The sequence below is a fragment of the Pagrus pagrus genome (assembly GCF_965226575.1).
Source record: "Pagrus pagrus genome assembly, chromosome: 10".
Lineage (NCBI taxonomy): Eukaryota > Metazoa > Chordata > Actinopteri > Spariformes > Sparidae > Pagrus > Pagrus pagrus.
Genome location: NC_140194.1, coordinates 29,899,656 through 29,958,596, shown reverse-complemented (window position 1 = coordinate 29,958,596; position 58,941 = coordinate 29,899,656). Strand labels below are relative to the sequence as shown.

Sequence of the window (58,941 nt, the reverse complement as noted above, 5' to 3'; positions counted from 1 at the left end):
GACAGCACTTTAACAAAGTCTACTTTGTCCCAACATTGTTGAGTTATTAATTTTACATTACCGCAAATAGATAGCCTACATTACCTCAATGCCATAAATGCACCATGCAAACAGCTGTGTTCATAAAAGAATAGTATTAAAAAAAATGGTTGCAACTTTCATTGCTTTTAAAACAGTGCACATGCTAGCCAGATAAATATCTTTATGAAGGCCCTGCTCATACCGCTTTTGTCCACAGTAGCTGCTAGAGTCAACTATAAACCAATATTTCAGAGGATGTATTATAACCTGTAACACATAATGTCATTTTATAGTCCTGGACTATCATCAGTGTTAGTTGGTCAAACAGTCTAAATTCCACTAGTTTATCCCATGATTTTATTTTAGCTAATATCTTTAGCTAGTTATTTTGTGATTGTTGAATTAAGTTTGTGTGGAAAATGTCTGGTATTGTTTTCTTTGTCCGCTCATAAAGCAGCAATAGATGCTTTGCAGCGAATAATCGTATGTGTGTGAGTCACAGGCCAAACAAGACAGTAAGCTTTTGTTTTTGGGGTTGCATCTTCAGTTTTTGGACCCAGCAGTGCTCTGAAACTTCAACTTTCCGCTGGGTTTGTGTAATATGGGTAATTTAATTTAATCTACAGTGAGTTGGATACAGTTACTAGAAACCACCAGCTGATTAAGTGTTTCACCTTTTCTTTTATTCTTGTTTGAATTATGTGTTTTTATTGCTGTGTATGTTTCTATATGTTTTTAAATGTTTTGTAACTGTACAGCACTTTGATGGAAAGTGCTCTATAAAAATTATTACTATTATCAATATTATTAAATGCTGAAAAGGTGATCAAGAGCCCAAAATGGAAGCTAGCTAGAGTCATCGTATACTGTATACAGTTAGTTTAACAAACTATTCACATTTATGACCCATTTCTGTATAAATGTCTGCACAAACCATGCATAAAAAATATAAATAGAAGACTGGTCTATTATTAGTTTTATATAGCGCAAAAAGCTTATGCCAACTTGAGTAGAGCCAGGCCGGCAACTGTAATGGGAAAAAAATGGCATTAGGCGTTGCTCTCAGGGTAGCCAGGTCCATTGATTACCACAAATGGTCCAGTGTGTTCAATGTAGCCAGCCTGTTAGCCAACAGCTTCCTGTACAGACCTCCAGCTGACATGGAGCAACTTTAACATTCACTCAGAGTTGAATCTCTGTCCACCTGATGACTGCCAGTCTGATATTAACTCTTCTTTCAGTTTGCTTTGGTCTCTAACAACTCTTGAGAAAAGTTGCTGTTTTTTTTAAGCTGCTAACCGCAGTGCTTTACTATGTTGTCTAGTCACTAACTTTGTCGGTCACATTGTGTTTTTATAGGTCGTTGTTGATAAAAAAAAAACCCCAACAACATTTACCTGCTCTGGCTGAAAACGACAAAGCGATGAAAGGGGTTCAGTTCCTGAGATGAAAGAATCTATAGGCTACAGATTTACTGATGATTCCCTGTACGGTTGTCATGACAAGTGACCCCTTTCATATTACACAGTCATTTGATCAATTATTTATATATAAATATTGATCAGTGAGGAATAAGGTGGCAGTAGGTCTTGCTGAAGGACCCCCTTGCAGTTACTTTGCAGCAGAAACAGACAACTGATACAACAAAAGATTCACAGTCAAGTTATTTTTATGTTGCTTGAAGCTTTTTGTTGATACACCTCAAGGACCTCACCTCATACTTCTCAAACAGAAAAAGACAGAGCGACTGAGGCAGGGAGGCCTTTATTAGCTCTTTCAGCAGGCCTTTAATGAGACATTTATCTGCCACTCTCGCCCTTCATTACCTCCGTCAGTAAAGGTCAGCATCGTGCATGCGGGTCCTCTCAGGTGTTTGGGCCCCTAACCCAGATTTAAACATCCGCTCCCCAGGAGCACATGGGGATATTGCTTCATTACTCATGTATTTACTCAGTGAGAGGAATCAGATCTGACTTTTCTCATTAGACAAAGGAGAAGGCGGGGATCAGTGAGGGATTTCGTGACATTTGCAGGAAGAGGCACACACAAGTCTCTGCTGGCTTTTCCTCAGAAGACTTCTCTGTGAGGTGGCAAGACTGCTGTTAGGATAGCAGGGTGATGGTGGTGGTGGTGGAGGAGGGGGGGGAGTTGATGGAGGCAGCGCTTCCTCTCTGTCTCTCTGCATCCCAGTGCATTGAGAAAACATAATTGAGCGCAGTGAAAGCCGCGCATTCATTCATTCAGGGATCTTGACTGGCGCTGCTGAAGCCTGGAGGCTCAGTTGAGCAGGACCGCAGAGCTGTGGACAGGAGATAGAGGAGGAGTAAAGAAAGAAGAGAGAGAGAGAGAGAGAGAGAGAGAGAGAGAGAGAGAGAGAGAGAGAGAGAGAGAGAGAGAGGAAAGAACTGAAGGAGAGGAAAGAACAAGAGGAGGAGGAAAACGAGAGCTGCGCGCTGGATTGGAGGCGTCATTTCACTGCTGAACAACAGAACCATGCAAAGCAGGATCTTTTAAACCGATGAAAACTTCTCCTAAAACCTCCAGCTTTTACTCAAGAATCCACCTCAACTCCAGTAAACCCGGATTTCAGCGAATTTCGCGGATGCGTCGAGCGCACCGGACCTATCCAGGGGTGTAGCCGTGCGTCTTTGCGCTGGTAGAGGCTGTGAGTGTGCGTGCGTGTGACAGGAGCTGGTGGAGGATCAGCCGGAGTGGCCGACCAGTCAGAAGGATGCTGGTGGGCAATGCCTGCAGAAAGAGAGGATGAGATTTGTCGAAAGGCGCTGGAACTGCTCTCCGACCTGTGCTCCAAGGGAGAGGTGCAGGACGACAACTGCCTGGATTTCATCTACTACTTCAGGGACTTGGCCAGACCGCGTTACACGGACTCAGGTCAGCCTCCACAGCCTTCTCTCTGAGAGTTTATAGCAGAGTGTTATTATAGGGCTGATGAATCTGCAGCTGTCTTTAAATCAATATGAATAAAAGGGTTTTATGGTAAAAATGCATAGTTTTATTTCTTCAAGGGGGCTGATCAGGGTGGGTTTCTATTTAGGAAGAGCATTCAGCCAGACTTTAATCTCCTTTAATTCTCTGCGCAACTTCTCTAAAACTTCCAAACTTCCTACATAAACAGAAATATAAAAAAAGTGGAACTTGACAGCCCAAATTTAAGCACTAAATGTCACTTTTACCATTCACTCCTGCTTCAGGGATCCCTGTGTGCATTAAAAGAAGGTTTTCTTTAGTCCTTAGTGGTCAGTCTGAAGAGAGGAGAGGAAAGCGTCACAAAGACACCACACACTATTTGCTTCTCAGTTGACTAAATGCGAGAAAGAGTGTGATCTGTGAACTTGTTGCTTGCATCCATTAGCACCAGCACAATCTACGAGGCATTTCAGACCTTTACAGTGTGTGTGTGTGTGTGTGTGTGTGTATGTGTTTGTTTGCAAGTCCACCACAGCATCCATCCTCCTCCTCCTCCTCCTCCAACAGACTTGAACTGAGCAGTGCGAGTGTTGGTTGGGTTTCTCTTTTCTCCGGCGGCCAGGGAGAGAGTGAAGATGCCCCACCCGATATTCCCCATAGCTCCCAGCACTTTGCAGATGAGGGTTGAGAAAAACAAAGAAGAGCAGTGATCTTATCCAGTTATTTTAGACTCCCAGCCTGCAGTGTTTGGCTTGGATTTCTTGAATATTGGCATTAGAAACAGGATTCTGGTCAGTCAGGAGCTGTTTGGTGAAAAGAAACCAGTCTGAAACACATTCTGGTACACTCTGAAACTTTAGAAAGGCCTTCTCTGTAAGACTGTAAAAATGATATTACATTTTTACTACAAAAATCCCAAGGAGGACTATAAGCACGTAGGGATGGTCCCTTTATCAGAAAGTGGGTGATGATATTGCAGTTGTGTTCTTCAGGGAGTGCTCCACCAAACCAATCATCTTTACCATGATAACATGTTCAGTGCAGTGTGTGTGTGTGTGTGTGTGTGTGAGTGCATGATAGAGTATGACGTGCACATACATATCAGAGCATGCAGTTTATCAGAATTCCCATGCATATGTGATGTACATTATACATCCCATGATGCATTTTCGTGAACTCAGATCTCTTCGCCTCTGTATGTATATTTGCGTATCTGTGTGTGTGTTTGTCTGTGTGTGTGTGTGTGTGTGTGTGTGTGTGTGTGTGTGTGTGTGTGTGTGTGTGTGTGAGAGAGTGTTTACATGTATGTTGGTTGCTGTTTGCAGCCGGGCCGCTGCCTTTAAACATGTTACAATCCATCATTAAACATGTATGATGAAGAGGAAGTTCAAGCTACCATTGTGGTTCCCCTGAGGAGCTGTGACCCACTTCCTCTTGTATTAGACTGCTCTAAATGCACACACATGCACACGTGTGTGTGCACACACACATATGCACACACACAACAAAACTTAATTGAATTAAGTATTTGTTTATACCAGTGAAAATGGCCACATTTTGCTGTGTGTGTCTGTTAGTATGTGTGTGTCTGTTAGTGTATGTGTGTGTGTGTGTGCGTAATATAATGCATTAAACAATAATGAAGGGATGATATCTCTTCTGATTTAAAATCAGGAGCTGAATGCGTGACTGTTTTTTCCTTCTTACTCAGTAACATCACAGCTATAGCCTAAAAAGAAGTTACTTAACATTTCAAAGATTGCAGAGATCGACTGTTGTCAGACTTCAAATACAGAACAAAACAATTTAGGTTCCTCCCATAGGCTTTTAAGTTTCTTCATTTGAGCTTTCCTTCTTCCCACTTTGAGTTCCATGTTTGATGTTTCCCTTGTCTTATGTCCTTTTTTAATTTCAATATCATCTTTACAAGTTATGCTTTCAGTTTCAGGGTGTTAACATTTGTGCTTTTGCATTTTAAATTTCACTGTTTTATTGTCCTCACTTCACATTTTTACATTATTATTTTATATTTTAAATTTGAACCCTTTTCTTTTCCTTTTAAGTTAAATTACAGCCTGAATATTCCTATTAGTGTAGTAAAATAATAATCATTTTAATTTGATCTCTAATTTTCTATGTGGCCTCTTCATTTTAATTATGACCAGAAACATCCTTTATACAGAGGATGATGTAAGTGCTCTGAAACTGGATGAATGCACCTGTATAGCTTAACAATCAGCGTGCTAATGGTCACTTTTAATCATTATCAAATGTTAGCATTGTTTATGTTGGCTCTAGTCTGCTGTCATACATAACATACCTGAGGTGAATGGGGAAATGAGAGATAAGCTATGAACTGTGCATTCTGAGTCTGTGCATTTCTCCACCTGCATGTATGTGATGCACTCTCACCAGATGTCTGGAAAGATTACTAGTGCTTCTGCTGTAGATGCAAAAGACTTGTTGCACTTGTGGCAACCAGACTCAACCAGACTTTTGTGCTCATCGTCATCCGAGCAGGGTCGTGCAGTCTGCGAGTGGCAGCCCCGCCCCTCACACATCACACAGATACAAAAAAGAAAAAAAAGAAAAAGGAAAGATCTCTCTTCTGGATTGTGAAAAGCTAATACACGAAGATCCTTAATTAATCAAGATCAATTATCAATCAAGCTGAAAGGAGCGTACTACATCCTAAGTCTAATGTAACTCTCTAATTTCGTTGCTTATTGCACTTAACTCACCTCAATGCCGACTGAAAGCACTGACTTCCTGGGTAAAAGCCGATCCAATCACCTACAGTATGTTCTCCAGGGGGCACTTCATGTGTGTTATCCTCCTGTAGCTTTATTTTTGAAAGGGCAGCCTGCTCCTCAGTTGACCTCCTTGATGGCACCAGCTGTGGTGGCCTCATTTTGAGTCACACCCAGACTTAAACTTCCTGCCTGTGAGACCAACAGACTGAGGAGATATTTTCACTCTTTATAATAATGCTTACATTTGTCAGATATGTGTTTTCACACATACATACACCAGTTAGGTCAGCAGTCAGTGAAAGTTATGCCTTTCTGTGTTTCTGCTACTGGAATGTAAAACTGGGGTAATGTCATGCAAGAGCTTCTGTATGAACCCCAGTGTTTCTCCAGGTGTTTTCCAGCTGTGCTCCTTCAATACTTTCAAACAAGTCAGGTTAACTATATGGACCATATATTGAAGTATTTGTGATCATAGGGTACAGTGCTGTTGTACTGACTCATAAAGCATTTAGTCAACGATCTCTGAGGAAGTTCATTTACTGGTTTGTCTAAATCAAAGACACCTGACTATCTCATGGCTCCCATTTACAGTGTAAGTCAATATGATACGCAAAAGAAGAAAATCACCTGATGACTCAGACAAACTGTTCACAGCACACAGGTGACAATGGACAGTTGGAGAACTTGTGAAGGGCCAACATTAAGCTGGCAGTTTTGAGCTTCATTGGTCAGATATTAGCTAGTTATTTATTGTGATCTGGTTGCACCAGCTATTTCTAAGTTTGTTACTGAATTTGCATGCAAAGTTTAAAGTAATTACTTACTAGTTATTTACTTCATCAGGCTGAACTGTTAATCTTTTGGGAATGTCCTCGCTTGAAAAGACTTGCGGTAATGTATAAATCGCTCATGACATCAGATGCTTCATCCAATCAAAAGCACTTAACTAAGTAAACAGGAAGCACATGTAGCGTCATGTGGTGTAACATAACTTCAAAATAACAATGTAAGGCTCAAAGAACCAGTGATTCTACAAAAGTTGGGAAACTGTATAAACCATAAATAAAACAGTGTGGTCAGTTCTCAATAAATATTACATTTTGTTTTGATATAATATTTTAGTGAGATATAAGGTAAGGTAGTAAGGAACAGTTACACAACAAAAAAAGTACAAGTAAATCTACAGTCCAGCTCAAAACACAGAAACATTAAAAACAATATATTTAGTGTTTTACCTAATCAGCTTCGTTCATTTTTGTAAATACAGTATATGCTTATCGTGAATATGATGCTAGCAACATGTTTCATTTTATAGTTAGTAGTATTCATTCAATTTGAGTCAAGTGAGTGAAATATTATTTAAAATCTACCCAGCTTACATCTTTATTAAACAACATTTTGTGTTTGGTCATGTATGTCGACCATGTTGCATCCCCTCAAGCTAACATTAGTTTTGAATGCTAGCTAACGGTCGTAGTTAGCAGATCCAGCTGGCAGTTAACCGACTGGTTGTGTGTATGCTGTAACAACTAATACATAAGAACTAGTTTGTGTGGTGTAACACATTTTTATTAAAAGATGCATACATTTTCAGAGATACAATAATACAGTTTGAACTCATGAACATCTTGTGCAGTCAGAACCTGCTCACAAAACTTTATTACAGAAAAAAATACAATTTTCCGACCCTGCCTCACCTTCTCGTGCTCAAACCCTCAGCTGACACCATTCGGGGACTCATTACGACATCGCCCGCCTCTGAATGGAACATGATGGTTTCATATTCCTACACTCGAAAGTGATACAAGTCATTGTCGTGGGAACAATGATCCATTGGAAAGTTAAAACGCAGAATGCACATTCATTTCTTGGTCTCTAAGACGACGGATTGATTAAATGTTAGGGGAAATAGGTTAGGTTTCATTACACCCTTGATTGCATTTTGAAGGCTTCGTTGCCAGGCAACATAACATTGGATATTTGGTTTAGATATCGTTGAGCCTCTGGTGATATTCTTAAATGAGCTCAATAAAGTTAATGGCTCTCATCTTTTCTTCACTTCTCTTAATTTGAAATCCACCTATCCACAACATTCTGTCTAATCCACTACAAATAAGTGAATTACTCCAGGTTCATCCGTGCACAGCTTGTCCATTTTTTTCCCACACACCACTGTAAAAGTCGTTTCCAGGACATTATCCCCATGCATCCCCTAAGACCCACACTCGCATGCCCTTTCACCTAAGCTATTGTCTCTTATTGACCCACTGCTGACTTGGCTGTTGCAGCTTATTGAACTGTACTCAGTGCTTGGCTCCCTAGAGGAAGGGCTGTAGTACATCAAGGAGTTTAATGAGATGTCTGTGGCCCGAGGCCCGCTCTCTGTCAAGAGCAGGCATTTGACTCTGCAGAAAACAATAAATTGGTCATAATCATAGGCTCTCTGCACTTAATCTGCTCTTCATACCTGTATTAACCTGGTTGCATCATCTTGTGAATATTAAAAGTTTTTCCAGGAATGTTGTGTCCATATATTTGCTTTTTACTGCGATATTGATGCGCACATTTTTTGAGTTATGCTGCTAGGGGGCTTTCTAACAAAACAAAATGTCACAAAATGATATTTGCCGAGTGTTGTGGTTGGAGGGCCGGATGGAGTGGTGGGGCACAGCTGCAGCTAATCTTCCCAGGACTTGCCAGCTCTGTGTGGAGGAGAGATTTGGGTGCAGATCCTGATTATCAACCTGACTGCAGCAGGGATCCACGAAGGTGACCTCCGTTGTCGGGTGTTTATGTTCTGTAATGTTGACTGCTGACTGGAGCTTTGGGGGAAATGTTCTTTACTTTATGAACTTAATGTTTCAGAGAGGGGAGGGGGAAAAAGAGGTGGAGAACTGGAATTTTTGGTGAGTGCTAAATTTATTGAGAGGTTAACCTAAATTTAAACTCACAAACACTAGCTTACTGCTAATGTACAGTAAAGTTATCTGGCTGTTTGGGGTGAATTAACGGGAGTAAACACAAATGATTGTGCAGTCAAACTCACATGATTAACGCCTAGCTAGTATATAGTTTTATTCAACTGAAGTTTAGTCTTGTTCCTGGAAGTAGCGGCAGGTGACCAAATGAATCGTTACCTTCAGTAAACTTGGGGGTTTCTCTGGGTTTGAATATTGTTGGAAAAATTTAGGATCATGTAAGAACACAAAATTACATACGCAAAAAAAAAATATTTAACAAAGGTCTGCCCGTTTTCAGACATTTTAATGCAGAATTAATACATATTATATTGTTAAATGACGCAGGTGGCCATGTTTTAAGTTTGACCACCACTGACTACTCTACAGCGTGTATGATGGGGTTTCAAAGGGAAAGTAAAAATACAACAAGAGTTAGACCCTTGCCACTCTGGCTCCTCCAGTGCTTTGAGCAAAATGCTAACATCAGCATGCTAACATGCTCACAATGATAAAAGTAATATCATGTTCACATTTGGTGTGTAAGAATTCTAAAATTAGTAAATTAGCACCAGACCTATAGCCTTAGCTGTCTAAAGCTGTCTAAAAATAGAGCTAAGGCTAATTGGAATGTCAGCTTGGTCATGAACCTGGGTATTAGCCAAATGAAAGAAGAGGTAATGCTAGATGAACAATTAAGGGATCAGCAAAGTTATTAGAAGGGGGGCGTGAATGTGTGAATTTAATGGCAATCCATTCACAGGTTGTAGATGTTTCAGTTTGGACCACAGTGGTAGATTGACCGACCGACGACCTATAATTGCCATCCCTAGAGCCGAGCAGTTATTGTGGCTAAAAAATGTTACATTTGGAGTTCACACTCTTGGCCTATTTCTCTGTGATTGAGTTTATCATCTGTAATCATAAATGGATATTCAAAGCTGATGTGTGGGATGGAAAAATAATAAAAGAGTTGCTGCCTCAATGAATCAACCATTCAGCTGTTTACACCAGTACAGTAGATTCATTGAGGTTATTATCTGTGTAGGTGTGCTGGATAGTATAGAAATAAATTGGCGTCATTGTGAGTATGTTGTGTGTCTCTGATCATCGTCCACCCCGGTCAGGGACTAAACAGGGGATATGATGGGCCTGTAATGAACCCTCCTCAGAGGCACAGGGACCTCCGTATCCACTCATCACCTCTAATGCTTGCAGCCACATAGATGATACTGCACTGAATAACAAAAATAAAACCAACAATAAAGTGTGCCAGACTGGTATATCCCTAACTGCCTGAAGTCAGTAATGATAGTGTTCATGATCATAATTATGATGTATAGAGTAAATAGTAAGTACCGTAACAAAAGGAAGCAGAGAGGGGCTTTGTGTGGTAGTCTTTGTTTATACCTCCCAGCTTCCCTAGGAATTCATACTGGACAAATCTGCAGCACATGATTTTTTCTTTCCCTAACCTTGAAAAAGTTGTTTTAGCTGTTTAACCTTGATCATAACTTATCCATGGTTAATTTCCCTCATTACTTCTCCATAATTTATTTAACCATGCTCTTTCCCAGATGTTAATGTTTCTACAACATTAGCATTGGGCGTAGAACAGCATCTGCACTCTGTGTAATCCTGGGTTTAGCAGAATTGTCCATTATCAACACTCCTATGGTGATATGGTTGTTTTTCTTTACCATGTGCTAGCCTGATTATCAGACTGAAATGCCATTTTGTTTTACTTTATTCGTTTAGCCTGACATGGTGTTTACATATTTCTGCATGGCTGAAGTTGATTCAATTTTGCCCTGACCAATTTGAGGCAGCGGTGGCCCAGTAGGTAATGCAGGTAGTCCACTGATTGTAAGATTGGTGGTACAATCCCCAGATCCCCCGACTGCATACTGATGAATCCTTAGGCAATACGCTGAACCGCAAATTGGTCATGCAAGTCCATTTAGCATCAGTTGCAAGTAAAATGTATCCTCTATTGACTGCCTCATTCTTTGAAAATCGGCACTGCTATTTTTTGTATGCATCAGCCCTCCAGCGAGCAAGTTGACCGATCCATATTTTTCTCCTGGACTTTTGCCACTTCAAACATTCACCGACCTCTGGTGAGATGGTTCAGAGGTCTTCCTTTAGATCAGCTGGCTTCTGCCCACCATGTTTGCTGTAGTCCTTTGCTATTAGCATAGCCACTTTATAAGCCTCCTCCCTCAGGTGAAGCCCCCTACACACCATACTGATATCAAAGAACTGGCTGACTGTTGCTTCGCATTGTCTCGGCCAAGAAGCTGCACTTACACACACTACAAGACTACAGCTGGCAGCCATCAAGCTTGTACGTTCTCTCTGACCAATATAGCCGCTCCTAATGGAAAATATGTCTGATTTAAAAAGTTGCAAATGGCACTGATGAAGAGGCACAGGAGAAAAATTAGGAGAAACTTCACTAAATGGGTACTACAGTAACAGGGTCAGTGGACTTTCCCTTCACCGCCGCCGTCGAATCTACAAGCAGAATTGGCCAAAATGCCTCCAACAAGGGCTGTCCAGTTCCAACAGTGACGGACACACCGCATTGACTGGAGCCGTGGACTCTCACTGACTGCCCTGACAAAGCCTGGATAGACTCGTCTTCAGTTACAGCCCAGTAAATATACATTGTGTGGACTGCTGCTTATTGCTTCTATTTAAGATTAAGTTGTCTTGTGTCTCTTGATGAGCCTTTGAATTACATCCACTTTCCTCCGGTCACTTTTAATGTCTGTGTCTGATGGTGACTGAAATAACCAGTTACTGCATTCAGCATGTCACACAGAGTATGAAGAACTCTGTTGCCAGGTTATTGATGAAGACTGGACACATACCTGCAGGATTGTATTATGCTCGTTTCAGCCTCGTTTCAGTTTCTCCTGGCCACCGCTAGTTTTGAATTGATTTCATTGATTGCTTCGATGGAGCTCCACGTCAATTCTCACATCTTTTAACCCCTTGTAGGTCACAGTGGGCTGTAAAAGTTCAGAAAGCAAGTGCACATCTGTCAGGATTTCAAACATTTTTTGATGCCAAAACATTGAAAACAGACTCAAGTTGAAAACAACACCAGCCACACGGTCGCAGCTGGTAAATATTTGGGAGAGTTTTTACATGTCACATTTGATAGGATTCACGCTCCTTGAACAGCAATCTGCAGAACCGGGCATGTGTTCCAGGAGAGAGCATTTTCACTGTGATGATAATGGAGGCAGGGTTGTGACAGAGAGAGCAGGAAACCACAGGACACAAAATAATTCTGCAATCAGTAATCTGACATGTGTTCACTGACTGTGTGGATACACACAACATCACAGCTTAAAACATGACAAGAGGTCAAGGCACAATCACAACAAAACAAATGTTTATGCGTGCTTCATCGTGGTGATTACAAGCCGGTCTTTAAGGGTCCAGTATGGAGGATTTCGGGGGATTTAGGAGGATCTGTTGGCAGAGATGGAATATAATATTAGTCCTAGAGTGTTACCTTATGCTGAATACAAATTGCAGCTCAGATACAGGAAGGCCAAAAATCTAATCTCTTATCAGTTGTTTTTCATAACTAAATAAGTGTGTTTTAGAATAAGTTAGGGTTAGGGTTGAAAAGGATAAATTCAGAGCAGAATTAGAATTTATTTATTTATTAAATAAATGTCTCTACAGTAGCATGGCAAGCTAAACTGAACAGATTACATAGTGAGCTGTCCTTAAAATAAAAATATAGTGGTGATATATAAGAGACTTTAAGAGAGTTTTTTTTTTTTTTTTTTTTTAAATAAAAATAGTTAACAATTCATTTGATGGTTGACAACCAATAATGAATTAATGGGTAAATAATCAATGAATTGATTAATCATAGCAGCTCTAGTGTATAATCACTTCAAACAAAGAATCATGTGTGTTACCTCAGAATGAGTCGTTATTATCTGAAGAAGCTCAGAACAGACAAACCAGACGCAGGCTCTGGAAAAGGCTTTTTGGATTTTTAGTGTTTAAAGTAGGGAGGGTGAGAAAAGGTGCTGCTAGTATTGCTGTAGATGTTTTTTTTTTTTTTTCCAATAATAGTCTTTCTGGATAAATCATTTCCAGAAATCAACTTTCATTGTTTTAGTTTGGAGTTTTTTGTGCCTTGTAACCGCAGCTGTACAGACAACAGCCACTGGATTACTTTTAATATTGATTTGATATCTATATTGTGTTTGACTGAGGGAGGGAAAAGGCATTTTTGAGGCTAGCTTGGCGGGTTAAACAGCTCTAAACTTGTAGACACTGCGTGCGAAGTAGAGACTACACACTTGCACAAGACAGATGGATACACACACATTGAAAGGTTAAGGCATAAATCCTCATCCTGCATGGAAACTCTCCTCACCCCTGAAAGAAAAAGAATGTCTGCATGTGTGAAATAAGTGCATGTCCCAGACCTCCACAAATGCCATTAGTCCACTCTTCTGTTATATGCAAATCTACAAGTGCAGGACCACATACAGTCTGTCTGTACTAACTATTAGAATTAATGTATGTCAAAATATTGTTGTGCCCAGCTGAAGTCTCATCTCCTCAGCTGTGCAATTATTATGTTCCACTAAATCAGAATTATTTCACATCACAATCATTTGTAAAACCAGGAAGATTATTATCATTATAATTATCATGTACAGCTGATGAAATACCAAATACATAGACTGAAATAACATCATGACACGGCAGCTTGTTATCAAAAGTAGTTAAAAAAAACTGTTCACAAGGAAGAGAGAAGAGTCTAATGTGTGTGTGTGTGTGTGTGTATATATATATATATATATATATATATATATACACCTTATTTTGAGAGTAAAAACATTCTTCCATTAAACCAGTGTCCAGTGCTAATGTCTGCTCTCTGTATGCACGTCAGCTACCCTAGATGATTACTGCTACCTGTGAGCGTACATTGTGACATGGAGTCATTGCATTTCTGCTGGCTATGTTTTGTCACTGTTTAACTTTACTACCATCTACTGGATTTTAAGATGTCTGGCATTTAACGAAATTAAAGAATAATTTGTGCATCCTCCCTGTGATACGGATCAGCTCCAGAATATGATGGTTCGCGTTTGGCCCATCCTTCATCTTTCCTTCAAGTTTCATGAAATCCAGACTGTTGGGTTTACTCAAACACAGACACAAAGGCAGACAATGACTTAACGAAGAATAACTGTAGCTGGAACGGGAAGATGGAACAGTGAGATACAGAACAGAACAGGCGACTGACAAAGAGAGAGGGGAAGACAGGACTTAAATACACAAGTGGTGATCAACTAATAGAACGCAGCTGAGGAGTAAAAAGGGCGAGAAAACAGACAAAGGGAGGAAATGAAAAGCAGAACATGACACATGAGAACAGAACTTCAAAATGAAGCAGGAAATAACAAAAACAAAACCTAATACTATGACACGCTTTTCTGTTATCCTGCAGACAAAAGAAAAACAAACTCCTTGCTGGAGGTAGTAAGACACATGCTAAGTTAAACATTGTGAAACTGGTGTGAAAGTTTAACTTTGAGCGCTGCTGGCTCTATTTCTGCTTCACTTGCTACCATTCTGTGGTTCAATACAAGTAGGCCTCACCATCATAGCTGAATAATCATCCAACCTGGAGTGTGTTGGTGATTTACACAATGCCCCATCAAGAGAGATCTAGTCTAAATCAATAAAAGCAGCCATCTGTGTGTCTGTTCACATTGGGGTTTTAAGCTTGATCCTATTCAGAGGCAGGAGAATGCCTCTGCCAAGGCTTCTATCAGGAAAATCCATTTGTGTTGTTAGACAATGAAACACCTGACTCTGATCCCTGTCACTGAAGTGCTTCCTGGTGGTCAAACATTCTGTGTCCAACCAAGTGTCTTCAGAGCCCTAAATGTATTGTTTTATCATCTGATTCTATTCTTTATCATCGATAATTTGATGAAAGCACTTGTGAAAATAGCTTGTATCTTCCTGCAGTCAAACTCCAAACCTACTATCACTGCAGAATTTACCATGTACATAACCTTGGTTTCAGACAGATGTAGTTAAAAGCAGCTTCTCATTTCTTATCGATAATTTTGCTGGCAGAAATGACTGTCAGCAGCAGATTTGTTTTTAACTGCAGCTAGCCACAGTAGCCAACTAAACTAGTGTTAGCTCCATGAGTGGTTAAAAACACCTTCTCCAGTTGACTTTTTAGTATTTACAGCTGATTTATATCAAATGAGAACTGTGCTAAAGGATCTTAAAAATGCACCTGATGGCTAAATTCATGATACCGTGCTAAAAAGCTGCAGCATCTGCACAAATTATGAAGTTTTGCATTGTTCTGGTACTGCAGATTAGGGCTAATTAGTCGTAGTTTTGATATGATAAGGAAAAATGTTAAACCAGGCTGCGGATTCATTGTAAAAGTTTTTGGCTACTTAGCTTATACTTGGGCAAGCAAGACAGAGATTAGATTTAGCTTTAATATTTGTATTTACAGTTCAACTTTTACGTTTTAAAAGGAAAAACTTGAGGTTGAGGACTAGACTGGACTGGACACGCCTAAAACTGAGACCTGACACTGGTCATTATTTATGCCTATCAGACTTGACCAGACTGAAACTGTCTGGTCCTGAAGCTGAGAACCATACAACCCAAGACCAACCTGTATTTTTATTCTCTTTTTTTCTTACAAAGTTTTGTGCTAGCTATATTTAGCCTATAAACAGTTGTGAATGGGGCTTGTGAACAACCCATAAACCCATGAAGAAATGTTGTATCAAATGCTCCTTGGTCTTTACTTCGCTGGTAGCTTGATAGAGTGTAATAGCTTGGCTAATGTTTGCAGCTACAAACTCAGTTTTAAATCCATGAATTACATATTGTCCTTTGTGTTTTCGGTGTGGGAGGCTAAAAAAAGGCAAATTATTTTAACTTGTAACATTTTAACTGCAGCTCAATGCACTCTGCGGGGATTTAGCTAACTATTAGCATTTAAGTTCATTCATAAGAATCAGTCGCAGCACTCAAATTGACCCTAACCCTTCGCTGTACAATAAGTACATATTTGTTGAATGTGTTTGTATGTATGTAGAGACTAGAGTGCGTATTAAATTATGATTATAGTAAACATGTCTGTTTTTTGTACCAAATGTGCCAAATGAAAACTCAATAGAGGAATGTACTGCCTTTCTGACCAGGGAGGCTTCGATGTAAGCTATCCATAATACCTCAATAAGTACTAGACACCTTATACTTGTAGTATAACCACCTTATACAAGCATGTTCATGCATATTGACATAAACACTAGCAACTCCACTGCAGGTAATTATACTCATCAAAACCTCTCTAACCTTTTTTAATTATAATTGTCGACTTCCTTTAGTGAGGAAGGGGGCTTATTGATTACTTGAGCTCCTGAATCCAATTAACTGCCACCAGCTGTACAGGGTTTAGGCTTTGGTGCCTTGATTGCACCCCACAAGGGGACTTGAAAAGCGGAGACACCCTGTGGCTTTAGAAAAGACTCAAACAAAGGTAATTGAATGAAGCCACAGGGTTGTCTGGCCTGTTTCATTCATTTAAAAAGTGGAAATCATCAACGAAGTAGCAAGTGTTTTCAATATTTGTTTTTTTTTTTACTCAAATATTTAAGGGAGAAGGGCGGTTTAAAAGGGAAGTGCTTAGCACTGGACAGAAACACAGTTTATATGAGGAGAAATGCTTGATATCCTGAGCTGTAATTTAAATTTGCAACAGAAAAGCTGAATTTTGTGTTTGAAATATTTCTGTTATATATATATATATATATATATTTCATGAAACGGATGCATGAACTATCTGGCACATCAAAGCCCGAGCATGGTGAAAAAAAGCTGCACGCTCTCTTTATCGTGCCAGCTGAGAACACAAGCCCTACACTGTGTTGGGACACACTGTATATCATCCCTCCACTTCTTTCAATTCAACCCAGCTGGTGCCCAGTGCAGAGCTGCACACAGGAGGGCCGGCTGTGTTCTTCCTGCCTCCTTTAACACATTTTAGTGCTGACTATGCTTTAATTTTGATGAGCATACTGTAAAACACAATGCTTCACAATCATATTCAGACTCATTTAAGTGTTGTCAATTGTACTGTCCCATTAAAATATATATTGTGTTTATTTATACAGATGAGCCGTTGTTTTGGTTTTTGAGCCGTCAAACTCTGCTCTAATTTATATTGTTTTCAAACAGGTTTTAGGCTAAAATGTTCTTAAAAATCCACTGTACAATGTCTGTCCAGCATCAGACTGAGACAGACCAAGGTCCTGTCCACACAGACACGGGTATTTCTTTGAAAGAAGGTTTTTCTATGCGTTTTGGCCTTTCGTACACTCATAAACTGCATGTCAGGTCACTTTTGGAAAACTCCCTCCAGTGTGAAGATATTCAGAAACAGTGTTTAATTCTGGATGGGCAGAAACATACATTTTTGGAAACGATGACACTGACCTTGTGGCATCATTGGTAACTAGGCCAACTAGACCTCAGTTAGCAACTAGCTAGTTACCATAGTGGAGCATTAGCAGCCAGATCTTTAGCAGAAGTTGGTGGAGACCAAAAAGGAGCTCCAAGGAAAATGAGCTACATTCACCAGATATACAGAAATATAATGCAAATTTATTCTAATGTTACTCTGTCTGGATGTGTGAATAAGGAATTGTTTGCCAACAAGTTCGTCATATCACTATCTAACAAGCATGCTGTTGGGGCTAACAGGCAGAGGCAACGCTGAGAGCAGATATTTTCGTAACTTTCATTTCGAAATTAATAGAATATGTCTAGGCGGTGGGCATGCAGAGAAAGAACGCAGCCAGAAAACAATGAGGTCAAATCATTTACATGGGAAAATGTTTATTTTGAGCAGTTCGTGAAAGGGTTTAAACCTCCCCTCTGTTTAGTTTGATCGTACGGAAGCGTATTGCATTCACTTGAGTAATTTTTTTTTTTGGTTTGTTTTTCTGAGTAATTATTTCTGTTTTTCTGAGTAATTTATTTTTTGGTCTGTTTTTCGGAGTAATTTTTTTTTTCTGTTTTTCAGAGTAATTTTTTTCTGAGTTTAGAGAGCATTTGAAACAATAGACGCATTCATTCCTTTATTGAAAGCTCGATAATGGAGACAAACATGACCGACTTGTTTAATTGAATCAAGTTTTACTTTGATCTGGGTTTAAGACACTGGGAGATAGTCCTGTCTTTAAGTCATATAGATGGTATTACCATTAGTTTGTCAACTTTACGCAGGCACCTGAGGACGGCGACAGGTCGCCACTCCGAAGGTTCGCCATTCCGAAGGTTCGCCATTCCGAAGGTTCGCCATTCCGAACGTTCACTTTCATGTTTCAGAATGCCGGCCCTTTTTTGAAAAAAGATCGCCATTCCGAACCTGAAACCCTAACCTTAACCATAACCCGGTCGGAATGGCGGTCGCACCCCCCGAATGAGGACTTTGCGGTTGTTCAGAAGGAAAGCCCATTCAGATCTGCTAGACATAGTAATGTTTCTCCAGAATCAGTTGGACAGATATGGCAGTTTGGAGGTTCCAGCGGGAGTTCGAACTATCGCGATAATTCAGAAAAAAAATTACTCCGAAAAACAGAAAAAAATTACCACGAAAAACAGAAAATAAATTACTCTGAAAAACAGGAAAAATAATTAGTCAGAAAAACAGAAAAAAGAAACAAACCAAAAAAATAAATTACTCAGAAAAACAGACCAAAAAATAAATTACTCAAGTGAATGCAATACGCTTCCGTATGATCGAGGTGTTCACATGGAGCATTTTTATTCTGTTTGGACTTTTAAATAATTATTATCAGAATATTAGGTTCCATGAAGGCAGCTACTATCTTATTCATAACTGCAAATGCATTTCATATTGAGACTGTAAGAATCTAGAAGGCAAGACAGGCGGTAGAGCTGAACATTTCTGCCTGACTTGATTGTCTCTGTATTAACTTGAAAGCATATGGACCATTTCTGTTTAGACAAGCTGATGAATTGCCAATGTGCCGCTCTGTTTCTTGTTAAAAGTCAATCTAGCTCACCCGGCACTCAATGTATCTCTCTCTCTGTCACCCTGCAACAAATGATTACCCGGTCGGATCATTCAAATGAGACACCTTAAAAATGTCAGTGTTCTGATAAACAGTGATAGACAGTTTGTTCAATTTTCACAATTTAAGCAATATACCCACATGTGTTGCTTAGCCTCCAAACTGTCGCCGGCAAATTATAAGCTTTCTCTGCGTTAAAAAATGTGCTAGTTGCTTTTCACAGCATGATATCAGTCATTTCTGTTTCAGAGAGACTGCAAAGCATCAAAGGAGAGCAAACAGTAGCATATTCACCTTGTTTTTAGCATGTTCAGCTGCCCCTGTGTGGCCAATTAATCATTAACACAGCTTTAGATTAACAAACACATGCACTATTCTTTGACAGTCTTTATTAAGGACCACATCTACAAGTTTGTGAACTTGAATCAGTCCCTAAAATGGCACCTAATGCCTTCAGAGGGAGTTGTTAAATGGTGCAAATCTCATCACATCTAAAAACTGGTGAGACAGTGAGGATCAGTACTACTTACATGATGTGAGGAGAAGGAGCTAGTCCTGAATATAAAAGCTCCAGCAACTCCTGTTATATTTAGATCAACTTCATCAATGCGTCAGTTGCATTTCATGTTTCAAGGTTGACCTTCAGTACGTGGAAACTAACAGATTCTATAATTAAATCTTTACCATAATATCCTTGTTGAAATATGTAAACTTCTCTCAGGGATAGTTGTTGCTATGGAGACCATTCAAAACTATAATCTCCTGGCCTTGTGCTATTGAATTACATGTTCTACACTGTGACATGATGTAGGTGGCTTTTATGTGGCGTGTCTTCACCTTGGTTGTATAGCATGAATGATGAGCAGGAAGCCACAGTCACACCAGTATTCAGTGGCTTTGGAAAGTGTTCAGACCTTTTCATTTTTATATTATATTTTTCATAATTTTATATTTATATTTCATTCATTATATTTTCATTCTATAATATATTTAATTTATTTTTGATTAGATGGATTGGATTTACGTTTTTGGCACTGAGGTCTGAATACTTAAGTAGTTTAGAGACACCTTACTTTTTCCTAGGTTTGCAAAAATTCTAAAACTGTGTTTTCACTTTGTGTGATCACCGTGTTGAGACTGTTACATAACCGCTCACCAAAGTTTAGTTTCAGTCACACAATGAATGACTTCATCTTGGCTCCCATTGTACCTCCAGTGGATCTGTGGGGCACTCCGTCTGGTAGCTCAAAAACTATTCAGACATTCTTTATTCTGGTGAGTCTTATTCAGAGCGATGAACGACAATGGAAAAGAACTGAAGAAGAAAGAAATGGTGGAGAAAGATACAGTAATTTTCCTTTTGTGACATTTTCTCTCAAAAGGTGAAGAAATGTCTAAATGATGTGTGTATAGATCCTTCTTCCTATCTCTGTTTACATCCTGGAACATATACTTCAACCAGTAGCCAGTGTATGTTCCTTTGTTAGTGGGCTGGTCTGTCAGTTTCTTTAGATTTCACATGATCCATCTCCTTAAACCTGGCACCAGACCTCCTGATCTCTGCCCACATATCATTTGTTTAGCAATTCAAGTCGGTTTGGTTTGGTGCTGCCCATTGATGACGGTTTACCCTCAAAGATGTTTTCCTAGTGATACAAACATGAACAATTTGAATCTAGACATGTTTAATTTACATATTATGTGTATATTTTGTAAGAAAACATAAGTGGACTGGCAGTATTTGCCTATACAGAGCAGATCTGGTTGAAGCTGTGTCTCTCCCTGTTTTCCCTCCTGTGGAGTCATAGAGACATTTGCTCTCTACACATTGGCTCTGCTATGCTTCACCTTCCATTCCTTTTGTTATTACATTCATTTTCACACATTCAATAATGAGTAACCATCAACCATGTACAACAGTGAAATACATGGGAGCAATCCATCTTGTGTATCTAAAAGTTGAGAGTTAGAGTTATGCTTTAGAGTGAGGGCATGGAAGAGTGAAAGCAGACAGGCTGAGACAGTGACAGCACAAACAAACGTAGAGGTCTGCACATTGGATTTGATCATATGCAGTCACCATGTATATAACATACAACATGCATCAAGTGAGAGTTACTGGAGTTGAAACATCCAGATATTGGAGGTCTACTGGACCTTGGACTGTTATTTCTCCTTTTCTTCACTGCCCTTGAAATGCTTTACAAAGCTTGTCATGAGAAGAAAAATTACATGATTTTACTCAAATAAAAAACAACAATGGACAATCTCACAATTATTCTGCCAAACTACTGTACATGAAACATGAATTCATAACCGGCCAAATCACTGTTAATCTCCAGTGAGTTATTCTTCGGTTGTGAGGCTGTTTTGATATTTTTATGTGTGACTATGTTGCATTTTAGCACCTAACCATTCATCAATTGCTCATATATTTGAATAATCCTTCAGAGAAATTCATTTTCTTCAACTTTTGCCTGCAGTGGGGAAATGTAATAGTTTTTCCTTTCCATTTAATATTCTGAATAAACACAGCCTGTCGTCCCCAGGAGCCAGGTTCGTCTGTGCCAGCGCTTTTGGCTGGCAGAGCTGTGTTCACTGTTCAATGAGTCGCTCTCTCTCTCTTCCGCCTCTAGATGTATCGGTGAGCCTGTTGTCCCTGCTGGTGACCACCTGTGGTCTGGCTCTCTTCAGCGTCTCCCTCTTTGTCTCATGGAAGTTGTGCTGGGTGCCACTGAGTGGCCGTTTCTTCCCAGATGTCCTCAAGGGGGCGCACTTCCTGGGAGGAGACCAACAGCCCGTCCTCACAGAGGTAAGCAGGAGGAGACGCTTACCTTAAAAAGTGGATAAATTGGTACAGTGAGCTTCCTTTAGTTTGCTGGATGACTCACATTTTCTTGATTTTCTTTCAGAGCATAGATACTTAAGGGGGCTGTTTGTAAGAGAAGTTATTTGACGAGTTCAACTTTTCTTACAAATGGCACCTTTAAGCTTATAGTCCTGAGTTTTTTCTTCTTTATTTCTACATTATTATTTTCCATTTTTCCATTTATTTGATAGTTTATACAACAGAGATACAGATCAGTGGCAACCATGTGTGGTTCATCCACAATCACAAAGCTTAGTGAATAATGATTACAAATTTTAAATGAACATTGTAATATAATTTCAAATTATGATGTACAAAATTAATTAATCACAAACACTGAGAAAGATTTGTAGCTGATAATGGTCGCTGAGAATATGAATTCAGTAATATTCTGTGGGCCAGATGGGAAGCTTTGGCGGGACAGATGTGTCCCACGGGCCCATCAAGCATTGAGCGCAAAAGCAGAATATCAGAACCAATACAGCAAAGTGTTTTGTCATGTTCATGAAGTGTGGGAATTAATAACCTCTAATTTATTTTAAATTTAAATGTTGAAATGGTAATGACCACCAGGACCCATACTACATAGTAACAGTATGCAGTATGTACTGTATATAGTAATCTTTATAGCATTGCTGTTTTTTGTGGTTACTGTAGAAGATATAAACTTACTTTAAAAGGATATGATGCCATACTTCTGCTCTCAGATTTAAATCAAATTGCAACTTTGGTAAGCGACTGCCAATTAAAACTAAAGCAATTTCCTACTGCTTCCAGTCTTTACACCAAGTTAAGTTAACTAAGCTAAGCTAAGCTAAGATAAGATAAACTACACTAATCACCTCTTGCATGCTTCATGCTCAACGTCCAGATGTGAAAGTGGTGTTGAGCTTCTAATTTAATTCTCAGCAGGTAAACCAATAAAATAAGTGTATTTCCCAAAATATTGACCTGTTTGTGATGTTACATCTGACCCACAGTTACCACAGCCCTTTTAACACTCACAATTTGCTTCCTAGAATAGCAAAGGAAGAATGTTACTTTTAGTGAGTACATCAAATGTTCATTAAAATTGAATACTGGTGTTTGCCTTTTCTACATTAATTCAACCAGAAAGGTTAGCTGTCAAGCCTATATTCATATTTTATTCATAGCTAAGCTGGGGTTGGAAAGAGAGTAAAAAACAGCAAAAGCAAGTAACCAAAAGAATTCCACCTCCTCCCTTCAGAGCCGCTCTTCCAAAACACGTGAACGTACACTGCCTGGCTACAGACTGCACTGTCGCTGTGGTTGTCCAGCTGGGAGATGTATTAACTGCTAGTTTGTTATGTCCAACAACACTTTTTAGACTAATAAACACATAAAAACAACTCTGTTAAATGCCCAAATGCCACAATAATGTAAACACAAGCAAAATAGCCACTGAGAATGTACTCGTACCCTGTTACTCCGGGTGTGTGCCTTATGCTAACACAGGCTACTACTGCAGTGGCTCTTATTATTGGGCTCAGGGGCTGTGTGTAATTACTTGGTTAGCAGCCAAACAACAGTCTGTCACTGCTACTGCTGCTCACTCATTCTTTGGGTCAGGGCCTGTATGCTTAATGCTACTGAGTTAGCAAGCCGCTGAAGACTGTGTAATGTGAATGCATAACATTGTTGTCATTGCTAACCACACCAAACTGCCACATGTAAGAAACATTAGCACAATGAATGTAAACAATGAATATGGCTATTGTTACCACCGCTGTCAAGCTAGTATGTTTGATTGCACTTCCGGTGCCATTCTTGTGCCACTAGCTCGCTAATAGCTGTAGCAATATATCAGAAAAACTCCCCAACCCTAGCTTTAATATGTCATCCAACTACAATCATGTCATATTATATCAGTGGCCGGATGTTTGGTTGCCAGTTAAACACAACACAGACGTTATTCACATTTGTTCAGTTCTCATTTGACAGCTCGGTTTTATGTTTGATCACAGACTTTGAATGTGGCAGCACCAGAAAGTAAGACAACATTGAAACTTTTTCTTTTCTACCAAAAACTGAACTGCTTTAAGAAATCATTGTATAACATCTTAAAAATAAACCCATTTCTGCTGTGCAGGTGGACGGGGACGAGAGGGAGTACAGCGAGGATGGCTGTGTGAAGGAGCCTTCAGGGCCGCCCTCGGCTGTGGCTGTCCCAGAGTCAGCTCTAAAGATAAGCCACACGTCACCTGACATCCCGCTGGAGACCCAGACCAAGGTGGAGAGAAACCAGGTCCACACTCTGGCCAGGGACAGGGTCCAGAGACAGATTACTGAGCCTACCTCGTCTGTACGGTCAGTACACGTCAATCCCCAAAGCTACTGTCCAACTTTTGGTGTTGGCAGGTTAAACTCAAATGGACACACACAGTCACACAGACACCTGGACCTCTGGGTTCACAGATACTATATCAGAAGGTCACAGCACAGAAAACATCACACTTAAGGGAGCACAGTTGCTTCAGCAGTTGCCTTACACCAACAGAGACTGAACAAAGAACAATGAAAATGGTTTGAATAATCTTATATTGCCAAATTTTACATTATCTTACAGGCACAATTCCATCCGTCGTCAGATGAACTTGTCCAATCCGGACTTCAACCCTGCTCAGTTCCAGCGCCAGGAGTCTCTGTCCGGTCTGGGCCGAATCAAACCAGAGCTCTACAAGCAGCGTTCGGTGGACGCAGAAGATGGTCGTCGTGCTGACAGCTGCGGGCGTCTCAACTTCATCCTGAAGTTTGACTTTGACCTTGAGCAGCTGATCGTGAAGATCCACAAGGCCCAGGACCTTCCTGCCAAGGACTTCTCAGGGACCTCCGATCCTTATGTCAAGATCTACCTGCTGCCTGACCGCAAAACCAAGCACCAGACCAAGGTGCACCGCAAGACACTCAACCCAGTGTTCGATGAGGTATTTCTCTTTCCTGTAGCGTACGCCGAGCTGACGAGCCGTAAGCTGCACTTCAGCGTCTACGACTTTGACAGGTTCTCTCGCCATGATTTGATTGGCCAAGTGGTGGTGGACAACTTCCTGGATCTCGCCGACTTTCCTCGGGAGACAAAACTGTGCCGTGACATACAATATGTAACCTCGGTGAGTTACCAACTTTTATGTATTTTTAAAAAATTGCATCACTCTCTCTTCTTCTCATTCACACCAATGATGTTTCATTGCTTAGTTCAGCTTTGCATTTGTTCCACTCAGTAACTCAGTAACGGTTGAAAACAGCAAGCAACTGACCAGAAAGTTGCAGCATGTTTGTAGCTGGATTCATTTGAAGGTCTGTCAGACCAGCAGTTTTCATACCAACCTACAGTATACCACATGTATTTTCTTCAGTCTGGCCAGAATCAGCTCAAACAATGACAAAGAGCAAAAGACCCTGTAAAACCCTGTTAGAACAGCAGAGGGAAGGAAACATATTGATGGATGTTTTCTCATTTCCCGTCCAAGTGGAACTCAACTGTGGTTTCAAGAGGCAGAGACATAGAAATATACTTAGACACAGTTAATGTTTAATGAAAGCAGCAGAAAACACGTGGGGGTAGTGACCCAGATCTACACTGACATAAAACTGGGGTTGGTTTGACAGAGATACAGAGACACTGTCTATTTTAGATTATTCACTTGGATAAATCTACAGCGTTGATACACTGAGCATCTCAGTGAGGAAGTTAGATCCTCCTGCCAGGGAATTCCTCATGGCTCGCCTGTCTTGTTGAATGAGGACTGCTGTCTGCTGTGGCTCAGCTCGGTGATAGAAACTCTACTTTTCTGGTTTATGAGCAAATAGTGTCAGTGGATAGTTTATGGGGGTATGTGCAGAAGTCACCTCAATACTGAACAACATTTTCAGAAATTATTAGTAAGACAGGACAAGACTGGGATAAAAACCCAGGCTCAGATAAACTCAGACTAATTTGCACATTCAGGTTAAACAATTTACATTCTAACTTTTTAAGCCAATAGTACGTAGTCACAAGCTTGCAAACATTAACACAGAACATAATCCAATCAGCAGTGTACTGGTTCATACATGTAGGGGGATTTACCTACTTAAAAATCAGTGATTGAATGTAACTTTATACATTTACTTAAAGGATAACTACCGTTTTTTACAACCTGGACCTTATTTCTAGCAAAATATATGATCATTTACTCACCCAGATAACTTTGGTGTCATTTGGCGTCGTTCGGACGAAATTAGATCCAGTGTAGCGCCGATATATCCATATAATGCGAGTGACGGGGCAGCGACACACAGCCTCTATATAACGCATTATCTGCCACGAAACTAGTTCATTTCACCAATATTTTGTCATGATACGCTAGTGCTATTCCCCTCTGAGTCCGGGCTTGTCTGTTATCAACATCCGGGGTCTGTAGGTTGACCTTCTACCTCTGACCTGGAAGATGTCGTCTCTGAGCTGCGCGCGCACCCGCGACAGCCCGGCTTGTTTACCTGTAGCTGCTACTGCTAGTTTGACCCCGGATGTTGATAACAGACGAGCCCGGACTCAGAGGGGAATAGCACTAGCATATCGTAACAAAATATTAGTGAAATGAACTAGTTTTGTGGCAGATAATGCGTTATATAGAGGCTGTGTGTCGCTGCCCCGTCACTCGCATTATATGGATATACCGGCACTACACTGGATCTAATTTCGTCCGAACGACTTCAAATGACACCAGAGTTATCTGGGTGAATAAATGATCATATATTTTGCTAGAAATAAGGTCCAGGTTGTAAAAAACGGTAGTTATCCTTTAAGTACTATAAGTGTATGTATGACGTACTTGTACTTTACTTGAGTATTTCCATTTTCTGGTACTTTATATTTCCACTCCACTACATGTTGGTGTCAAATATTACTCCACTACATTTACACCGATCAGCCAAAACATTAAAACCACTGACAGGTGAACTGAATATCATTGATCATCTCCTTACAATACAATTTTCTGTCAGAAAGGCTTGGGTCCTGGTATTCATCTGGGTGTTCTTTGACACGTTACACCCATCTAAACACTGCTGCAGACGTAGTACACCCCGTCATGGCTACAGCATCACCTGATAGCAGTGGCCCCCTCAAGCAGGACAATGCATACTCCCGCCGTGATGTGGGGCATCCATCGATTGGACTAGGTACAGCACGTCCCATGGATGCTCAATTGTATTGGGATCTAGGGAGCTTTGGGGTCCGGTTTATGCCTTCAGCTCTTTGTCACGTTCCTCAGCTATTTCTGAATTATTCTTGTGGTGTGGATGGATGCATGGTCCTGGGGGGCTATTGCCTTCAGGGGGTGTACTGCAGCAGTGTCTAGATTGGTGTTGAAGGCCAGGACCCATGGTTTCCCAGTAGAGAATTGCCACCCCTTTCACATGCAAGCATTGCTTCATTGTGAACAGGGCAAAGTTTAGAACCTCATAGCATATGTTCCCAAAAAACTGCAACCTCATCCATAATCAAATATGTAATCTGTGGCGTTGTAGTTATGCAGAGAGCCGGCACTATAAAACAACAGAAGATGACTTGAGTTAGTGTTTCAGTGTATGACTCAAAGTAAGTAGAGTGTTTTACGTTCAGTTATGTGTCTCTGAAGCACCCATGGGGAGTTTATTTTGTACACATCATTTCCTCTGAGCTCTAGCTGATGATCATCAAGATGCTTTACTACCTCTGAGGAACTAAAACTATATCAACCTTTAGTTTTGTGTGTACGTGTGTGTCAATATGTTATTTTGTACTAAGAGATTGAGCATCTTGCAGTCTTTTTATGAATTCATTACTCAGCCTGAGAAAAGACTAATTCCCTTGTGTCTAATTCTTTTATTACAAGGTACTTGTGAACATAACACATTTTGAAAAAACAGATGCTCATGTCAGGTAGACAACTGAGTCAAGGCCGAGGATACGTGGTTCAGTGAAATTTGGCGACTTTAAACAATTAACATAAAAAATGAGGCCAGCACTCTCATCTGTTAGTTTAATTAATGTTTCTTGTGCCATGTCTTTGTTGTACCGCTTGGATGGAGGAATAAAAACAGCTATATTTGTCCTTGTGAAAAGAATTCTGGCCTCAGAGCAGGTTTTATAGGGAGGTTATATGTTTCACTAGTATTAGAACAACTAAAATGTACATTTTGTGCAGACAAGCTAATATATACTTGTTGGATTTGCATTTGAATGTATAGGTTGAGATCTGTAGGCCTGAATTGTGGTTTAAGTTTTGTTTCCCTTCAACTGCACACAGAAATGTAAGAGTGCATGAAAGCTTTGGTTATACAGTTAGAGTAGAAGAGGTGGGCTATATTAAAGGTATAGTTGGTAATCCTGTTCAGAAACACTTTTTGTTATACTGGGTGAAATGGTCTTTCCACCCTGAGGGTAGTCCATACATAATGTGTTCAGAAAAAGGAGCGAAATAAATCAGACCTCTGTGGCAGCTGCAGGCCTGTGAAGACTCTGACCAATCCCTCCCTCTCGGTCCGAGTTGAAAGAACCAATGAGATGCCTTCATGTCTCGTCCTGCCTGCACCCCCCCCTCCTCCCTGTGCGCACTCATCACGTGTCACCGTTGCCGGATATATACAGCACACTCCATATGGAGTTAGCAGGAGATAAACTCCAGGTCAGAAGGTGGCGGTAATGCACACCTAAAAGTTGTTTGCCAACAGCCATAAAACAACAGAAGAAGAAGAGTTAGCAGAGTTAGCAGGAGAGAACAATGGCAGAGGAAATGCAGCTAAAGTAGCACTTCCAGAAGTGATGCAGAGGTTGCTGTCTTTCTGTTGGACAGGTAATTATTTGTTTTGCTTCGGGGGGATTTGTTATTTTCATGAAATATGTAACGTTAGCCAACTTAGCTACTTTTGTAGCTTGTATTAGCCCAATGCTAACGGCTCTCCTCTGCCCTGCTGACGGACTGTCTGATGCGTTTGTGGGGGCGGGGCTTTGGAGGGAGCACTGACGGGAGGGGGAGAAGGGGGTGGAGCTTAGACGAGGTGCCACTTTCAAATCTTGCTAGCTCTCCAACATTACCAACTATACCTTTAAGGCTAAAACCCATTTCCAATTTTTACGCCTACCCCTTGTTTTCAAATGCCCCTTTGGAGTTACAAGGGGTTGTGGTTGAAATCCCCCCTATAAATTGGGACAACCCTTTACGACCCCCATACATCATCAGTTGTTGTCAATAGCGTTGTTATGTGAGTGGAGTGGACAGTTCCATTATACTGTATTATATATTATACTGTGGCAATCATGGTATTATCACAATGTCATTTGACATATATCTGATGGAGATAGGAAAGCATGACTGTCACAATTCGTTCACAACATCACATTATCAATTAGGTAAAACAAACTCTGCTTCATTACTTGACCATTAGCGGTTTTATAGGCTAACATTTGCAACCCTTGTTCCTACCCTGCCAGTCTGCACTGATGGTAGAGGAAAGGTACCAAGTGCAGCAACTTCACTGCTGGTCCTAAGTTAAATTTTGGGCATTATATGCCATCAAAAGGGGGGTGACACATTGAAACACTTCAAAATGTGGGACTACCAGCCGGTAAACAGCAATTAAATGTACCATTAGCCAGCAAGGTCATTAGTCACCGGGACGGTAGCAAACTAGTAGTAGTTTGATGTTTTATGCTTGTTATAAAGAAAAGGGGGGGAATACATTTAGACAACAGTGTTCTCATAACCCTGACTTTGGAGGTTTTGCCAAAATCATAGCAAATGTTCACAAAAACCTGCAACCTAGTCCATAATCACATTTGTAGTCAGTTGAGTGATGTAGTCCAAGTAACAGCAGAGAGCTGATGGCACTGCTTCAAATAGATTTACCTCTAACCACTATGTTTTGACACTGGGTCAAAATTTGAATTTATCACATACTATGGTTTATGACCAAAGACCTGTTAAACTCAAGCTAATGCCATCATCCTCTATAAGATACTTTATACTAAAAGCACATCAGTCTAACTTAACCAACATGGTGACCATTTACATGTCCTGCTACCTTTGAGTTTTTGGTGCATATTTAAGTAGTAGATTCAAGTAAGGAAAGTTTTATTGTTTTTATCAGTGTCATCACTGTTATGTTAAAATGTTCTTTTTTTTCCTTTTATAGTATATGGTAGTGCAGAGAGGGTTGCTGTGCTACTAAAACATTAATTGGCACCAGTTTGCTTTAAAGGGGCACTATATAGTTTTTGGAGAAGAAATTTAAACTAAGACTAATATTTTCAATATTAATGAGGTAATAACATAAACATGATAATAAATAAATCATATTTTTTTTAAATAACTGAATAAACAAGCTGTTCTCAGAGGAAAATAAGGTCCCCAGAACACTGTTTAAAGCTAGAAAGGTGGCAGGGTCCGCCACATAAGTAAAGTAAAACAGTGTAATTGTGTAGTCCTTTAAGGTCAGTTTGTTTAATCACTTTTTCAGACATGAAAACGAAGAGAGTTTAGTTTCCTTTAGGCATAAATAAATCAGTCAATGAAGACCTTTCTCTTCAGGTTAAAATGTATTCCACAAAACTACATAATGCACCTTTAATTGTCACTGTAAATTAGCTGTACTGTGTCAGTTGTACGTGTACGATTTTAAAACTAAAACTGTTATAGTTTGACATTCTGCCATTTTCTATCCTATATCAGCACCCACTCAATCATTAAAACACTATGTCTAACACGATGGTGTGTTTCATACATTTAAGTATGACTCAATATATATTATGCTTCATTTGTATAAGGTTATGTCACTTTCATGTCACTTTCAAGAAAGTGTGGAAAATCCTATCAAAGCACCAGAAATGAGGCATCAGAGAGTGTTTCAGGAACCTACCCCTGGTGTCTGAAGTGTGGCCACCGCTGCTCCTCATCAAGTAATTAAGTTCAAAGCAAAGAAAGATGAAGAAGCAAGAAAATGATCGTTAGTGCGGTCAGCACAACGCCAGTTCTGACCTGTTACTGCTAACTAGAGTCATGCAAAGACCCAGTGGGATAACACACACACACACACACACACACACACACACACACACACACACACACACACACACACACACAATACAATTTGTTGGTTCATAAATATTGTTTTAACACCTTCCAACAGCATTCCCAGCTAAATAAGGTCAGCATAAATGGGTTAGATCCTCCTCTGGGGCATCAAACTTGTGAACTATAGCTGTCTTGTCTCCTGTGTCTAAGCCTGAGGCATCAGCTTTCTATATATAATCCCTTATTATCATCAATTTACCCAACAAAGACAGCCATCAGCAAAGCAAACTACTGGACTTTTCAAACTTAGGAGATGATGTGTTTGCTTTGAAGTTTAGGATACTTTCTCTTTCAAACCAAGAGAACATTTTTATCATCAATTCACTTTTGCAATTTGGATAGCAAGTAATCTTTTTTTTTAATATTGTACCTTTTGCTTCTTTTAGAATGTTTCTAAATGATGTGTCAGGGGATTTCCCCTTTACTGCATTTAATATGTTTTTGATATGTTGATTGTGAATAGTTGTCTCTCCAACCTCCATGTCAGCTGTCCATAAATGTGTAACCATAGTTCTTTGAGTGGAGAGAACTGCCATTACTTGCTTCATCTCTCACTCTGGTAGGTAAGGATTAAGTCAGATGTGCTCTAGTGTAACACAATTAAAACACACACACACACACACACACACATACAGACACACAGTGCTGTTGCTGTCAGTGTTTATTAAACATTTATTCTTAAACTGTGGCCAACCCCTACAATATTCAATCTGTAGCTCCAGCTCCCCATCTGTCCCCTTCCCCCACAGTCTTAGGGAAATACATTTACTGTGAATATGCATTAACAATTAATAAGATAAAGCCAATCACAAGATGTGAGGAATAGATAATGCTTAAACCTGAAAAATGGATGGACATGTTGGTTTTTATTAGTTTGATGATTGTGGAGAATATTGTAATTATGATATTAGACCTGATTTAGGTGCAAATGGTCATTTTTGCACTCCATGTTCTGTTTCTCCTGGGGTCTGTACCAAACAAACATGTTCTGTTATGTCTGGAGTATTTAATTAGTAAACCAGGGCATCTCTACAGCACCGCAATCATATTTTAGTATTGCCTGTAACAATTTTGTAAGACTGGGCTTTTCCTTACAGCTGGACCAATTGAATGGTAAAACAAAATGGATGTTAGCATGTGTTTCATAGGGTGGCTGAGCATGAGCAAAGTCAATTGGAGTAAATTAATTTATTTTCATTATTGATCAGTTTAATCAAGAGTTATTAAGAATACGCTGATGAAAAAGAGCAAGTGGTCACACAAGAGAATTTTTTTGTGATAGAATTTGGATGCATCAAGATGCATTGATAATTGTTTCTAATCACATCCTAGCCCTCTGAATTGCAATCAAATTAAATCGTGAGGTGTCTAGAGACGTCCACCCCGAGCTGTGACACATTCTACATTCATCAAGATCTTGCAGCTCCTGAGATTCAGATCTGACACTCAGCCAACCTGCAAATTAGATGGTATCTGGATTAATCATTCAGTCCTCGACAGTACGAAACACAACAATAACAGTCGGTGTTGCTTTAATCTGATCTGTATTTGCATGTGTGCTTCTGTTTGCGTTGAAGTCCCAGCATCATTCATCTGTCGGGGAGTTCTAAATAAATGTATAAATGAGAAGTTTCTCGTCTCTCTTTATCTCAGCATCACCAGCAGAACTAGGTTACCTCCCTTGGGATTCTGGGGAGGGACCCTGTGCTGGTCCAGTCTCCAGTCTGTGTGCATTAATCATGGCTCCAGGCACAGAACGAGCCTTGAGCCATCCCTGGCCATATGTACTGGACTGTAACATACACATACTTCTGAGCTGCATGCCTATAGATGATTAAATTAGTTTTTCCCCATGGGGTTTACATTACGAGGTCAGTCAGCAGACACAGTCCAAACATCATCTGTAGTGCCTGAACTTGTTACGCTATACTTTTACTGAGACATATTAATTAGTGTTTACAGTGTGGCACATCCCTTTTGTGAATTTACATAAACCTCAACCTCAAAAATGTAATGCTGTAACCACAATACCTCAACATTAATCCACACAGCATTAACTACTGAACAGTAATTAAAATCCTTCTCTGGAAACCGCATGTACCTCAGCTAGGTCATGAACGAATCCTGCTCGAATCTCCGCTGGATTTGTCCTTGGCTCTATCGTCCCATGGTGCACCTGTGGCATTAACAAATAGACCTAATTAATGACTGTTTGATATGAATGAATCCTAGCTCTCTAGCTCCCCCATGCCTTCATGGTTTCTATGGAGTTTTTTAAAAGACTCTCTGAACTTATCATCCCCTTAGCCACCAAATTGGCAGCTAGCTCGATAAAGGAAAAATGGTAACACTTTAGATTAGGGAACACATATTAACCATGAACTAGTTTCTTATTAGCATGCATATTAGTAGCATATTGGCTGTTTTTAAGCCATTATAAATCCCTTACTAATGCCTTATTCTGCATGATCATATTCTGCAACTACTAGGCCATTAACTACTGTGAGAGTTATCCCTCAATAACTTCCTAATCACTGCTTATTGATAGTGAGTTAGGGAGTTGTTGTAAACCACTTAAAAAGAATAAGCCATTAAGAAACTAGTTCATGGTTAATATGTGTTCCCTAATCTAAAGTGTTACCGGAAATTATTAGCCCGGTCGTCAGAATAAAATGTTGGCGTTGCACCTTTCTGCAAACCACACATACAGTAAATTTGTACATTGTAAAAGTATCAAATCAACATTTCTACAATATGTGTCATATATTGGCTGCAAAGCCAGAGACCACTGTTCTAGACAGTGTTTCAACATTTGTAAGTATGAAACCAGTGGATATTTGATAAATAGATGTTGAGGCATTTTTCAGGCACAACAACAGAACCTTTCCAGCCATGTCTGTGGAACAAAGTTTACTGGAACATGAGCTTTTTAACCCTCAACAAGTGGTTCTTGTTCCTAAACTAAACCAGAGCATGAACACAGCACACTACTGAAAAAGTTGCAACATATCTTTGGTTTACAGAAATGTACATTACTAACATTCAATCTAGCAATTGGGCTGGAAATTCTATACAATCCTGAGAACGAAATGCCAGGGGAGAGTAAACAACATTGTACAGAGAAAATTGAAGGAAGGTCATCGAGCTACTGTAACTGTTACTGACTAACACTATCTTGGCTTGATTGAGCTTTTGAGCAGCTACAGTACTTTTTTCACCCTCTGGGTGACAATCGTCTCTTATGCTAATTAAACAGCCAGGCTGTATTTTAAATTTTAAATTTTCCTTGTTATACAACTCTTTGTAAAAAGTCTTCTGTGGAGAATTGACGTAACAATTAGTGTCAGAACTTTTGCCCTTTAAGTCTCAAGAGAATTGGCTGTTGTTCCTATTTTGGAAATGAGGCAGCATAATTGGAGGAAACTCTCCAGACTCCCATCTCAGTTCTACCTTGTTATGGACCATCCAGTAAACCATCTGACTCAGTGTGGAGTCAGTAATAACCAGCCACTTACATGCATCATTTCCTGAGATGTTCACTATTGATTATATGCCAGGGAATAGTTCCCTCATGTCTTGCTCTATCTTGGTGCAGATATAGTGAACTTAACTTGATTTTGGTTGTCAGCTAGTCTTCTGACTGCACAACTAGATTCAGTTTGCTTTTGGATATCTATCATGTAATTTCACATACTGTACATCCCTGCCTGCTTTCTCCTCAGCAAGATTTTTTGGAGATGAAGACAATGAAGAGCTCAGAGACACTGTAACCTGCGGCTCCTTCAGGGCCAGTCAATATTATCGACTGCAGCCTGGTTGGCCTGTAATTAGGGCCTTGATAAATGGGATCGGCATGTGTATGTGTGTGTGTGTGTATGTGTGTGTGTTGTTAATTCAGTAAACAAGGTTCCTATTTCCCAACAATGACAAATGGGACTATATAACAAGCACTTGTCCTGCCATTTGCCCTCTTTCACTGAATGAGAAACATGATTCTGTAGTTGAGATGCTTATGGTCAGTTGAGTCAGGGGGAGGGGGTTCTGAACATGTTACACATTACAAACATACACAGTCTGTACACAGATGAACTAAGTGTAGAGCATATTTTTAGCCCTCTGTTTTGTGCCGTACAGCAGTCTCAGAGATTTTAAAGTGAAATTCAATCAGGTGGTTTGGTCAGGTTTAACATGATATTTGTGAAAATGTAGAAGCTGAAGCTAATTTTGGAGCACTTAAACATTAAGCTGCTACACTCAGATACTGTCTGAACTACAGATCAGCTACACACAAAGTTTTGTGTGCAACTGTCTCAGTATTCTCTACAGAGAGTAACGAAGGATCCTGTTGCCTAACCTGATTCTGCCAGGGTACATTCATCTATACAGCTAAAGTCCATCCTCGGCAGAGATTTATTTACTTCCGCCATGTTCAACCAGGCAGAAATGTTGGACTGTTAATTGGCCATTGTGTAATGGGATCTCTAGCGTTAAAGCGAGCTGATCAAAATCTCTCATGCCTGCTTTTTGTCCTCATACTGCTCTACTGAGGCAACTCATTTCAGTTATTTTGTTATTCAAACTGCATTGTTATGATTGAAAAATAGTATTAAAAAAATAGTATCGACGATGCCTCCATGTCTGTCCCATACATATTAGTCAGTGTTGGAGTTTTTATGTTGACCAGGGTTTAGAACAGTTTCACCATTAATACAAGATTACTTTCTTTGTGCTGATGCCCCACCTTGTTCAGTTGGTACCCATTTTATTTTTTTCGCCCTCCCCCTTCAGACTGCGGGGGATTCAGTCTACGCCACTGTCAGTGGGTAAACGTCTAGCTGGGCAACGAGTGTCCTGACTTGATCCATTTTCTGGAGATCTGATTCGCAGTTATGCATGCATTAGGACAGTGGCTGTGGCTGACTTTTTTATGAGCCGTCTTCATTTGAATCATTGCTGCTTTATGCCGTCGGATGGAAATTGGAGCTTGGGCATGCCAAACACAATACTGTGTCTTAAACTGTGTGATGTCAAGAGGAGTTCCATCGAGTGTGCACATGAAGTTCATATTATTGGTCAGGAGAACTACTCGGCCTGTGAAATGTCCAAATTCCATGCTGTAAAAAAATTCTGTGTGCTCCATTACAAACTAAAGCGAGGCAAATAGTGGCTTTTTTTGATGATTATGAACCAGTCTCTGAGCTGGATGAAGGAAAAATGGCCATTCAAATGTTGTCCTGTGTGCGGAGGGTGTCTTATTAACCTAGCTGCTGTGTAGTGGGTTTTTTTCAAGAAGGGCTTTGTGGCTTTATCTCACCTGGTGTGAGGTTTGTTTTAGCCGTGAGAGAGACACTTGGCACTTGAATTGCATTTTGGGAAATGTAGGATTCAGTGTTTTTGGAGCTTGACCAGTGCTAGGGAATGACTGCAGTTTTGACCAATCACAGCATAAGAAGGACATATTTATCCTTTTCTGTGCGGATGGGTCAGGGTGTGACCATCCGGATTCATGGGAAAAGTGTCTGCCATGGTCTTTGTTCGAGGTATCATGCAATTTCCAAAGTGATACATTAAACATGACACTTTCAAAAAGCCGTGTAAAGGCACACACACACACACACACACACACACACACACACACACACACACACACACACACAGGGAGCTACAAAAAAAAGGAGGGGAAATAAGATTGAGAAACAGAGGAGGTAGATCTAGTCAGACCGAGCCCGTTATTATTAAGGACGCAGCAGGAGAGGCTTGTAGCTGAAGCCGGCAGCTCCTGAGGGAGAGAAGGTGCTCGTATTATAATTGGAGAAGATGGACTGTCCACACTCACTCTCTGCTTTATTGGGGCGCTTCAGAGCACCGCTCTAATTTCATTGTCTGAGCACAAGTGACCATAATCCTGACCGCAGGCTTGATTTGAGTGCTCATAAGAGTAGTGAGCAGCAAGTCTGAAAACTTAATGTGCTGATTGAGTGTGTGTGTGTGTGTGTGTGTGTGTGTGTGTGATGGGAAAAGGATATCATATTATCTGTGGAGGGCTAAAGGGTTTGCTGATCCTCTGCTGAGAGTGCCTTCTTGTTTGAGTTTATCAGTCTGTGTATTCCTGCTAAATCCATCCGTGTGTCACACCTCGGAGACATCGTAACCTGTAAATCATTAACACCCGAGGCTCAGAGTAACGGTGATGATGCAGTGTCAGTGGCTTCAGCAATTCCTGTGATAACTCAAGTCACCAAGCAGTCTGAATGTCATGGATCCTGGACAACTCTGCTTGTGTGTGTGTGCGCGCGTGTGTGTGTGTGTGCATATGTGTGAGTTTATGCTTGCATACTTACATGCTTGCAGGCACGTAGATACTGACATCTGTGATGAATCAACTCATTTTGTTCAATTTGATTTTCAGCGATTTTGAGCACAAGACCCAGAGCAGTAGCATCCTAATATGTGTGTGTGTGTGTGTGTGTGTGTGTGTGTGTCTGTGTGCGTGCGTGTGTGTGTGTGTGTGTGTGTGTGTGTGTGTGCCGCCCGTATACCTCCAATTAATCTTAATCAGCATCAGTAGGAGCACATATTGATGTCTTAGTGAGACAGTGATTTTCCAGTATAACCACTACATCTGACCTTTAACTAGGCTTTCTATCTAATTGGTTACTTCTGGCAAAGACTAAGTGCAAAATCATTAACATCCTGTGAATTAATCAATGATGGGACAGAATGCATTAGGAAGCATCAAATAGTTGTGTTAACCGTGTCCGTGGAAACATAAAGCAGCTCAATTCAGAGTAACAAGAGAGTTTTTGTTATATATATTAGAAGAGAGACTTGTAATTGCAGATGCTGAAACAGCTGGAACCACATCTGTGAATTGCCATATTCTTTCTAAATCCCTTGTTATGATTAATGATCCGAAATGTTGTGCAAGTTTTTGCTTTTTTCGTTGCCTGTTTAGGATTTTGTAAGAGCCAGTTCTGTGTCAGCCTGACGTGTGGGAGAAAGTGTCAAAACTAGAATTAGAGTTCCCCCTGTAAGAACTCTTGTGAGAGCCTGTCTCATGAACGCAACACTCATTCTCACACCATCACACGTTATTTTCAGATGTGTTAATTGGCAAAAGAGCTTGGCATTCGTGTGACTGGAGTTACATTGTGAAGGCGGGGATATTCTGAAAGGAAAACGGGAGTAGTAAACATCCAAACAATCAAAGCCAGGTTTCAATTCATTAAAATGCTCAGGACGTGACATGGCTGTAACACCAGACATGCTGGTTAATGATGAGTCATGCCCTCGCTGCCCATTGCAGATGTGATTAAAAGGTGTCCGTGTTTTTTCTACCCGAGGTGTCACAGACATGATCTGTATCTGACGTGTAAAGACTTGTGTAACATATTATAATGTGCCTTCTGTCGATTCTACCCACTGATTTTCAGCAGACTCAACTGTTACCAAACCTTAACTGCACCTTAGCCTCCTTTGTATTAAATGATTAACCCTTACCCAAGTTATTTTTTTCAAGCCCTAAAGTCTCACACTACTCAAGTGGTAGCACCAGCTGAGATTTTGAAAAGGAATTTTCTTGAGCTGGGTACCATTTTAACCTGCATAGCAGCTGTATACAGGCCCTCCTGTGTGTGTGTGTGTGCGTGTGTGTGTGTAACAATTAAAACTGTAAAAAAAATGACACCATCTCAGATTTTTAGAGGTAAAATGCCCCAACACACTGCTTTTATAAAAGGTGTTACAAGCCAAATTGGTTGGAAACAAAGTATTTTATCTTTAACACTTGGTTCTCACTACAAACACGACAAAGACAGCAGCTTGGTCAGTGGCCTCAATCGATGACGCTCTACCTCAAGCTTCAGTTTTGCATCAGCTCTCAAGTTAGCAATAACACATCATGTGCACTATTGACTGCAGTACAGACTTACTGACTAACAGTACACATATTACATGACATATTATGAACTTGTTATTAATATTGTCGAGCGGTTGCAGTTAGTTATGTTTAGACACCTAAACTATTTGGTTAGGTTTACGCACCAAAACCACTCGGATAGGTTTAGCCTAGCCAAGATCATACTTTGGGTAACGTAAAGCAACTTCCCAAAGTGAATTAACTCACATTATGTAAAGTAAGTGATGTAAGTGACATAAGTACATGTACATCATTTGTGAATTTCATCATTCACGTATGTCAACTTACTTAAGTTACAGAACTTTAAAACAAAACACTCTTCACTCTTGGTCACAACAGGGCGCAACAGCTGGTCTCCAGAAAGTCCATTGAATGACCCATCCAGCCACCCTTAGACTAAGGCTTTTCTCGCTCTTAAAACTACCATACTAGAGGGGAGCTTCAAGAAGTGACCAGCGTAACCATAGTGTCAAACTGAACCAGGCTGCTTCATTTGATGTGTTTGCAGTGAGAACAGGTTTTTATTTGCTGTATTTTTATATTATGTAAAAGACCATTATGTTCAAGCACTATCACTGAAACCTTTGAATGAATGTGATGGATCAAAAGGTGCAATATTTCCTTCTGTAATGCAGGAGAAGTATTTATATATAGGTAGCAGAAAATGGAAATACTCAAGTAAAGTAGCTCAAAATTGTACTTTGTTATTTTCCACTATTGCTTAGATGCATTTTTTTTTATTGATAAGCTGAGATATGATCACAACAAACATTGGTTATTGTGCTGTAAGGACATCATCTGGCATCATGTTTCAGAGTCATACTAGTGTACGTTTTTTCCCTTAATCCAATCTTATGATGCATCATGAAACCTTGAGACATACATCTTCTCAGTTTGGTGGCAAATGCTGAGACTAAGTATACAGAGAAAAGAGTATATGGCATTTGTGACAAGTGACTGTTATAATGATAAACTTCCATTACTTTATTAGTTATTTCTCCTGGTCAGATTTATGTTTGTCATGTGATGCTCAGCATGGGGATTACTCAAAACTCATGTGATCCTTCCAATCAAAGTTTGTCTATGAAAAGTTGATTATTGGAGAATGGACAGTACTAAGATACAAATGTAATGTATTTCTTTACAGGACAATGTGGACCTGGGAGAGCTGATGTTCTCATTGTGCTATCTCCCCACGGCTGGCAGGCTCACCATCACCATGATCAAAGCCAGAAATCTCAAAGCCATGGACATCACTGGAGCTTCAGGTGGGTGCTGACTGAATGCAATGTTTCCATGAAGAGGTGGTATATTCGATTATACACATGAAGTGTGTAGTGCTTTGTTGTTGGATTTTGTTTCATGGCTTCCCGTGCTGACACATTTTTGCATCCAAATTGAACTTGCCACATGTTAACTTTCTCCAGATCCATATGTGAAAGTGTCTCTGATGTGTGACGGCCGGAGGCTAAAGAAGAGGAAGACGTCAACCAAGCGTAACACTTTGAACCCAGTGTACAATGAAGCCATTGTGTTTGATGTTCCTCCTGAGAACATCGACCAGATCAGCCTGCTCATAGCTGTCATGGACTATGATCGGTCAGTAAGTTACCTATAGGCCTACAGTATATCAGTTTTATCTACAGTACATTAACTGATGCAACATTTTGGTTTCTTCTGTCTGTCCTTCAGGGTCGGACATAATGAAGTGATCGGGGTGTGCAGGGTGGGCAATGAGGCCGAGAGTCTGGGGCGAGACCACTGGAGTGAGATGCTGACGTATCCACGGAAACCCATTGCACACTGGCACCCACTCATAGAGGTACGGGCTGCTCTGTGTACTGATACAATAAATATCTGTTCATGTTTTAAAATGGGTTTCTTCATATCACTCTTCTGATTGAAAACACTCTTACGAAGTACACATCCTTAGTAACACAATCATCCTTTTCATTGCAATCATCTGGACTATAGAGAAAAGAGCTAAAACACTACAAAGGTCTACAGCCATGCTAGCATCTTTGTGGTTCTGTACTTTGGTACAGTGGGACTTTTGGCTAAATGCTAATATTAACAGGCTAACGTGAACACAATGACAATGCTAACATGCTGATGTCAAACAGGTATAATGTTTACCACGTCGTAGTTTAGTGTGTTAGCATTCTGACGTTTTCTAGTGTAAGTAGCAATTTTTCAAGAGACGTTTTAATCCGCAATGAATGTTATATATGCATACAAAATCATCTTGAGTTTTCCTTTTGAACACGTTAGATTCAGTGTACCATGCTGCACACATCACTGAAGTCTGCATGAGAAAGGTAGTTGGCCTTATTTGTACAACCACAGAATGGGACAGAGGTACATTTCTCTTTTCAAGGCCATATTGCACACACTGCCTCCTTATTTGTGTCCTCTACTGACTCCAGAAACTTTTAGCAGCTGCAACCTTCAGTCATGCGGAATAATTATGTATGTGATTCGTCGAGCACCCCACTGTCTTTGGCTAAAGTGCTTTTAAAGTTTTTGCACCTTCTCCTTGGTGTCAGCTCCAGAGACAGCTTAAACTTGATTTTTTTTTAAATAAGTTTTGAAGATTATAAAAGGATTAAAGGTTAATGTATTTGCCATTTTACCACACCAGGGTTGTAAAATGAAACTGAGTTTAAGTTCCTCATGCTACATAAAATGTCTGCTCTGTGCAGACATCTCACTTCACCACTGATCATCACTGATGCTCTGTAGATGCTCTGGGTGGTTTTAATCACCTGCTGTAGAGCCTTCCTGTCCTGGGACGTGCACAAACCTTGCCAGTTAGTGATGTTTCCAGTCAGGATGCTTTCTATAGCACCTTCATAAAAGTTTAAGCCTTCTTTAGTTTTGAAAATGGATTAAGGACTATTGGACCACTGAAAACTCATGTCTCTGTTCTGAACGCTGGTAAATTCATTGTAATGTAATGTATTGTTTGTTAAAAGTTTGGTTTTTGTTCTTTTATGTCAAACTTTTTATGCTGTTATCACATCAAATCTCAATGAGAATGTTCCTGGTAAAAAAAAGGTTAAATGAAATAAAATAAATTAGCTCTAACTATCAACTAAGCACAGCTGAAGCCAAAGGGGATGTCATATTTAGTCATGAAACATAAAATTAGACAAATTTGAAATTGAACCTGATGATGCGATCAGACAACAGTGACTAACATTCATGCTGCGTGGAGCCTGAATGTCTCAACCAGATTTCATGGCAGCTGATACACTACCGCAACTTTCTGTACAAAATCATATAGTTGCTGAGAATTTTCTATGTGGAAGTAGTAGGCTGAACTGAGCGACAGCCAGTTAACATGACTAAAGTGAGATACATCATCAGCATTAAGGCAAAAGTGTTTTCTATATCGGATGACCCTTCACTGCTGATGTTTGCGCAAATACAACTACTGATGGAGTAGAGGAAGAGAGCCTTTGATGTACGCTCTGTAATGGGTTTGATTTCATATTTAATAAATCAGTTGCCTTGTCCTCAACCTTGGAATCACCGCCCACGCGTCTGATTTGCTCAGCCTTTGAAATAGATTATACTGAAAAAAGGAGAATTCAGACTGATTAGGCTAAATAAGCAATCATTAAAAGAAAGACATACTTGGTAAGAATATTAAAAGAATAAACGCCGGTCATGATCAGTTTGTGCTCATTCTCGTACACGACATACGGCAGAGTCTACAAATACTTCTCTAAACTTAAATGAGTCCTAATTCGAAACAGAAATACAGATAAAGATTCTAGATTAGTCATTTTCTGTGTTGCTTTGCCATGTGTTTCATTTTCAGGTACAGTTAAAATAGAAATGAAACAATTATATAACCCTCATATATACTTGAATTGTTTTGCTGTGATTGCCACAACAGAGGCACCTAGCTTGCAGAGAGAGAGACACAGAGAGGTGGCTACATTCACTGAGCTGTTTCTATTTCTGAATTTCCAGCCCACACTCATTAAAAAAACAGAGCACGCTAAAACAGATGCTGGACTGATTCATGCAAATTCATGTGGAGTTGTCAAAGCTAAATCTATTTGTATTCAGCTGAAGGGGTCAGAAGATAAAACGCTGTCAATGTATCACTGTCCCTGTAAATATAACGCCTAGCACCAGCCATGACACGCATTAGCATCTGCCTGCTCATGTGTGTCTTTTCTCCTTTGTGAGGGATTTCAACAGATTCACTTTGACTTTGTTAAGAAATGTGTTGGACACTGACTAGCTGGAAGCTAGCTTGTTAGCTGTTAACACTGGTCGTGATGTGGACTGTTGACGGGAGCCCTCTCTAGACATCATTATTTTTTACCAGAGGAGGTCTGGTGATGCTCATTAGAGGAGGCTAAGCACCACATGAATATTATCCCATCTCTAATGAACACGTCTGACTTTCTACTTTAATGAAATTTCAATCAAAATTAGGCCAACTAATGTATAATGAGTTTCTGTTTAGAAAATGTTACCATCCAGATTGACTCAAGTCATAAGTCATGTGTGCTGCCTTCCCTGAGTGATACTCATGCTTGACAATGATGGCAGCTACAAGTATTTGTTTCACCAGCTCACCCAGTTTTACAGTCTATTTTTAGAGTCCAGAACTTTAAGAATGGTGTAGCTGCATTTATATAACCAAGCATTCGCGGCATTAATATCATTCAATATTTAAGAGGAAGTTGGGAACATTTTAATAACTTAAGTCCAGCCTCCATTTGTCACCGAATGAATTTAGGGTTTATTTCAGTGCATTGCAGTCTAATGTTTAAATGTTACAGTACTTATTGGCACATTGATTTGTTCAGTGGTTGTACTTTACAGTAGCTGTTACTGATAGTGTTGGTATTGGTCATTAAAGTACTGAAATAATGTAAATACTAGCTCAATTGTGTTGTCACTCCTCACCGTAGCGGATTGGCCCTATATACTGTTAATTATTGTACAGTAGTGTTACAGTTCACATTTTCACTATATGATGAAAATAAAAGTATCACATAATCATGAATTTATCACAAAAATCATAACATTCTGATCTTATTTTATATTAATCTAACATTGAGTGTAAAAGTTCATTCTCAGACTGAAACAACATTTCCGAACTGATCAGATTTATTTTAAATATATCTATATATGTATATATATTTGTCAAATCTTTAACATTGTTAATTCTATTCCAATTAAAAAATAATCCAAATCAAAAGTAGATAATACATATATTTACTGTACATGTTTGTATATACTGTGTACTATTGGTCCACTGATTATTGAATTCGATATTCAGCTTTTTCTGATTATTGGTATCTGTCTTTTTATTTATTTTCTAAAAATCTAACTGCCAATAGAATAAATAAGAGATATCAAATCAAGATATAAAATAAATGTAGTGAAGTAAAAAGTGAAATATTTAAAAATGTATAAAAAGTATACAGGAGCAGAACATGGAAATACTCAAGTAAAACACTCAAAATTGTAAATGTTGACACTTGTGGAGCTGAATCCAGGTCTGTTTGAAGGCACTTGGAATAAAGGACAATTTCATTTTTATTGAATATAGCCTTTCAACAACACCAAGTTAGGTGTTTTGATGGCAGTTAAATTCAGGTACCTTTAAGCAGCAGGGTTCTTCCCACTTCTCCCAGTTAATCACTCAGTGTTATGCTGAGCTTTGCATCAAGCTGTAGAAGTAAATGAAAAGCTAGCTGTCACACTGTGTCTATCAGAGGAGAGTCGGGATTGGTGGGAGGTCAGTGACCCTGATACTGCCAACAGTGCTGAAGCTAGTAGAGCTCTCTTGATGTCTCTAGGGCCATTTATGTACCATTTACACACACACAGACACACACAGAGACACACACACACACACACACACACACACACACACACACACACACACACACACACACACACACACACACACACACACACACTGAGGTTCACTCTTCACTGGCTGTGTCTTATATGAGGCCATTAGCAGCAGCACTGCACTACAGCAGCAGGGCCTGATATCCACACTAATGGCTTATTTGTGTTTCTTTAAAAGATCCACACGGAAGTCCTGAGGGAACCTGGCCTACTGGTTATGTCACACTGTCACATACACACACACACACACATGCAAACACACACATAATTATGCCCACATATGTATTTAAAGTTTGATATGCACACATATGTTGCGCATAACAGCAGATTGTCCGTGGAAGACATTTTCACCAACTGGAAACACTCTGTTTGAGTTTAGAGAGGGGTGGCAAACGGCTAGAGAATGCAGGAAAGGAGGACTCATCTGTAATGACGACTTTTTTTGCATTGACATTGATATTTATATGTATTTGGGCATATCTGCAATATCAACAAAAGAGCGGAAAGCAACATCCTTGCAATGTTATCTCCTAATGTGTCCTAAGTGTTTACTCATAAAAACTAATGTTAAATTCATCCATAATTGCACATACATGCAACATGCTGCATCTTGGCCCATACTGTATATACACACGCACATACTGACACACATACACACTCTCAGTGTTCTTATCCACTTTAGGCTTTTATGGCTTTTCTGAAATGTTGGTGTAAGCTTCACTGACCCTCTGACCTCAGTGTGAGAGCATTAATAATTCAACAAGTTCAAGTGTTCAGCAGGGACTGTAAACACACACACACACACACTGAGACCAAGACTAACAACGACACAATGCTCTTGAATTCCCCAGAGTCATTTCAAGCCAGTTCTGATGCTATTGAGCGGAAAGCAAAGGAAATGAAGAAAGCTGAAAGTTTGGTTGCCTCCACTTTTTCACATGAATGAGTGGCTGAACAGAAAGGCACACTGCAGGGCCTGTCCTCATGCTCTTATGGAGCAAGGTTAGTGTGTTTGCAAGCCAATTTTGAGCTTATAGCCCAGGATTTTTCAGTCCCACAGGACTGGCACTGGCTAAAACACCATGGTAACCTTCTTGGTCAGCCTGCTTCAGGGCCAGTTAAATTCACATCAGATCAGATCAAACAGGAAAATCTGTTCTGAGAAATACAGAATCCGTCCTATTATTTAAACTGAAACATTTTTGCAGTATTTCTGACAGGAGGTGGTTCAGTACAGCTCAACGATATTTTAACTGGCCCACCACAATTAAAGACACAAATTTCAAACCATTCAAACCATTGCTCAAATAGCAAACCATCTTGACAGAGCCGACCTCTGAGAAAATAGAGGATATTCCAAAATGGAGGAAGTTAGCTTAGCTTACTAGATGTGTTGCACCATTCACTTATTTTAAACCTCCCCTTTCCACTTCCCAAGAAAGAAAGGAGTGGTTTGCACACAGTTTTGGGACAGGAGTTAACAATATAAATACGCCATTTGAATGAGCTTCATTGTCCCATTTCAGTCAGCTAACAAGCTTGCTAGCAAGCTCTTAGATTGTTTGCTCAGAGAGTCTTTTTCTCTGTAACTGAATAAAATGATGTACTGTCCAGCTAACAAAATGGTAAGAGGGAGTAAATTCAACTGTATCAAGAAAATCAAAAGAAGCTTGACTGACTAGCACTTCCTGGTTCTGACTGGCTAGTGCATCATCTACTACACTAGCTAGTTTGCCAACATCATGAAGGCAAAGCACGGTGATACATAATAATGTTAAATGTCATATTGATAAAAAAAAAATGTTTTAAATAATACATCTACAGAGGTTGTAGAAAGGTGCAGAATAACAAAAAAAATCTCTTTTCCTTAAAAACATTATTATGGTTGTGAATTAATCATTTCAAAATGTTTGTCGGGTCCAAAGTGATTGTTTTCTTTATCTCTGTGTAAGAATAGTTGATTCCAGCTCCTAACAAAATTTGTCAGACAATAGTTTAACGCCATTGGTATCTCATGATGTCTAGGCAGCATCAAGAGTTTTGGTAGTTGCCAGTTTGTAGAAAGAAAATGTAAAAAATTGCTGATTTTTACAGTATGTGCCCAGCATACTGAACTGCCCTATTGTTAACTAACGTAAGCAAAGTTAGGTAGTGCAATGATCTGGCAACCACTTGAGGGGGCAGATGATTGGAATCACAGTGGTATTGTTATGCGAATGCAATGGAAGGGGGAAGCTGCACATTTAGTGGCTGAGTGTTATCAATAACACCTTTAACAATTGCACAGTTTCATCAAATAATGCACAATAATAATCACACTCTAATAATCATTCAACATAAAATCATTATACAGCTTCCAGGTGACAACATTTTAGGAAAATATTAGGAACATTTAACACAATTCAATTCAAGAATGACCACCTATCTGACACATCGTCTACAAAGACTGACCATAACTTAGGCATGTAGACAGTCTCATCCTAAATATGTTTTAATCTGCTGACTTAATGTTAGTGTTATTTTAACTGTGTATACTCCTGTGACACAGCGGAACAAGTTGCCATCATTGTATGTTTGAGGTTTTTATAGAAAAAGCTCAACAGCTGACATGACACCTCAACCATGTGTGTAATTGCTCTGACAGGTTCACCCACGGTAAACAACAGTAAGCTGCTCATACTACTTGGTGTTTAAATATACTTGTAGTTCTGCACCAGGTCAAATTTAATTTCACCTAACTGTGACATGATTTACATCTAAAGAATGGTGATGTGGGTCGGTTTACTCGTTTGTCTATTTTGGTTTCCCCGTTTCACTGTTTAGGTTTGCAAAATGGTAAGGACCCAAATGCAGACACAGAGGCAGACAGGAAAACTAACAAAAAGAGCTTTAATGAACTAAAGCTGTATTCCAACTAACAAAGGCAGACAACAAAATGGCTTAAAAAAACAAAGTACAAACCAGGATGACACGAGGAACACGGGTAAAACACTAGAAGAAATCCGGACCAGGAAACTGACGAGGAAACACAGTAGACTCGGGATGAAAACAGACAAACTGACAAAGAGTGAGGGGAAAACAGGTTTAAATATAATGGGAATGATTAACTATTGAAACACAGTGTGAAAAAGGTGTGAAAAAGATAAAGACAGGAAGTAGAAAGTCACAACATGACACATGAGGATATAACTACAAAATAAAATGGGAAATAACGAAACCAAAATCCTAAACGTGACACCCACTTTGGTTCAGGATATCTCTAAACTGCAATCCAGATCTATATCAGACTTGATACTGATTATGATGATGGCCCTGGGATTATTTACTTTTTATCCAGCACCAACATACTGTCAAACATGACCAACACTCAAAAAAAATTATTATCTTCCAGTCTGTTTTCTTCAGGTTTTATTCTGTAAATTCCAGTAAAATGAAATGCCAGCACATTATTTTCATGTTTTCAGATTTTCTTTCCCCTCAGTGGCCTTGACTTTTAAAACTGCTGCCTGTCTTCTTGGATCCGACACAAGCAAAACATTACAGCTCCAGTTTGTAGATATTTTCTGCTTGAGTTTGTTTGCTTCTTAGAAGCAGCAAATCTAAAATCTGCTGGAGGTCATGCAGCCCAACATAGTCCTTGGCTTCTTCACAGCTTGTTACTTTCAAGCTCCGCGATCAGATCTGTGAAGTGCCAGTGATTTTCAGCATGTGTGCAAATAAAATAGACAATTTCCAGCAGTTTTATCCGGATGATGTCTTGATTTAGTTTATTTTGCTTTACGTACTCTGGTGAAGGCTGTAGTTAAAAACCGAGTGCTAGATAGCCCTGCTGGCCTGCTCACAGAACTGACCATAGGTGGTGCCCTTGTTAACAAAATGTAAACATTTGTCAGGTTATATGGTTGGGCCAATGACTGATGGCTGACAGTCATCAACCACTGAGCCCTTTAACATTGTAATGTGTAATGTTATATAAAAGTGCTGCACCCGTGTCAATCAATGATTCCCGTAATTGTTGCATTATAAGTTATGTCTCTTTTATTGATCATTGAGGGAAATTCTTTCTCTGTATTGATCCTATCCAAGTTATTAGGACCAGCTACTTTGAAAAACACACATGTTGTTGGCAGACGACAGAAGAGCCACGGTCCAGCTGGGAATTGAACCCAGGAGCTTCTGCTAACCACTGGGCCACTGTGCTTTTCACCATGATGTTGTTGACCAACCCTTTTATTAAACCATGTCAATTAGGAAATTTAATGTTTAGAAAATATGGAATCAATAAATTATTAAAATTGTAATATCTAGAGGGAAATTTTGCAGATTATTTTTCTGATGCTCACTTTCTGCATTGCATCTGAAGCGAGTCCAGCTCAGGCTCATTACCTGGCTGGACTTCAGCGACTTTAAATAATGAATTACTTTTTTCCTGATAAAGTAATAATAGCCATGAAAGACATGATGTTGGAGTGGGTAGCCCGTCTTATGGCACTGTCATAGTGCAGGTTTTCCATTGTCATTGATCAATTTCACCAAGCATCCTCTGGGCTGACTGCTGACTTTTTTTCTTTTTTATTAACTGAAAAATCCACAGATACATCACTATGACTGCTATTTATTTTTTTTAAATCATTAAATAATGCTTAATGAGGTATCTTAAAGCTGGGGTTGGTAAGATTGCAGAAACCAGCAGGAGCAGGCTAAATTATGAAAGTATTTAACCAAAAGAAATAATAAACGACCTCCCACAGAAACACATGATTGCCTGACAGACACCCCCGACTCCCGTCATGTGCAATGGTTACAGAGTGCAAAGAGTAGGGAGGAAAGTCAGAAAAGGCCGGGTGAGGAGGTGAGGATGAGCTGTGACGGGGTCAAATATGCTAAAGATAGAAATAGTAATTAATATCCAATATATACTTTGTCAATATCATCATCCATTGCAATGTTTCACTGTGGACATATATACCAATCTGCTGGACGTCATTCAACCCTAACGAGTGTAATGATGTGATGTCTCCTCTTTGAGATGTGTGGTATTGTTCTGTTAACCTAATAGATTTGTGACTAACGGGACCGTACTTCTCTTCCTCCCCCTTTCTTTCCCCCCTGTCTCTGTTGTGGTGCAGTGGGTCGGTCAGGGAGCGGTGGGGAGTGGAAGTCAAGGAGGATCCACTAATTCCCTGAAGACACCACCATCACCCTGACCACACAGACACACACAAACACACACACACATGCAAAGCCTCAGGGTGGTCGACTGATGGATGATGGACCTGCAATTGGTCCAACTGAAATGTTTATGTATAAGGTGTGACTAACAAGCGACTGCAGTAGTAACATCAGCTTAGAGCCATTACTCACACTGGTGTGTCATTAGACTGAACAAGGCTTCAGTGTGCTAAAGCTAATCCACTCTTTTTACTTCACAACCAAAAACCCACTTAACTACATTCCAACTGAACTACTACAGTGCTTTCATTTGTCATTCTGAGTTGTTACTGACAGTATTAACAGGTCAAGCTTCTTTTTTAGCAAATTGCAGTTTGTGGACCAAAATTATACATTTCTAGGCCAATGTGTGAAGCTGTAACTTGTGATTTGTGTGAGTGATCAGCTATCATAGATAAAGTAAGAGTTAGGTAGGATAAGAAACGACAGAGAGGGCATTCCAGTTTACATCAACAAACGTCCAGCTCTTTTGATCGTGTGTTTGGCTGCTGCGTCAAACACTCACACTTCTCATGCATCAGTAAAATGTTGCCTGAACTCTGTGGCAGCCACAGCAGACGGCAGATCTTCTTAGTGTACACTTTAGTTTTTTCTTCTATGGGCGACTTTCCCATGGAAAACCTCCTGTAAAGATGTAAACCGAAGAGGATTTGCTCCAAGAATGTGTGAAGCAGCTGACATAGTGTTTTATTTACTGCATGTTGAGTTGTCATACGTTGTTAACAGGGGTGTGGTCAAAATAAAGGAAACGCAGGTGTTGAGGCATTGATGATAATATAATGTGTCAGAACTATTAAAGGACACCTTTAGGCTATAAAATAAAGTGCATTAAAATGTCAATGTGTAAACTAATGGAACAACATCCCAGTGAGCAAAAAGTGGTCTAGATCAGGTCTTTTAGACGTCATTTATAGACACCCAAGACGTCTAAAAGACGTCCTCTGGGGAGCCAGAATGAAAGTTTTTTATACGTCTTGGACGTTGTATAGACATTTATATGGCCATGGGAAGATGCATACACTGTCTCTTAGCCATGCTGTCTCTCCACCCCAACTGGCATCTTTTTTCTTTGGTCTTTTTTCAGTGTTTTTTATCAACTGATTATGGGCTAGCCAGACATCTTTTGTCAATGTCGTTTATCGACTAATTCTGGCTGTCAGTGGACGTCCAGATCATAGCCAGTATGAACGTCTATTGTCAACTAATTCTGGATGTCAGTGGATGTCTAGATTATGGCCTGACTGGACGTCTTTTCTCAACCTCATTTATCGACTAATTCTGGCTGTGAATGGACGTCCAGATCATGGCCTGGCCCGACGGACATGATATCAGCCTGTTTTGGATATCTACAGACGTTGCCTGCTCAGTGGGATCACACTGTTCCTGGGTGTTAACCACACAAATCCTTACGACCAGGACAATAGATTTCTTTCTATAGATGGACATTCAGCCCCTATACAGATTATTGATTATAAGTAAACAAATGCCTCCCACTGTGAAGCCTTCACAATTAAACTAACTAACTACAGAAACTAAGTAATCTGACGCTTCTTATAGAATTACCAACAGAATAAAGCATCACTAAGGCAAACAATACACAGAGAGAAGATACATTCCAAGCGAATGCAGTATGGAGGACTGAAACTGATCCAAGAAAGAAATGGCTCAAATAAATATTTAAATAAATACATTTAAAAATGAATAGATTAATAATAGGAATGGAAAATTAAATGGGAAAGTAAATAATTAGTTGAATTAATACAAAGTAGTATAGTCGATGCAACCTATTTTTGCTTATGCCATGTTACAAAATTGCTAACCTTAACCACAATAACTCCCATAATGACGTCACCCTTAGTTGTATTGTGATGCATTTCTTATATATTGTTTACAAACTGCTTACCTGGACCCCATTTGACCCCTGACTCCCGTAACACTCGGCCAGTGAATACATGTAGAACGGGTATCTTCACCAGAATGTCAGCTGAGTGCAGACAGGTTCCTCCGTGGACACGGAGCTCTCTGGAGCCTTAAAACACATCAGCAGATTATTATCTGCAGTAACTGCTGATTTAGCTTTTTATATTTTGTTCCATTCACACAGAGTTTATCAAGACTTTTAGTAAAAATACCAAAAAGTACAGAGACATAAAAGACAAAAAACCTTTGTCACAAAAATAGTAAATGTAATGTATTTCTAGCCCCTGTATATTTGTAAATGTGGCCATCATTTCTATTGGTAAAAGTAACATTCTCACAGAATTACAACCAGTGCTCTAATGCTGCAAGTCTCCCAAGTTTTATGTGTTTTAGTGAGTTTGAGGCATTGGAATACAAAACTTAATTTTGGAATACCTTTCATGTGAGCACAAAATAAGATTTAAAATATAAAGCTCTTCTCAAGGACAGGACCGAAAGATGAATGGACTTGGTTGATTTTTTACCTAAAGCAGCTTTGATTGATTTATTTGGCCTGAACAAAATACACCACTGACATATTATCATCCTTTAAAGTTGTTATGAAAGTCGAATATTTACTCTCCTTTTAGCTCTGTATTTGGTCTCCACCAAGTCATGAGGGAAGTGTGCAGCTCTTCAGCTGCTAGATGCTCCATTCCTTTTCAAATAGAGTGGCTTAGATATTCTGCTTAAATTATTGTTTGTTTTGTTTTTGTTTTTTGCCCCATGTGACCTCTTAAATGATGGACACACTGAAGACAATAAAACCAAGTCAGACATAAACAAATGGTAGAATTTTCAGTTGCTGATTGCAGATCATCTGAACATCATTCTTCATAGACCAGTGGGTAAATACTTGTGCCTTTCAATATTAATCGTACATGGCTCCCATTTAGAAAGAAGTCCAACAAATAATGACGATAATCATTCAGAATCAAGTGTCCAGTAGTGATTGGTCTTTCCTTTGCCATAAAATGAGGATCTCTATTCTGAAAACACACTTGCCGTAGCCCTGTCATCACAGGACTTCATGTCTTTCTCCTTGATTCAGACCACACCCCGCAGTTATTTTAATAAGCCAGTGTCTGTTTTTTGAAACTGAGATTAATACCAGTATTGTTTCTGTCTTTGTGTTGGACACTGTCACAAATAACAATGACAATTTCTTCTGTGTTTGTAGGTACAATGCATGCATCATTTTTCTGTGAGTCTTTTTTAAATCCCTCTCCTGTTGTGAGATACTAATCAAACTGTAAACACAAGATGTATTATGAACCTATGGCAGATTGTGTAAATTGTCCATTCAGATGTTATTAATAAATATTTCTATATATATAGCATGGATTGATTTATTTGGGAGTGTGAGATAAACAGAGAAAATGTTTTAGAGAGAGTCACAGAGATTGAATGAGACACACATAAACATACACATCCCCCTCAGGCCTTTTCTCCCACCTCGCACCTGTGCTGTGAGCTCTCCCGAAAGACCGCTGTGATTGAAAGATCTATGAAGAGCTTCTGACAACACACACACACACACACACATTCTGTGAACACACACACCTGAATGAGTCCAAAACAGAGGTAGGACCTCATGGCAGCTGAGATACTGAAAGGTAAATTGTTTACATCACTGTGAGTGTGTATATGGTTGGCCGTCCTTTGATTTCGCCTGAATCAAATAGGAGCTGCACTAATTAAAGGACAGGATGCTCTAAGAAATATCTTTCAGTTGTTTCCAGACCAGCTAGCGTCACAAGCAGTGGTGGTTCTGTATCCAGTACAGATGATGCACTTTTTACAACTGCCAGTTCAATGTGTCAGTATCTACACTGAGTATCTACATAGCTCTCTTTGTCTTGTGATCAAAGCCATGGACCTGGTACTTCACTCTGAGGCTGATCTAGAAACAGTTTTCAAGTAAATAGTAAATATAGTAACTTCTGACCGACACATACATTTCAGTATAATCCAGTCAGTTTGCCCCACCCACTTCCAGTTTAGGCAACACCCATATTTGGTTCAGCCCTGCCTATTCAGAGTACAAATATGGATACATAATATGGACGAATGCACAAAATGCCAGTTCCTCATAATGTTGCTTTAAGTGGGCATGCTTGTGAAATAGTTGGTTTCAGAAAGTTGTGTGGTGCAACTTCCCAGATTCTGGCATTGGAAAAAGGTTTTTTGATCCATTTTTGCCAAAATATACAGATGCTTTAACACTAGGAAGGAAGTTAGAAAACCTGAGGTCAGAATAAGGTTTGACAAAAGCCACACCACAAGGATTCACACTCACAAGTAGAGTAGCAGGCAGCAGGTAAGATCAGCCTGGCGCTGGAGAAAGATACTCAACAAAAGATTTCATAAAGTCACCTGGAGTTACTGTGGAAAACAGATTACCTTTGTAGAAAATGCTGCCTGGAGATTCTCGGTGATGTTATGATTGCATTTGCCAGACTTTGCTGCAGCTGCAGGTGAAACTGGATCAGAGAGACTGGAAATAAGACACCTGCAAAGGCACCTGAGTCATAAGAGTCACACAAGCATCGGCAGGAAGTGCAGAAGTGCAGCTCAGAGTAGTGCAGAACAAACAACCACCAACCAAACACAACCGAGATTCCAACAGAGTTGGGACGCTGTAGAAAATGTGACCTATATTCGGCTAAATACAGTAAAAATTGTAAAGTGTATTGTTTTTTTGTAAATATACACTCATTCTGAATGTGATGCCTGCAACATGTTACAAAGTTGGGACAGGGTCTCTGTGTTACATCCCCTTTTCTTTTAACAACACTCTGAGGAACCCCAGCAGCCTTTCTGGATGTTAATAACTTTCACCTTCCGCATTTGTAGATGCAGCGACAAATTGCATTCACTAATAATGGTTTTCCCATGTGTGTTCCCGAGCCGTTGTAGTGATATCCTTTATACAATCATGTTGGTTTTTAAAGCAGTACCGCCTCAGGGATTGTGGTCATAGACGTTCAATGTTGGTTTTTTATCGTGCCTTTAAGCCCTTGCCCCCAGGGTCCCAACTTTTGTGGAATTAGCATTGTAGTCAAATTAAAGTTGCAAATGCAATTAATCACATAATTAAATGGCTGTGACTATCTTGCAATTGTGAAGCTCTACATGTTTGATAACCATGACACATTTTATTCTGAAGGACATTATAATAATAACACTTAACAAAAAAAACAAAACTTTTTTTTTGCCAAAAATCCATGTTAGTGAGCATTTCTCCTTTGCCAAGTTAATCCTCCACCTGTCAAGTGTGGCATATCAAGATGCTGATTAAACAGCATGATTAGTGACATGGGTGTTTTGGACTGGTCACAATAAAAGGCCACTCTACAATGTGCAGTTTGATCTTGAAAAAAGACAATTACTAGGCACTGAACTATGGACTAAACATGACTATTTTTACAGATACCCCAAAGAGTTGGGGTCAAGGATCAGGAAAAACAGTCAGTATCTGGTTTGACCACCATTTGTCTCATGCAGTTGAAAGTATGTCATAGTTGATCTCAAGTTGGTCAAAAGTCCTGAATCTTTCACTTCAACTTGTGAAAACTGGTGTTGCATTGATATTTATTTATTTTTTTGTTTGTTTGGACAGTCTGGTCTATCCAAACAAACTTTAGCATGTCTAGCTAACTAGATGATTATCTAGAGTGGTAACCGAACATTTCAGTACTTCGAAGGCCAAACGTAAGCATAACGTTAACTTACTACTTCAGTCTTTGGGGACAGGTACATAAAGTTTACAACTACTGTGTAGTGAATATTATCAGAGTTTCTAGTAAGTTAGCTGCTCTGTTTTGCTCTTATTGGGATTTGGGGAACAATAAAAGTATAGCATAAAGTTCAACCTTTGTTTTGCTTTGCACAGGGTTATATTAGAACAAAATAACAAACCTAGTGGTCACCTTATGCCAGTCACTCAGCTTTCCTTCAGGGTGACCTCTCTTCTCTCTTACCTTTCAGCAAATAAAACAGAAAAACACAGTTTTTGTCTCCCTCCTGGAAACCTTGAGTTTGGCTGACATGGCTTTTCAAATCCAGCAGTAGTTGATATCAATGCGGCCTGAGTTGCTTTCTCTTGCGGTAGTGGAGGCACGAGCTCCAGCTCTTGAACTGCTCCCACAGCAACAGAGCTCGGTATGGTGGATAAAAATTCAGCAGGTGTAGCAGAAACACTCGTACAGCCACTGGACACTCCATCTTCTTGTTGGGTTGTTATTTTGGTTGCATTCGGGCTTCCAATATTCTTTTCTGTGCCATTAGCTCCTGCTACTGCTAAATCACTCCCCAAGTTTAGCTAGCTAATCCCGCCGAACTTTACACTTTAACCTGACATGATGTCGATTCACTTCAAAACGGGGGGATTCATTGAATTAGCACATCTTTCACATTTTTCATGTATTTTCTGTCAGGCACCACACCATATGCTGTTTCAAATACACCCCTCACCAGAAGGGGGTGCTGCAGCACCCTCAGCCCCGCCTTCTTGTGCCCATGCCCACCTGTCCCATTATGGGAGTCAATGCCACACTTCCTGGCCCTGCAAAGATATGCACTTATCAACCAACTAACCCTGGCTGGCCTGCAAACCAACTTTATGCATTATATTAGCACAGGACTGAGCGCCATGGTGCTCTCCAAGGTGCTGATCCAGAGTCCAGTACAGAGGGTATTTGGTTTACCATGGAGCTAGCCACTCTACCAGGGAAGTGTTGTTGTTTACACTAACACAGGAGCTGGTCGCTGGGACAAAGAGGTTTTCAGGCTCGGGTCTAGCTGGTTAGCATGCTAACTTCAGTAGATATCTCTGCAACAGGATACGTAAATGTCTGTGACATAACTTTTTTTTCCTAAGTGTTATTTCTTCACATTCTGTTGATAATTTTAGTTTTTGAATGTTATAAACTAACATTCTTACATATTGCACCTTTAATAGATATGGCAGCAGAGTTTAGGCAATGGTCCATTGGTCGTTCTCTTGTGTGTCAGTGTATTTTAAAAAGGAATATAAATAATATAAGAACCTGGAGATCACATTAATGTACAGAGTTTTTGAGGCAAAGTAGATTCTCAGTTTTCTAAACACCTCTGACACATTCTTTCATCATTCCATTTATTTTTAACAATGTCATATATGAAGTATTTCTCATTCAGAACAAGGTGTTCTGTTGCTAAGATATCTGCAGTACGACAAAGAAAGTCACACTGGAACACTAGTGAGCACTTCATCTAATTTACCCAATTTAATCAAACAGCATGCAGAGAAGTTTCTACATGACCACAGTGCAGCAGCAGATTGTACAGGGAACGGTTTTATTCACAGTGCAGACATATGGAAACACGCACAGCCTTGTACATGTGATATCGGGTGCCTATATGTTCTAACAATATTTGCGGGTGTGAATTACGTTCACGACAACAACAAGTGGGTCGTGTTCAAAGACGAATAAGGCCTTTGTCTTCACAGCCCAGAAGAGACGTGCTGAAGAGGCACTTAGCTGTTTGACCTGTAATAACCCCCTCACTGTGTGTTATTTTGCCTCTGTGGAACACCCTTGCCGAATCAGTGCAGCGAAATTGGAAAAGAAAATGTTCCAAAAAAATAAATTGAGCCATTCAATAAGACTTCCTGTGTTGTCTTGTGGTTGAAAGTCTGACAATGCAGCGAGGACAGGAACAAGGCACTCTGTGTGTGAGATAGCTGAGCCAACAGCGGGACTATGAATGTTGAGTCTGAGTGATGTTTGGGATAATATTCTGTCTGAGGTTTCCTGTGATACAAATACAATGAGATGACACTTCAATTTCAGAGTGTACAAAGGCACCAGGGGAACTGAATAGTTCTTCCGTGCTGCGACTGCTATAGATAAAACCAATGAGACAGAATTCTGACACAATATACGCTGGTCGTGACAACATTATCAGTCATTTAGATTCACACTTCCAAGCCACAGATCACATAGATCACTGTGGAATATGGGCCCTGTTTAAAAATTAAGGGGCATTAGCGAGGACAAAGTGCATCTTGGATGTAATTCAACTTATCAACAGGCACTAGAAATGATCCAACAGCGAGGCACCTTCAGGCTGCATATGATGCCAATTTGTCCACTTAATCTATCCATCTTGAGCTCTCAAAGGCAATTAGAAAGCTGCTGCAAAGCACTTTTGGAGAGTGATGCGTTGCTCTGTGGATATTTTGTCAGTTCTTGTGATGGCTGCTGTGGGAACTCCAGGCGGGTTTGACACAGACTTTACTGTATTGTGGCATCTTAAATGTTGTTTCTCTGGAGCTTGACTTGATTTTAGTCTTTTAACTTTACTCTACAGATGTTTTTCTGTGCTCTAACTTAAGGTATTTAAAGTACTGGGTGGTTGCTGCCGCCATTGTTTATGAACGTCAGCACAGCCACAGCCACGTTTGGTAGAAGCCACATCACCATTCAGAGAGGAGATGGCTGCTGCTCTAAAGAACTTGTGTGGCTGTTTAGCACACCGTGTGTGTTGCCTCTTAGGTTCACCATGTGACCATGGCAACCACAGAAAACACAGAGGAACATGAGGGTTTAACTTCATTGGTATCTGAGTAAATGTGAATTATAAATGTCTTTACTGTGGGGAAATAAGCATCTGTCATGGACTGACTGAAAAATGAAGCCAACACAGAAGTCAAAAGACTCAAAGATAGTACCAGATAATCAGAGTCTGTTGAGTGCTGAGTTCAGTCGGAGACTGAGGTGTACACAAACACACAGACACATACTCCCTCTGTACCTTTTGTTGCTCGCTATCTTGCAGCTAATGTACAGTAAGGTATAGTGGCTGTTTGGGGTGAATACACCTACAGTAAAACTCATGCTGTAAACTTGATCAAACACAAATGATCAAACTTGTGCAAATAACGCAATGCTGTTGAGTTGTCCAAATGTATTTTGAGTGCCATCTAGTTCGAAAAGGCAAACATTTGTCAAGCTGATACCTCAAAAACTGAGCAATTCACACCTAAACAATATATATTGACAAATAGCTCCACAAGTAAGAGAAAAATAGCTATTTTTGATTTTGTATGGCACTGTCCCTTTAAGCGTACAGTCATTAAAAATTAAAGCCAACATAAGCAGAGAGTATCCTCCTGTTAA

General features: G+C 39.8%; 1 protein-coding gene across 1 annotated transcript; it reads left to right on the top strand.

Annotated features, from left to right (window-relative positions):
• Positions 1–2,381: 2,381 nt before the first annotated feature.
• Positions 2,382–52,065, top strand: syt9b (synaptotagmin IXb). The gene is made up of 8 exons (XM_084364575.1): positions 2,382–2,913; positions 21,432–21,607; positions 23,775–23,992; positions 24,252–24,792; positions 39,843–39,963; positions 40,123–40,294; positions 40,388–40,517; positions 49,714–52,065. Exons 1-8 carry the CDS (start codon positions 2,766–2,768, stop codon positions 49,789–49,791), a joined length of 1,584 nt encoding a protein of 527 aa, XP_084220701.1. The 5' UTR covers positions 2,382–2,765; the 3' UTR covers positions 49,792–52,065.
• Positions 52,066–58,941: the final 6,876 nt, after the last annotated feature.

Bases quoted from the DNA above. Each gene is read 5' to 3' on its own strand.
- syt9b (XM_084364575.1), top strand. From the start codon at position 2,766: ATGCCTGCAGAAAGAGAGGATGAGATTTGTCGAAAGGCGCTGGAACTG. The intron at 40,295-40,387 runs GTCAGTAAGTTA...TCTGTCCTTCAG, and splicing joins GCTGTCATGGACTATGATCG to GGTCGGACATAATGAAGTGA. The intron at 40,518-49,713 runs GTACGGGCTGCT...GTTGTGGTGCAG, and splicing joins ACTGGCACCCACTCATAGAG to TGGGTCGGTCAGGGAGCGGT.